This window comes from Alosa sapidissima, chromosome 10 (assembly GCF_018492685.1).
Source record: "Alosa sapidissima isolate fAloSap1 chromosome 10, fAloSap1.pri, whole genome shotgun sequence".
NCBI lineage: Eukaryota > Metazoa > Chordata > Actinopteri > Clupeiformes > Clupeidae > Alosa > Alosa sapidissima.
In genome coordinates, this window is record NC_055966.1 from 10,307,442 (window position 1) to 10,379,530 (window position 72,089).

At 40.5% G+C, this 72,089-nt stretch overlaps 2 protein-coding genes across 4 annotated transcripts; one reads left to right on the plus strand and one right to left on the minus strand.

The window, feature by feature from the left end:
• Positions 1–17,315: 17,315 nt before the first annotated feature.
• ncam3 (neural cell adhesion molecule 3) lies at positions 17,316–30,513 on the plus strand. Of its 3 annotated transcripts, none has more exons than XM_042106537.1 (16): positions 17,316–17,537; positions 18,382–18,453; positions 18,740–18,946; positions 19,054–19,236; positions 19,626–19,769; positions 20,286–20,403; positions 23,070–23,224; positions 23,644–23,777; positions 24,010–24,148; positions 24,243–24,410; positions 25,082–25,201; positions 26,174–26,301; positions 26,456–26,624; positions 26,909–27,107; positions 27,550–27,675; positions 29,783–30,513. In XM_042106537.1, exons 1-16 carry the CDS (start codon positions 17,477–17,479, stop codon positions 29,820–29,822), a joined length of 2,163 nt encoding a protein of 720 aa, XP_041962471.1. In that variant the 5' UTR covers positions 17,316–17,476; the 3' UTR covers positions 29,823–30,513. The 3 variants fall into 3 exon arrangements, with proteins under 3 accessions (XP_041962471.1, XP_041962473.1, XP_041962472.1); XM_042106538.1 differs by having other exon boundaries at positions 17,318–17,537; positions 19,054–19,191; positions 25,082–25,202; positions 26,172–26,301; XM_042106539.1 differs by lacking the exon at positions 27,550–27,675 and having other exon boundaries at positions 25,082–25,202; positions 26,172–26,301.
• Positions 30,514–31,303: 790 nt separating this feature from the next.
• On the minus strand, positions 31,304–53,604 carry LOC121720448 (IgGFc-binding protein-like). The gene is made up of 23 exons (XM_042106536.1): positions 53,554–53,604; positions 52,916–52,966; positions 49,977–50,144; positions 48,312–48,479; positions 46,673–47,007; positions 45,696–46,266; positions 44,914–45,512; positions 44,124–44,700; positions 42,553–43,154; positions 41,719–42,271; positions 40,915–41,111; positions 40,549–40,687; positions 39,311–39,645; positions 38,292–38,862; positions 37,510–38,108; positions 36,720–37,296; positions 35,146–35,747; positions 34,312–34,864; positions 33,516–33,712; positions 33,152–33,290; positions 32,703–33,031; positions 31,973–32,546; positions 31,304–31,614 (listed from the first exon to the last, which is right to left on the minus strand). Coding segments are annotated over exons 1-23 (8,487 nt in total). The 5' UTR covers positions 53,603–53,604; the 3' UTR covers positions 31,304–31,612.
• Between the last annotated feature and the right edge of the window lie 18,485 nt (positions 53,605–72,089).

Genomic DNA, 72,089 nt, shown 5'->3' on the forward strand with positions numbered 1-72,089 from the left:
CAACTTGCTATCATACCATTTTATACTCCAGAGATATGTCGTTTTCAGAAAAATATAGTGAGAATTTGCCCCCCCAAGTGGTAGTGACACGCCCCTTTTTGGGCCTGTGGCTCATGGACTATAGACCCTTTCAAGAGAGTTCCATTATCAGCATCATAGTTGGCCCCACAAGACTTCCTTTTTAACATTCCATATGTTATCTTAATGCAGAGGAAGTAGATTGGGGCCCAAATAGAACGTTCAAGCATTGTTTTTGTTTTTATTGTTGAAAGGGTCTATAGAGAGTTGTGACAACTAATGTTCCATTTATTTCCAACAATGGTGGCTAATGGAAGCCTCAAATAGTTCCCGGAAGTTAACAATTATTATTACACGGCTCTTCGTAGTGCTGCAGAATGCTCCATTCACTTGAATGGGCCTTCACAACGTTCGGCGGTCTGTTATTCAGAATTAGCAGACCGCCGAACGTTGTGAAGGCCCATTCAAGTGAATGGAGCATTCTGCAGCTGTCAAGGAAAATGGGCTTTGTGCTTCTAAGTCAATTCTTTCATATCACTACGCAAGGATTGGAACTTCATTCAAAAGTGAAAGCAGACGGTTGATCAGCTGTGTTCTAAAGAATGTTTGATTCAAGTTCAGCGTGTGTTGTTGCGAACTATTTGTTTCTCAGCAAAAGCCATGATGAAACGGTAACCCTAGGCTATGTAGACTAAAGAGTCATATCGTGGAGAGTTTATTGTGTCGTTTTGGTAAGTAGCCGTGTAATAAGCGGGATAATGTATAGAACGCCGGTCATTGTCGGGAGATAGGTCCCTTCAGGGCGGAACAAGACCCCGGTTCGCCCGGGTTGGGACCTATCTCCCGACCAGGGCTCTCAAGTTTTGAAGTTTGCAAGGAGTGAGACTTTGTTTCTCGGGGGCAGGGGGGCATTGGCACAGTGCCACGCCCCCTCCCCCTGATCGAAGTACATGAAAGTCCTACGTCTGCTTGAACTACTCGTGGCGCCACGCCCCCTCCCCCTGATCGAAGTACATGAAAGTCCTACGTCTGCTTGAACTACTCGTGGCGCCACACCCCCTCCCACCGATGAACAGACCCACCCTCCCCATGTCCCATCAACCCAGCTTCATGAGAGAGCACAAATTCCATTATTTCAAACACACTGTTTTATTTATTCTAGAACCCTATAGTAAATAATAATAAATTATAATAATAATTTCACCCAAATGGGCCCTTTGAACAGCAGTGGCTCATTCTGCTCTAAACAAACAGAAAACAACCAAATGAGAAAAAGCACATTTAGCCCCAAAATGGTCTCTTGAACAGTGGTGGTTCTGTCCGTTTGTGTGTTTATGAGTGATGTTGTGTGTTGTAAGTGTTTGTGGCAAATTTTGATGCCTTAATGACTGATACTGGGGGCTCCCATTTAAAGCACTGTGGTTCAATGTCAGCCATTTTCACAGTCATGAGGCCATCCTTAAAAATATTCTTGTTTGCAGTAACAGCCAAAAAAATTAAAAAATGGGTCTGTAGGTAGGTCAATATATATATAAAAAAAATTTTCCCCAAGATTCAAAGTAAAAAAAAAAAAGTACAATTTTGGTCATGGTGATTATGAATTTAAACAAATGTGCATATTGTGACGTAACTGACTGGGTCCTCAACCCGTGCCTTCAGGTGCATCACTGCAAACCTCAATCTGATGCAGGTTATGTAAACCAGCCTTTCTCAAACTTCTTTGACCTGAGGCCCAGTCATGGCAGACTTTTAGGTCATAGGGCTCATCTACATGTACCCAACCCCACTCCCTCCAAATCAAATTGTCATTATCACAATCATTATTATGCCTATATTGTTATACATGCACTTTCACTTAAATGTTTTGTGACCTGCACATCAGAGGACTGCTTTACTAATGTACATGTAAGATATAATTAGTTTCATTGCTTTTGCATAGTTGCATGATGCTTGCATGAGAAAATAAATACTTCTCAAAACAGCAACAATTATATGGGCGCTATTGTTTTAGGATGTTTCCCTCGTGCAAGCATCATACATTGGTAGGAAATGGAGAAAAGAATACATGTTTTTTAATTAAGTTTAATTTGAATGCCTGAATGTAATGATTCAGGAAACACAATACCAGCTTTTTTGGCGAGCAGATAGGTGTAAATCGCTGAGCTGCTGATCTTTAACAGATAGAAAGAAGGCTAGCTTTTGTCAACGTTATATTCCAATTTTACTATACAATACTCAGTGCTATACAGTGTATTATACAGTCTCTGCTCTGTTTCTATGGAAGTTCCACAAATCAACGTTATCGATTAGTTTCAGTGCAGACGCCTGCATTGAATGACGCTCATACCACCACTTTATTGTAATGGCTCCATGTTTAATGACATCGATAGCAGAAACGTTTGTTTTCTTTTTTTGTCGGTCCGCGGTATCTTGATCAACTGCGCAGCAAATTATCAGACGAAGCACCGGGGGCCTAATTTCACTCCAAGATTCCGCGGACCACCAGTCTCTACGTTGCGGACCTACATCAAAACAAAACTATTTCTTGATTGGTTGAGAAATCCTATTTTCTGATTGGCCGATAGGTTAGTAACTGAACAGCAGCCCTCTGAGCTGAATGAGCGCACACAGACAGCAACGTTGTGTGACACGTTAGTAAAATATAGCCCTTAGAAATTTCTGTGCGGGCAAGTTAATAATTTCTCGGAGTGAGAAATGCCATGTGTGGCGTGTGAGCGTGTGAAGTCATTGAAATGCGTGTGTCTCACGCTCAATGCGTGAGACTTGAGAGGTCTGCTCCCGACAATGACCGGCCCGACCAATGAACATTTCAGACTCAGATTTACATTATTGGCTCATCTGTACAATAATAATAACAGTAATAAAGTAGTAAAGTAATAGTATTAATAACCTAATTAGAATAATAAACTATTTATGTATCGACTATGACAGCTTTTCTGCTGCTCATTTTTATCAGTTTCTTATTAAATAAATTAAAAGAGACTATGGCCAATAAATTTGGCACACATAATAACCTAATACAAGATAAACCTTGCCTATCCCATTTCAATTAGGCAGCACTAGGCTACACCATGACCAAGCTGTCATTAAGTTTTTGCGTTTGTAGCCTACAACTTTTATGACGTACTTGGGCATTTATAACTTTATCATCATGTCAACATAGGTGTAACGTTATGCGCAATGCTCATCTAGGCTGTGGATTTAAGTGGTTTAATTTTAAAAAGGGCAGCAAAAGTGGGATAAAGTTAACTGCTTCCCCAAAACAGTTCCTCCATAACTGTGGATTTAATCGTTTGATATGATAACTTTCAGTGTTATCACAAAGCTAGCTGGTTCGTTAAATATGGCGAAGCATATTTACAGCCAACGTTGTACTTGCAGCAGTGAAGCTGAGTTTGTTGTTAACATTGTTGGTTTTTTTATTATCATTTTGCATTCATTTTCATTGGCAAAAGCTAGCCTAATATGAGAACCTAGATTTGAGGGAGCTGCAGCTGTTAGCATCAGCACGGTCATATTAACACAGCAGGGCACACTAGCCCAGTGATGAAGGATCGTGTAAAATCCCCATCCCCAGAAAGTTTCAAACCAAGCTTGCGCTCATATGATGCATCATCACTGATCAAATTGCTATTTTCTGACACGATGCATTCCCAGGTGCTCACCTGTCTGAATCTCAAGCTCTTTAGCCATCTTAATGCTGTTCACAGCACGGTGAGTGACAAACGATGACTAAATGCTGTTCATGTTTAGTTCATAGCCTGGTTATTTATCGATGGACTTATATGTCACGTTTTATATTTTATTATGATCACTCGCATTACCATGGGGTTAGTGTGTAGGTAATGCGGTTAACATGCCCACCATTACACTGGAGAGATGTTAAAAGAAACTTTGTTTTATTCTCCCGCTACGATAGCTACTTCAGGTAATTCGCTCATTAGCTCAGATCAGTGACTACCAGAGAAAACGCTGGGGAGAAAACTCAAACAAGTTAATGTTAGACTAGCTGTGTTACAGTTTCTAGTTGCAAAATCAAATTTTCACTGGAGCTCCATGCGCTTTTGTAGGCTACACACAGTCTCAAAAAACTGATTACAGCTTTTCGAGTTACTGTACAAGGTCATTTTTTTATAACGATAATTTAGATACACTTGGGTGGGTGCAATTGCGTTTTCTAAAGAATCTCCCGTCTTGGTTTTGTACAGAAATTAGGCCTAATATTAAGTGACACATAGCGTAAAAGGGAGAAAAAATGGTCACCTTCCGATATTTAGCAGGCTACGATATAAGGTCTGGAATTTAATTTAATATTGTTGTAATGGTATGATAACTACACAGTTTACACAATAATTGCACAGTCTTAGAAATATTGTATATCAGTGCATTTATTGACTGTCAATTACCAAAAATCGTTTTGAACAGTAGCCTATTTAATGCATTCTAATCCATTGTCAATCACTTCCGGGAACTTTTTGATGAACCACGTGACCTTGACGAATTTTGAACAGCCATTGTCGCAACTCTCTATCTATAAGGCTCTGCCACGTCTGTGCTGGAACCCTAACCCAACTCCAACACTCCACAAGTGTTTATGTGGAGTGTTGGAGTATTGTGTGTAGGTTGATGAGAAAAAAATGAATTGAATCAATTTTAAGATGAGTCTGAAACATAACCAAAGTTATGTGCCATTTTAGCTGGGTTCAGTGAAGATGAGCCAAGCTGAGTGCTGATCTGTTGGAGAATAAATGTATTAGCCAGGAATACCAAGCATAAAATGTTCTAACTTCATAATTTGTTGTAATGTGTAATGCAATCTCGTGGCAAGGGTGATTTAGTCCATTGAACATCTGTCAAACTGTAAACAGTAAGAAACCTATGTTGTATATGGTCATTTCTGTGGTCCATGATTATTGCCTATGATTATTTGTCAGATTTCACTTGCTTATCTTATGACAAAAACAAAAGGAAAAAACCTAGCAGACAGCCAAGAAATAGGCTTGAAATGGCCACATTTTGACCTTTGTCATCAGGGTTTTCTGTGGTGTCTTGAAAAGTCTAAAATGCAATAATATGAATTTTAGGGCTTAATAGGTCATACATTAGAATATTATGCAGTCGGTCTTACATATGCTTAGGTAGGTCTTAATTAGGTTGCTGCTTATTTTATGCTACTTCTAGTTGTCCTTTTATTGGTCTTTCACCGAACAGTACAATTACAATGTAATAGAACTACAACTGATAACTGATACAAACTTTTAATTCATATTTTTTGCCAGTTTTGGCGTGAAATAGGTCTTCCTTTTCATCCATAAAGGTCTTTAAAAGTGTTAAATGTGACTTTTTGAAACCAGCAGAAACCTCACCATTATGTGTACGTGGTCCACTTATCCTTATGGGAATTGGGGTGTTTGTTTTTAATTCCTTTTTTGACTGCAAAATATTGACTCCCATTTTGTTGCCCCTCAATTTGTTTTAGTTAGCATGGCTAATTGACTAACTTTTAGATTGTTGTTTTTTCCACTAGAAAAAGAGTGCTTGGTTGTACAGTAGGGACTGCATACATGAATGAACAAAGAGAAATGATCAAAGATGTATGTCACACAGTACAAGGTATTCGTATCCCCAGTTTGGCTGCTAAATTCATTAGACATTCAGGTGACCTGTTTGTGTATATTTCTTTGTAAATGTTTCTTAGATGTACATTGTGTTTGTGCATGTGTGTGTGTGTCTATATTTGTGATGTGCTCACGTTTGAGAGCTTGTGTGTGTGTGTGTGTGTGTGTGTGTGTGTGCGTGCATTGTTCTCCTCAGGGCATTTCACCCACGGCTCTCCGGCCCTACGTGACTTGGGTAGGGTTCTGATCTACCAGCTGCAGCCTCCCTATGCACAGATAACACAAATTGACTTCCTGCAATTTTTGTGTAATTGCTGACGACCAGAACTGAGACACTTGGGGTGGAGTGAGAGAGTAATGCCAAAGGAAATCAGCTTCATTTAAAGGCTGTATATTCTGAATCTGACGTTGTGTTCCCTCACGTGATGATGGCATAGGTGGATTTCGGCCAGACTGTCGTATATGACTATACCGCCCGAAGAGAGGAACAGTTGCAGTCTGTTTTTAGGTAAAATGTAAATAGCTCTAATATATCTGCTTTAGTATCATTCAATCTGCATTTGCTCTTGAAGGTTTTACCCTCAGCTTTTATGATCAGAGCTTTTGCGAGCATTGAAGATGATAGCAACAGATCAGACTTTACATGGACAGTTGCAATCTGTAAGTGATCGCTGACATAGCAATCGGTGGCACAACTTATTTTATTTGTTATGCTTGAGAGGGAGACATCTTAACTCATGTCCTTGTGATATCCCTGAAAGACCCTGTGGTCATCCTAGAAACATGGCGCGGTGGGTGTTCTAGGGTGTGGGCAACTGCTCCATTCTCAGTCCCTGCTGGTACAAAGGGTCAGCATTTAATTGTATCAGTGTCTATGCTCAAGGGACAGGCTTAAAACAAGCAGAAAGGGAGAGAGAAGAGGAAAGATGCAGAGAAACATTTGCTGATATTTGAGGTTGGAGAGAGTTACTTCATTGAGAGGACATAGTTGTGGTCCTCATATCTATTGAGCCTGAGGTCATGGACGATAGTGCCATGATGATGCTTATTCTACAAAGACAATATACAGTAGCTGAGGAGGATGAAGAGCTCATCTCACATCTCTAAATGATATGTGTCAATTATGTTCAATTGAAAGCATTCAGCTGATGCTATATCTGGCCACCCTAAATTTGCCTCAATAGCAGCAGATTAGTTTATGTTTTGGATCTCAGCCTGAATTGTGTCTTCACAAAAGGTATTGTCAAATTGTGCTTTTGGGTTCAGTGGAAAGGGATATTCAAATCACATCTATTAATACCTCCGCACTCACACAGGAAGTAGGCTACTCATTAACATCCATGAATTGTTACTATCCAATCCCCAAATGGAGACAAATTAAACAAACAAAAATGCAAGTTAGCTAAATTTCACCAGAGCTAAACCAATGTTAGCCCAAATAAAAAACAAATAAATAAACACTCATAAACACAAACATTCGGTGAAATGTGGGAAAAGCCTGTGACTTGACTCTCCACCATTAGTGCTGACATATGCTGAATGGATAATGGCCTGCCTCCGACCTGGTCTGTTTATTTAATACGGCTATTCTGAGATTAATGAGCTATGCAGCATATAAAATGTATATCTACACATTTACTTCCCCTGAAGGAATGTGGGAAATTTAAAACCTCTGGATTTGGAAATCTTAGTGAAGTCATGAGCAGACACCAGTATTGAGAGAGGATGCTCATTTTTATAATCCATACTCTTGTTTCTTTTAACATGTACATTGCATAGTGGAAGCAATTAACATACTGACTGGAAAAGCCAAAATACTGTGATTTGCACCCTGCTGACAGTACTGCACCATGTGTGTGTGTGTCCTTGTCCTGCTTGCTACCTGCTGCCAGCTTGCTGCCTGCTTGCTACCTGCTGCCTGCTCAGGAGCTTGTTTAAGTGCTGCTACCTGCTGCCTTCTGCTGCACTGGTCTGTGGTAATCCTACCTGCTGCTGCTGTTTGCTGCCTGAGGCCTGCTGCTACATTACTCTGTGGATACCCTATTTGCTGCTTCATTGCTGTTCCATACTCTTATGAACCCCTCTCACCCTGTCCACCCAGACTGGCGTACAGTCTGGTTTCCGTGCTGGGTATGGATGCACGACAGCCACTATAAAGGTGTTAAATGGCATTACCTCCACTCTAGACACCAAACAACACTGTGCTGCTATTTTCATCGACCTTGCCAAAGCCTTTGATACCGTTGACCATTCCATCCTCATCAGCAGGCTGAGCAGTATTGGGGTCCATCTCAATCCTATACGCCTCTGGTCCATCTCCCTCCTCTGTCCAATCCACGCTCCAGGATAGCTTTCTCCAAGTACAACATGCCTTCTCACAACTGAAATTGTCACTCAATACATCTAAGACAAAAGCCACGTGGTTTCATCGGAAGGGTGTTCCCTCTCCGTCTCCATTAAACATCTCCACTTTTGAGGGGGCAATCCTGGAGCAAGTCTCCATTTACAAATACTTGGGCATCTGGTTAGACACTACTCTATGGTTTTCACATCACATCTCCCGGTTACAGTCTAAGGTGCAGGCCAAACTCGGTTTCCTTTATTACCATCACCACGCCAAATGACTATTCTCCCCGCACTTGATTTCGGTGACACTATCTATAGAACTGCATGTAAGGGCACTCTCGCCAAATTGGACACACTCTATCACTCTGCTATCCGTTTTGCTACAAATGCCCCCCTCAACACCCGCCACTGCAGTCTTTACTCTCTGGTAAATTGGCCATCACTTCACACTCGTCGTCATTTTCACTGGCTCACTCTCATTTACAAGACCCTCCTTTAACCGACACCGCCCTACCTGTCCCGCCTGCTGCATCGACAACCCATCACATATAACACCCGGTCCTCTCTCCACATCCTGCTAACAACCCCCAAAACCAGATACACACTTGGTCTTGCATCATTCCAGTCAGCTGCTGCCGTTGACTGGAATGCACTACAAAAACACCTCAAACTGGTCAAATTCATTTCCATCTCAGCCTTCAAAGACACCATCTCACACCTTCTCACAGATTCCTGCAACTGCTTCCCCTCCATTTAACCCTCCTCTCAATCAATTGTTTACTTTTAATGTTTTTATGTTTTCATAATTGTTATTTTTTTATATATTCTGTGCTGTTTATGTAATCCTGTTCTTTGCTCGTGTCTGTATGTCTGAGTAGTTTTATGTTAACCCTGTGGGTCCCTGTTGCTGTCGTGTTGTCTGTCTGCACATGTCTCACTGCCCCCTTCCCCTTCTCCTCCAAGAAGCTTGTGCTTCTTGTCAGGCCATCACCGTAAATAAGAACTTGTTCTTAATGATCTGCCTGGTAAAATAAAGGTAAAATAAAAATAAATAAAATAGTGCCACCGCCAGAGCCACAGGCAGGTAATAGTTGACAAAAGCATTTTTCGTTCGAAGATTCCCTGTGCCAAAGTTCATTTTGTTTACTTTCGTTACTCCTCCCGAGTTCATCTCTCTTCCTTTTCCTGTGAAAGTAAAACAACAAAAGGAACAATTAATGCTGTGTGAACCCATTTAATCATTGTCTAGTTAAACTAGGCCTGCACAATATTGTTGTGATATTGAAATCATAAAATTTACATGACAGAAGAATTAAAATAACATAATTGTAATCTTTTTAAATATACATCAGATTCTAATAACATATATATTAGATGGCTAATAACATCACTGAGGTCTTAGTATCTCTTTGAGGCATGCTTATATGCACTGACAAACATCAGACCAATATAATGAGTATTGATTGAATTTAAACAAGGTCCACATTCCGTATAAAATAGAAGGAGAGAGAACACCGCCACGGGCATGTAATAGTTGACAGAGTATAGATAAGATTCCTTTTGCCAAAGATCATTTTGTTTATTTTCTTTACTCCTCCTGAGTTTGGGTGTTCATCTCTCTTCCTTTTCCTGTGATACCTAAAGGAAAACAAAAGGAAAAAATAATGCTGTGTGAACCCATTTAATCATTGTGTACCGGTAGTTAAACTAGGCCTGCACAATATTGCTGTGATATTGAAATGTTATCATAGCGTTTTTGAAGCTGCAGCTACAGACCTCAATGACCTCACTAGCGGAGTTTCAACTGTCAGACCTGGAACTTGATTTTACAGGAACAGGAACGTTTTTGCGTGTTTCCTATGGGGTCATCCCTATGTTCCCCGGGTCCTATGTTCCCCGCTCGGGGTTAGGGTTAGGATTATGGTTAGGTTAGGGTTTTAAAAAAGGGTCCTATGTTCCCCGGTCCCATAAAAAGCGGGGAACATAGGACCCGGGGAACATAGGTACGCTCCCTTTCCTATAGACGAACGGCCCGGTTACGTGTCGTTCCGGGAAGTTATACTGGGCCTCGGGGTAGGTACTTCTGTGCGGCCCTGAAAGAACTCGAGGTTCTTTCAAAAAGAACTCGAGGAAATGTTAAATAATAGTTTAAAAAGTATAAAAGTTACAAAGATGAAAAATACAAAGCCCACATGTCCTAAGAAAGACCTACGTAACATAGTTTGAATGAAGTTTCTACGTTAAATGGTTGAAGCTGCATTAAATGTGTTAGAAGAAGAAGAAGAAACCTAGGAAGAACAGTACAGTGTATTTTCATGCACTGTAATTACATGTTAGGCTGTAAGCTGATTGAGTTCAGGTAGCCTACTCTGAATGAACAAATTTCCGATAAAATAGGCTTTATAACTGGTTAACGTTATAGGCTAGTGTACAGAAAACTGTTCATGCAATCCAGGCTTTCGAGTTTAATCTCACAGAAGGGGATGATAATGGGATGGGGATGACTTTACCTGATATGAAGTGAGCACTACAAACACGAGCCTCTTTGATCGTAGCATTGTCCCAGTCTGTCCGTTAAATAATAGCTTGCAGCCACAGATGTCGTCTATTATTTTGAAACGGATGAGATCCTGCAGGAATCCTGAAAAACTTGACTCCACAAGTGGTGCGATTTTCACATGCAACAAATAGGCATTTTTTTCTTGACGAGAAATTCTCTGGTTAACACACAATTCAATGTGAATTTTCCTGTAACATGAACCGTGAAGGGGTCCATTGTTATTGGTGTTTTTGTTTTGTTTATACCTTGCTGCTCTGAGGTACACAGACTTGCAGTCTTTGTCTAATTTCAACATTTTCAACTCCCAAATCAGGGTAGATAATTGCACTCACTGGAACATGGGACTTGTGGGACATGTGGAGTCTAAATAGCTGTGCTTATTCACGTCACTATCACTGCCTTTTTTTTGGTAGTTATGAGATTTGTTCTCTCTCTAACTGCCACACCTCTGTTATGCGTTCATATCCCTTTTATCTTCTAGTCGGTATGGGTGAAGAACACTGATAGGGATTTCAATCAGTCAAACAGCTGCAGTGGACAGTCCAGGCTCCAAAAACACCAACAAAAACAACCTGGGCAAACCTAGCCCATAAAAACATAACAAACAGCAAATCACAGACGAGATGCACGTTTAGGAGATTTTCAATTGCACGGGAGCAGCACGGGAGGGAGGGGGAGGAAGTAGCAAGCTAGCTCTCTGTTTTGTTTGAAAGTCAACAGAAGTGATGTTACCCAGCATCGCTTAGAGCACCTTTAAACTATCAACTTTCCTTCAACTATGCAACCACCATGTCTATCCTATCAACACCTTAGTAACCATCTCTGCATTATCTGTTTTAACTATACATGATATTTTACATAAACATTTTTGCATTTTCATGCACTGGTAATTCCTTGGAAATGCATTTCTATGTATTGGATGTTTTCTCTCCTAGCTCTCTCTCCTGTGCTAAAACCTAGAATACAATGGTATGCTTCATCTCGATATATCACTTGTGTAGAAAAGTATTGGTTAACAGGGCAGCTCTGTAATACTTTGTATTTTATTAATAGTTCATATTAAATATATGATTCTTTTTTAAAAATAATGATACTTATATTTGATAACAGCATCATGTTTGTCACACAATTTTTTACTGGCTATTACTGGCTGTTGCCTGTAGTTCCCCCACTCACTCTCATGCACATGTGCACACACACATGAATTGTCGTCATATCTCCATATTCTTAAAATAATATCAAAGTACTGAAGGTCAGCTTGTGGGTGCGTGTGTCTTCAGTGTCACGACAGTCACGGCGTCTGTCCCCTTTTTCCTGCCTTGTGGCTGCCAGGTTTCGGGGCTTTTGCTGTTCTATGCGCACGTGTGCATGTGCTCAATAGGGTGCTTGGCGACTTTTGTTTATCTCTTACCCGTGCAATGGCTCAGAGTCTAAAACAGCACCCATTGTTTTTTGGGACCATTGTTTGTTTACTGGTGTAGGGGAGGACAAAGGAGGAAACAGTGGCTCGTCTGCAGTACTTGTCTGGCGTCAACAGGCATCCCAAAAATTAAAGGGTGTGGGTCATTGTTTTGGGGTTTACGCCTCACTGTCTATCTGTCTAGGCAGTGGTAAGACAAAGAGATGTTCAGGGGCAAAGACGTGCTATCAAGCCAGATCTTTAGATTCTTTTATTGGCATCACCCCAGAATGTATCTAAATCTATCTTATAAGCCATCACTCCCACTTATGTAACATACTAGTGTATTTTGCATGCAGTTATTTGTTTATTAGCTGTGTACAGTATAAATGATTCCTAAGTATGTTTTCATAAACATGATGATTTCTTCATTCTTCGGCCTCGGGCTTATTCAAAGAGTCTTGTTTATCCAAATCAGTACCTCTGTCCCATTCTGAAATTGTAGGTATGTCTTCAGCAGTTCAAACGTGTAATTTCCTAAGGCAATAGGGTCATCCATGTTGGACATTTCAAATATATCAAATTTGAATTTGGTCTTAGGCAAACTCTTGATTTGAGCTCTTTAAAAAGCTAGATCTATTATGTGTAAAAATGTATCACTGTAGTTGAATGATGGTGAAAGGCTGCATCCCTGCGTATGAAGTATAGGTGTGTGTACATGTGTGGGGAGGCCGCGGCAGATGAAAAAGCAAGGCAGGGGTGAAAAAGAATGTCTAGGCAATAAGCTCCTTTTTCTTGTTCCCACTGCCAAGCTCTGATAAGTGCACGCTCCCCCATAATGAATGAAAATGAGAGCGGGCAGATAATCATTCCGATAGGAGGCCCCCAATGGCCGGGTTGGGCCTACACTGGCGCACTGGAACCTCGGCCTCTGCGCAGCGCTCGTAATTATGACCCACTATCAGTGCAGAGGTGCCACAAATGGTTGCCTGCCACTGGAATTCCATGGCATAGCTACGACATACGGTCAGAGGTGTGGTTGTGTGTCAGCAGTCTTTTGGGTGGCACTACAGATGAAGGGGGGATAAGGAGACCCAAGAACTCATACTGCACTGCAGACGCTTGTCTCATGAAGTAGTGATATGTGACAGCGCTGGCACATGTCTGTCGGATTGTAGATTAAACCCACGGAGACGTGTGCCATATGCTCATACAGTAAGTTGTATTCAGCTCTGTTGAGAATGAACGGTGGTGGCCACGGCCGAGTGTTCCTGTGATAGTTCACGTAATCGCAGTTGAATCTTGGTAAACAGTGCACTCTGGCCTAGTTTACAGGATGTCTACAATCAAAGCAATGAATGAGTTTTGCTCGTAAATCTCTGTTGTATTTACTTCTGGCTTTGAAGATTCATGGTCATTATGAGGTCCGCCTTCCCCATTCGGCATTTACAGTACAAAATGCTAAATCTAGTTCTCTTTTGTTGACTTTAGAGACACTGTCACTGTTTTTGGATGAGAAGTGTAGCTCCCAAATAAGGTCATACTGCCATCCATCTCTGGCCTCCCATCTTTCATCTTTCTTTCCGCTTCTCATTGGAGAGCTCACTGGCTTTGGCGTCACACTCTGAATGCCTCCGCGATACGTGACTGTTTACTCCTACAATGGCCATTTCCCATACGTCCCCTGACTGGGCATAACGTCACCACACGGCGTAGGAAATGAAATCATTAAGCGAAACAACAACAACAAAAAAACACAATATCTGTAAAATTGCTTGTCACTTTTATCATTACAGTTTACACATACAGAACATTGTGTCTTTCAGTGATAACATTTATATACTGTATCTATATGTTTATGTTAATGTTTCCCTTTCGTGCCCGTGCCGAACATTCCATTTTTGGTGCTGGATGACCTCCTTACACAAAAAACCTTATTTCTTGAGTATAATACATACCATCAATGGGATATACATACCATTGTAATCAGAAGGGTCAGTTCTATCAAATGATGTAAAATACATATGGTAATGTTGATATAGTAATGAACAGTCTTTGAAAATCCTCTCCAAATGTATACCGAAATTCATTAAAATTGAATTTCATTCACATAAAAATTAATTTTCATCATATTTCTATACGAGATAGAGAAAAATATAGAGTGTATGACATGTTCAGCAAGTTGTGGGCTATTTAACAAAAAAGACTGAATTGGAATATCATTAACCTTTCAAAAGTTATGATAAATTAAGTGATAAGTGTAAAAAAATGCAGGAAATGGGATTTAGAATGTTGACAGAATTCACATTCTCTTTCTCACCAAAAACATAAAAGTATGCATAAAAACTAATAATGAAGTCAGACACAATGGTTTAGATTTATTTGGTCCATAAGAATAAACCATTTATTTGTATATAAGCAAATGCTACAGTCAACAATAATGATATATAAAAGAAAAACATGTACCTTACCAGTAATACAGGAAGTAAGTATACTGTATATTTATTGAAGATCAATTCTGAATAGAGACATAGAATACATTTGATTCAACAGATACAACTTCCTTATATAAATTAGTGTAATATGAAAATGATATACATCTATAAAATGTATTATTTATGAAAAGCTAGGAATACAATCAACTTCAACATCACTCAAAAATCAATGTGTCTAAACATTTGAAAGTGGATTACATAGAACAAGCCTGTTGAGAATAAACACATACACACATATACACACAAACTCACACACACACACACACACACAGAGGAGGATAGGGAAAGGTGGGGTGGGGAACCTGAAGGTTAAACACAGAAGACCTATGACTCATAACGAAACGCATCCCCTTCTGTAGAATGCCAAATCTGACAGCAATTTTGTTTACCAAAAAAGCAGTCACCTACCGCTAAACTCCAGGCCATACAAGCTACTTTAGTGTTATTATGTATTGTTTTTATAACAAAGCCAACAATTTTTCTTTGGCTCCTGCTGTACAGGAATATGTACTTGATGAAAAGACGACAGAGTAGTAGTTGGAGCAGCTGAAGGCGAGGCTGAAATTTTGACGGAAATGCCTGCCAGCTGTTGTGATAGATTTTCGCCAAAGTCTTTCTAGCTGTAGCTACCAAACCTAGGTTCAACACCAGATTCTGCATTGCTGAACTTGAAATAATAAGAAACTACTGACAACAGCAATGTCAATGGAGAAAAAGTGTACACAATATGTATTTCTCATTTGGTCAACGCTCCCTGATCCCTTCAGAGACTTGGTTCCCCAGTAGCAATGGATATTAGGGAGGGAAATGAAGTCCCATGTCAATAATCAATCCCAGAAAACTGTGAAACTCTTCTGGGGTCTCTTCGTCCCATGCCCCTGCACTGTGTGTTTGCATACGACGGCCTACTAAGCACAACCTCCCACCCGTTCCGGTTGGTAAAACCACATATGCCTGGGACAACAACATAAAAATCAACATAACAAGTCTATTTCACAGTGTTTTAGTGGCAGTCTACACCACCCTACGCACGCCACCTAAATCTATACCTTCTTCCTCCATCCTCACATGGTCTTCAACATTGTGAGCGCAAGCTCATCAGCAGTCAGCTACCTCTTCAGGCCTGCAAGGAGGTCTGTGTAGGTCTTGTCATCCTCCATCTGAAACAACAGTAAAATCGTACAAATGTAATACATTTATTAATTTAAAAAATAAAATCACAAAACTACAGATGTGTGCGTGTGTGCACATACATACACAAGAAGAGGTAGCCTAAACTATTGAAGCATTTTGAGTAACTCAAAAATATTTAGAAGTATGAAAAGTCATTTTATTACACATGGGTTTAGCTACCCTAAATCTGATTGCCTGGCTGGCATTAAGATAAAGACAGATTACATTTCACCTAGTAACTAACTGCTTAAATGCAATAATGACATTTCTGACATAATATGTGATTTCACATCATGTTTTCTATAAAACTACATATTGAGAAGAGTAGAATATCAAGTCATGCCATCTTAGAAAATGTTGAGACAAGCACGTCTGATATTTGTCATTTAGAAGTTAGCAAGGTAAAACCGTTCACTACAAACTGCCTAGCGAGGTAACAACCTGAGGAGAGGCAATACGTTAATTAGCACTACATTTCTGACAGAATCCGTGATTTCACATCTTGTTTTCTACAACTACATATTGAGAGGAGTAAAAATATCGCTCAACTTATTTCATGTAAGAGAACGCAACTTAGAAACGCGGCGCCCATTGATTTATTCAGCTTTGGTATGCTATACTGACTTGCCAATATAACGCTAACAAGCAAATTGGTACTAGAAAACAAACTTACTCACAGGTTATATACTAACAGGTTTTTAAATGAAATTGTCAAATGAAATAACTGATATCAAAAGCAAACGAGAATACTGTCAGCATTACGGGGAAGATTTCAGAAATAAAATCAGTCATTGGACAGCTGAGATATTAGATGATTGGTCATCGTTAAAATGTTAACGAAATTAGAACGGTCGGGCTTGTAAGGGTTAACATGCAACAGTTATAGAGTTAGACACTCATCTGTACTAATGTCTTAAATATGTCAGAGTTGGAGTTAAGTTGGAGTACCAATGTTTATTTGTTAGCTTGAAATGATGGATTATCATACATTATATTTTGTTTTGATAACCCATTTGTAGCTTTCTATATAGTGATCTGCATGGAAGCCACAAGACTCACAGATTCACAGAGAATCCATAGCTTCTTGTAACGTGCAAATATTTATAGGAATCCTTGGAGACTCATTATGTAATGTTATTGTGTTCAGAACACAATTCCTGCAACTATTGTCTCCGAGCACAGGTAACATAAACATTAACAGTGAGGGAAGGAAAGTTTGTCTTTTCCTTGGAAAAGGGCAGTAATTTGGCTTTTATTTTTGGTGTAAAGGGCGCAAAGCCAACACACATAGACTTTTGACAGTTAATGGATGATGTTTAACATTTTCTGCCTCTTAAAGTATCATGCAAATTAGCTTTCTAGAATTGTGAAATGAAGCCATTCTTTTTTTCTTCTGATTTTTTTCAGTGGATGCATCAGTTCAGAGAAGTAGTTGTAAAAAGCACAGCATCTTCAATTAATGTATGAGGAGCAGGCTGCAGAGATGAGCCTTTTTTATCAAAAGATGCTTCTATCGTCTTATCAATGCCCCAGAGAGCAGAGAGCTCCTTTCATCCGGCATTCAGAGGGACGAGTCGGGGAGATGTGGTGGCGCCTGAGTGGGCTGGGCTGGGCAGGCACCATCCCCATGCTTGATTTGAATTAAAAATTTCAGGAGGTGGAAGTGAAGGCAGAGCGAGAGAGAGATGTCCAAGATAACATATTTCCTGTCTGTCTCGTTCATTCGCTCCCCTCCTGGCTATAAATTTCTGGGACACTTGTCTTCGGGAAAACTTCTTCCAGTTTTTTGGGCACCAGACAACACCCCAGGTGTTTTGGAACGTAGCAGGGAGACGGGTTTTGGACCATGGCTGCTGCTCTGCTGCTGATCAGATATTGTGTGCTTTTCACATTTTGGACATTGTCAGGTGAGAGCAATTGAATTTTCCCATTGATTCCCATTGTAAAACTGAAATGTATTTTCCAGTACACTCTAAAAAGTGATGTGTTAAAATGACACATTGCTGTGTGTGCTCAGGGACAACACATATTGTGTCAATTTCAACACAGCAATTATGTGGCTGGGTGAAAGGTTAAAGACAAATTTCAGCTATATCTAACAAAAAAAATCCTGTATTTTAAACTGTCTTTCACCCAGCCAGCCACACAATTCAGTAGCATCTTATAGATGAATTGTAATGAATTTATAGCGACTTCCAACAAGGAAAACAAAAGGTGCAGCATGTACCAGTTTGAATAGTTCTTCTTAATTAGTTGCTTAGCCTCTAAATTAGAAGTCATGTTGAAAATATACAATTTTAGGAAGACAATGCTTATTTTTTAAAAAAAGTGTCAGTGTCAGATAGGCAGAGGAGATTAACTTGTTAGTCTGTAATGCCAACATTCATTATTGATTGCATTTGCAGACATCTATTCAGTTTCTATTCAGTACCGATGAAATATACCATACAATCACCTGTATTCATTTCCACATCTTGGCCATTCAGGAAGAGTTAAAGTGTCATGCAGGAAGTCTATCTTTGTTTGTGCTTATGGTTGTAATATTTCCTGGACGTTTGTCAGCAGCCTACAATTAGTCCCCTGAAGCTATTTATGACCCAATCAGCTCTTAAACAATAGAGAAACACTTGTAGGCTGATCTGATAAGTACCAGTTAGTGCTGTTGACATCAAGGAGGGGATTGCATGGGCTCCTTATTTTGACTTTGACATCACTTTGTATGCTTCTGTTCATGTTTTGTAACTCAATCAGATGCAAAAATCGAGATTGTTGCCGGCGAACCAGATGTAAAGGTGAACGACCGTTATCTTTTGCTGTGCAAAGGTTGGTATTCATTTGATTTTGTATCTAACATGAGACAGCTAAAATGAAAAATAAATATTATATGTACTCTTAAAAAAATTAGATAAACAATTTAAATAATAGTTTATAAACTTTGTGCCTATGCAGAAATCATTCTTGTGCAACAACCATTGCTAATTTGAAAGACATTTTGAACACCCTCTGACCTGGTGTTTTTGGGCAGTCCAGTGGCACTTTGTAAATTAGTATCCAATTGCAGTCAGAGCCAAAGCCAAAATATCCTGTGATATATGACTGTTTCCTTCAGCTGGGGGAGAAGGAACCATCACTTGGTTTTTCAATGACGAGGAGGTCGAAGAGGACAATGAAGACTTCTTGACTGAGAAACTTGACGAAACATCAAGTAAGCTTATAATAAACGCAGCCAAGCTCAGTAACACAGGGACGTATACCTGTAAATGTGAATATGACAGTGGTGGAGACAAGGAGACAAGCGCTGACGTCTTTGTTTATGGTAAGGATACAGGCATTTCACACACAGATACATATAACATATGTACATAAATACAAACAAGCAGCGTCCGAAATGTATATTTAGCCCTTTTATCTTTCACCTCTCAGAGCCAATTACCTTCGGCAAGACGGCAACCTACCATGAGTTCTTAAAAGGTGGACAAGCGCTCATCCCCTGTGTTGCCACTGGGAAGCCTGCAGTGGAGGTCCAGTGGTACCGGAGCAGCACTCAGCTGGGTACTGATGGTATGAGGGGCACTCTCGCCACGGCCTCTTCTGGTTTCTTCTGTGGTATGGGGCGTCTGGTTTTCGCCTGCATGGCTCCGCTGGTGGTGGTTGGTGGAGGGATGGCGATGGTGGATGCCTTGATGGGGAGATTTCCATCCGATTTGATCTCAAATCGAAGGATGTTTTTTCCACGTGGGGAAAACATCTGACATCAACTCTGAATTTTCGTCCAACCTCTATTTCAGTGATGAGAGCATAAGGCTTCTTTAGAATTAAAGAATAGTGGGGAAATAAAGTCTGCCCCATTTAGCACGAAATACCACCATTGACAGCCTTAATGAGTGTATGTGTGCTTTCCCAGCTCACTCCTATCATTTTTTTTGAAAATATGTGACTCTCAAATGACTTCCTGCCTTTGTCTTTTTTTTCTTTATTTTCTCCATTCTTCTTAGGAAAACCAAGGATCACTGTCCGACCAGACAACATCCTTCAGATTGATGATATTCAGAGGGAAGACAGGGGCACTTATACCTGCAAAGCCTTTATAAAAGGCCGTCCATTATTTGAGACGCTAGATATCTCTGTTGTCGTCAACAGTAAGTAATTCATAGGTGTTATTCAAAAAGAACAGGGGTCCAAGTATTGAGTCTGTGGTACTCCAATGAGCATTTGGTGAGGCTTAGAGGCTTGAGGAAAAAATTATGATTTAGTGAGCCACTATGTTGAAAACATCTGAAGAAAAATAAGAGTTCAGTTTAGTCACAGACAGTAGAGCAGTTTTGGCACATCACACTTGTAACCAGGCTGATTAAGCAAACAATTAAAGGATAATTCCGGTATTTAGCACTTTGAGTCCCTTTTCTGGTTTGTTTTGGATGAACTAGAGTGGTAGACACCGAAATGTTGACAATTTGACGAAATACCGGAATTATCCTTTAAATAAATTATTTGTGAGACAGGAATTCAAAAGCATATGAATCTTGACTAAAAAATAACTCTACAATTTGAGCCTTTTAAAATCATATTCACTATTCTTCAATATTCCTCATATAAAAAATGTAAATCTTGTCATTGTGACCCAATTTAATATCAGATCCTCTTTTATCCTGCAGCACAGCCAGTAGTGGAAATACACGAGAAACAGAAGACTGTAAAAAGTGGACCTGATTCTACTGTTTCTATTACATGCTCGACCTCAGGAGAGCCAAAGCCTGAGATTACATGGTCAATGTGAGTAGTAGTCAGGTCCATAAGTATTTGGACTGTGACACAATTTTTGTAATTTTGCCTCTGTACACCTAGCCTGGCCATGCCCATCTAGAATCTCCTTTCAGTGAGATACTAATCTGGCAGACAACAATTCACTTACGTTTCCCTCGGCTTCATATTGTGACTGGCCAATCAGCCCAACGAGATGTAATCAAAATTAAAAGTGGCCGTGGTAAACGGTAGTAGCAACACCTACAAACATCAGAAATTGCTGTTGAAAGAATGTGTACATTTATGTACAACAAAGGTAGGCCTAAATACCTGACTGCCGATGCAGTCTATTGTCAGTTTGTAAAGTGTAGGCGAAGTAGGAAGTAATGTTGGGAATCTCTGCTCAATGTGGTTGGTTAAGCCGCTGGACCAATGATTTCTAAGTTAAGGCAGTCTACGCCCGTTACAGTGCTAGAGTTGAGAGGCCAGACTCTCTTCACAAAGTGGTTTTACCAGGGTACTGTACACCACTAGAATGTATCTGAAATTAAATAATCAAGATGTGCTTGAAGTGCAGACTTCCACCTTTAACTCAAGGGCTTGAACAAAAATGTTGCATCAACTGTTTAGGCATTACAGCCATTTTTAATTTGCAATCAATGACTGACTGAAGTCTGGAACCCATAGACATGACCAAATGCTGAGATTCCTCTCATGAGATACTTCCCCAGGCCTTCACTGCAGCCTCCTTCAGTTGCTGCATGTCTGTGTGTTTTCCAGCCTTCAGTTCTGCCTTTGTGAAAAGCATACTCAAATTAGGTTGAAGTAATCTGACTGTCTTGGCCATTGAAGAATAATTTCTTTGCCTTGAGACATTTTTGGGTTGCTTTTTCAGTATGTTTGAGTGATTATCCATCTGTACTGTAAAACACTGTCCTATCAGTTGTGCAGCATTTGGAGGATAGTATATCAGAGCTCATCTTGCTACTTCTATCAGCAGTCCGAACATCAATAAACACCAGTGACCCTGTTCTCTCAACAGATATCTGTTACGTGTACTCTCAACAGCCTTAGGCTACATGTCCATGCCATAACATTGCCTCCACCATGTTTGACTGATGGATGTGGTATGCTTTGTTTTGAGCCGTTCCTGTCGTTGTCCAGACTTTTTTCTTCTCATCATTCTGGTCTAAATTAATCTTGGTTTAGGTCTGGCCTTCCTGATATTTAGTGAAAAAAGTGTTTTTCACCATGTTGTAAACAATCTATTTGTATCCATGATTGCCGATCATGATGTCCTTGACTGGGCTAGATGTTATGAATGGGTTTTCTGTCATCATCGACTACATTAGTTGCAAATTGGTGGGGGTGGGGGGGTGGGGTCAGCCTATACATCCACTGTAGCGAAGGGCGAGAACAGTCACCCAACCTTTTCTCTCCCTTCCTGTTCTTGTCCGCCCCTTGTTATACTTAACATGTGCAGTGGTATGCAATAGTGACCCATCTCAACCCCACTCACTCTAAAGACCAATTCGCATCAAAGATTCGCCACAAACAAATCCGTTGCAGAGAGAACTTGCAGCTGTGTGAATTAAACGCTGCATGTCATCGCCAACTGTTGCAAGCCGTTACAAAGTATTCATCATGTCAAATCGCAAGTCAAGTTGCAAGGTTTTAGAACACTTTTACCTCACATTGTTTGTCTCAGTCAGTCCAAGGAGAGGCAGAGAAATACTCATTAACTCTATTGTGAAGAGAACCAGTGTCTGCACAACACCAGTCAAATAAAGTTGCAAAAACAAATGCAAATTTACTGACTGTTGGCTTATCAGCAAGTTAGTTAACTTTGCTGGCTAACTACTATCCAGCTAGCTAGTTCATATCTGGCTACGAGTGGTGTAATAAAGGTGTTGTTATAGAAACATTGGTGCGAGTTGTTGCACTGGTTTGAATCCACAGTTTTTTAGAACGTGTGTTGCAGTTTATAGAATATTGCAGCTTGTCAAGCTGTGAATCTTTAGTGTAAACTGGTCTTAACACATCCTTTCACCAACCGCCCTTGATTCCGCTCGCTACGAGTTCAACTCCGATAAGAGCAAACTCACCATTAAGTCCGTAAAGAGGAAACACAAGGGAGAGTACATCTGCACGGCCAAAAATAAGATAGGATAAAGCACTGCCACAGTCCTCCACTGACTATGTATGACCTCTGGAGTTGTGTTTGGGATGAGTGTTGTGTCTGTGTGTGCTTATTTTGTTTTGTGGGATGAGTGTTGTGGCTGTGTGTACATATTTTGTTTTTGTGGGATGAGTGTTGTGGCTGTGTGTACTTATTTTGTTTTTGGGATGAATGTTGTGTCTGTATGCTTATTTTGTTTTTGGGATGAATGTTGTGTCTGTATGCTTATTTTGTTTTTGGGATGAGAATATAAATGTTTCCCGCAGTTTATGTGTAAAAGGCTGTCTGCTATATAAAGCAGATTCTCCATGCGTGCTGCTGTTTGGATGCTGCATCATTGACTCTCTGCAGCACTAATGTGCCGTGCCATCCTGTGTGTGCTTTGCCGTTTCCTGTCTGCCTCTTTCTCTCCCTTCCTGTTCTTGTCCGCCTCTTGTTAGACTTCAAATGTGCAGTGGTGTGCAATAGTGATCCATCTCAACCCCTCTCACTTTACCACATCCTTTCACCTCCTCAGACCCACAGCCCTTGATTCATCCCGCCACGAGTTCAACTCAGACAGGAGCGAACTCACCATTAAGCCTGTTAAGAGGGAGGACAAGGGAGAGTACATCTGCACAGCCAAAAATAAGATCGGAGAAAGTACTGTCACAGCCTTTCTTGATGTCTCAGGTATGGAGGGTGTATTAGAGGCAGGGTGGGTGAGATGCACATTGGTTGTGTATCAAAGGGTTGTGTAAGTGGGTGGCATTGAACAGTATAGACATCAGTTCTAGGTTTGCTCACCAAGTTTCAGTCTTTATCAAGGATTGTATACTGAAATTGGCTGTGTGTAATATTTGAGCCATCTTGAACGATTACATATAGGCAAGAGTACCATTACGATGGTACTCTTGCCTATATGTAATACAGAGTCACATGTGGCACAAGTGGTGTTATAAGAGAGCTACGTTGATGAGCAGGTCTTGGACATTGCCATTTCACCAACTGAAATATGATGTGATGAACTGGGACATGGTAGTGGGCACCTCTGTAGAATCTCTCTCATCCTCCTGCCTAGAGGGTGACTTTGTCCCGTTTATTTTCTCCAGAGCATCCTGTGGTGATCCTGAGCCAGTCGGAAGTGAAAGTGAAGCCTGGAGAAATGGTGGCCGTGTCCTGCAATATCTCAGGACATCCCATGCCCTCACTCCAGTGGATTAAAAAGGGTCCCGATGGAAACACGGTGCGACTGCAGCTACCCTACATACACATTTTAGATAATGTATGATGTACAGTAGGTTATTAAATATATGGGACCTTCACTGTGTGCTGGTGTTATCCACCTTTGACCTTTGCAATTTGTTGGTTGATTTAAATCCCCCAGAATGTCACAATTAATTAAATGCCAAAGGTTTGACATCTTTCTTATTGTAATAGAAGTCTCCTTGTCTTTGTGCCTGAATGGCCAATCACAGGGCTTCAGCAGCAGCGGCCGAATAAAAGTGCAGGGATCGGATCTTATCATAGAGAAGGTGGCGCCATCTGATGGTGGTCTGTATTCTTGCATTGCCAACAGTAGCTCAGGAATCAAAGAGGAAGACTTCAGTTTGCAGAGTGAGCCATTACATTGTCGCTCCTTAACTGAAAGACCTGTTTTGTTGTTAAACTTCTCTGATCAGTTTGTTGTTGTCTCCCCGTGTGCTTACAGCCTCGCCAGGCAAGCCGTCCCAAGTGTCAGTAAATCCAGGAGCTGCTGCAGCTAGTTTCAACCTGAGCAAAGCTGTGGTGGATGGTGGCTCCACCATTACTGCTTACATCCTCCAGTGGAGGCAAGACCCTCAGCAGAAGTGGAACGAAATGGTCATCAACTCCACTGGTATTTTTTTTTTTTACTGTAGAAAACTGTACTGCATTACAAAGTTGCATCCAGGCACAATCTATATTTTTAGTCCACCCATTTTGTGCTAGTGCTTTCTAATAATAAAAAAAATTGCACCTTTAAACCTTTTACTTAATGTCCAAATGTCTTATCTTAAAATAGCATGACATTTTACAATATTATCAAGATAAAATAATTTCAGTAATTTTACCTTACGCATTCTCCACTTGTGACTACGCTAGCTGTGAACTGGCTTTCATTGTGTTGAGTCCTGAAGAACTGGAAGTTAATCATAGTTTAATAACCAGGTTTATTTTCTGCAACTGTCTTTTGCATTTTCCAATTCATTTGAAATATTTACATTTATATATAATATGTATTTTTATAATATTTATAATTAAAATATAAAGCCATAGACAAATGTAGAACTTCTGGTCTCATATATATATATATGTAACACATGGATTTTTTTAAAATCTATTAATTTATTTATTCATAATAATAATGCAGTCATATTTGACAATTGCATTACATATATGTACATATATGTGCATTAAAATACAGATGTGATCATAACTATCATCCTCTACACTGGATATAGATATATATATATATATATATATATATATATATATATATTTATTTTATTTTATTTTTTTCATATGGAGATCCTCTGGTTGCTACCCCTTTGTTGCCCTACTCTGAATATTCCTTTCGCTTGGCTGCCCGAAACATTGTTGGACAGGGAGAGTTTTCTGATATCTCCAATGCCCGGACATTGGGAGAACGTGAGTGTTACATTTTTCCACTTTTCCCCACAACGTTCGTCCACCATTTCCTTCAGTCGGGTTGCCATCGGTCATTTCTTTCCCGACTGCCCCACACTGTATTTTCATTGTGCCCATCTATCAAGACCTTAACCAGCCAGGTATCTGAATGGGTTTAAAACTGACCAGTCATCTACACAATGGATGCCTGCCTGTCATGAGATGACCCTACAACTCTACTCCTGAAAATGTGTATTTAAGGATTTGAACATCATCATGTTTCATGCCTACATGCCATATCATCTCTTTTGGTTTCATATCTGCTTCCTCCATGTCCCACTCATTTCATTGTTTAATGCTCATCTAAATGACGACGCTCCTGTTGTGACCATCCTTCTTGACCCTATCCAATCCCCTGCTCACCTGATGACATCACCCACCACAGGAGGTAAAAAAGGAGTGTGAGGATTCATTACTGTATGTCTATACTGTACCGTATGTCCGTTTCTAAATGCCAATAATCTGAAAATCGCAATAGATTGTAGCCTTGTTTACATGGACAGTTTTTTGTCGTTCTGATTTCATTATTCCAAATGAAAAATTCTGTGTCATTCGTTAACATGGGGTACGTTCTATTCCAATAAGCACTCTAGAATCTTTGATTGGAATAGCGGTAGTTGCTTTGCTTTTGCTGGAGAAGCTACAGCAGGCAACCTGATTGACCGTACACGGCTGTTCAATGGGAATGAGAACGGAATTCACCACCCCCTTTCATTCAGATTAGAATTCTAATCATATCGACAGTTTAATTCTGATTGAGCCATTATTCTGATTCTAATTGGATTAACAGTGTCCATGTAAACCCACTGACTGATAGAACAAGCTTGAAGGGCTTGAGATCACCTATGCTGTGCAGATTAATAATCAGTCATCAATTTTGAATTGCTGCTGTGCTTTCTGGTGTAATTATCTTACTGCATTCTCTGTTTCCAGGCGAACCAGACAAACCTTTCCTAACAGACAAAGAAATAAAGTTTGAGGAGAACATTGCTAGACTTCCCTTCAAGCAACTAGACACTGGTGGATCCCCCATCAGTTTCTATACGGTGCACTATAAAGCGGTGAGTTATCTTGGGTATTCTCAGATACTGTGTATCGTGCATTGACATTACTGAACAGGACCTAAAGGTCTGTGTGAACTGAGGACTTTGTCCAGCTGAAGTTGGCAGTTGGTTACTTTTGAGAGCTTGTTATAAAGTGACATCTCCTCCCCAGGATAAGGATGACGAGTGGAGAGAAAAGGACCTGCTCCCAAACGCCACAGAGATCTATCTCCACGACCTGCAGTACAGCTCTGATTACCAACTGAAGATTGTTGCTCACAACCCCAATGGCCCGTCCATGCCTGCCATGCTTAACTTCACCGTCCCACAATCCAGTGCAGGTAGAGCCCCTGGACAGGAATCACAAATGCTGTGTTAGAGATACTGAAGCTGTGAAAGGGTTCTGAAGTATTGTTCTAAATACAGCAGTGTACAGTGCAGTTTGATTTAAATCAGTTTAACTATTTAAAGGAGCCATACCAATACACTTTTCAGTGATTTTATAATATTCCCCAAGATGCTTTTGTAAATTCGGCTAAAAGGCTTTTTTAACGTTGGTACATTGGTACTGTGGTATCCAGTACTTTTCATTCATGTTTTATATGTTTCCCTTTGGTTTTCCCAGTTAGTAAACCTGGTTTGGGGAAGGGTGGTGTGGTTGGCATTGTGATGCTGGTATTCCTGGTGCTGCTCATTGCTGTGGATGCCACGTGTTGCTATACCAACCGCTGTGGCATGCTAATGTTCCTGGCAGTGAAGCTGTTTGGACAGAAAGTCCCAGGGTCAAAGGTCATGGAGGAGGGGGATGGCAACGGCACAGCAATGTAAGACCTCTGCACTCTCTAACATCTCTATCTGGCGTCTTTTTATTGGTCCTATCTGACATCTGTTCATATTTCACCCCTGTATGAAGTGCATGGTTGGGTTTTCTGCATGTTTATTTATCTGTATTGTGTATGCTAGACACACAAATACGTTACATAAAACATGAAAAATGTCTCAGATCCACTGTTTATTTTGTCATGCCAATGTCCTAACTTAATTAACCTGGTAAGTAACTTCTACCAGCATATCATGGTAGCATTATAGAATAACTGAATAGGGATATTAATATTCATGTACAGTAGTATAGTCTCGGAACGGTTAACTGGTTATTCGACTATCCGCGCACACCTCTAGTGTATGTTCGGAGTAAATGCCCCTCCCATAAACCTCATTGTGTGTGTGTGTGTGTGTGTGTGTGTGTGTGTGTGTGCTCTGATGCAGTGACATGAAGGTGAATGGGCTAGCATCTCCACGTGGTAGCATCCCAAAACAGCAGGCCCAAAACAGCGCACCTCCAGGGGTACAGTCAGAAGTCACCTGTGACAAAGCGCCCCTCACCAAATTTGAGTAGGTGCCCCGGCCTTCCGTAGAAAGACCCTTCCTTTAAGCTCCACGAAAAATGGCAAATTGAATACCTTCAGTTGGTGTTATCTATTTTCAAGTCGATCCAGTGAATGAATCACTCTGACAGCCATTTTTTGATCCCCTTGTCTCTCCTAATCTAATCCTTGTAAGCTCTGACTACTAAGCATGTATGGTGGCATTAAAGCGATGGTTCGGAGTAATTTCACCCTAGGGTCCTTTGCACCATGACCCCGAGCCAAACACCCTCCCAGAACCTGTTTTCCCTTGGTCGAACTCTGGTCGAGTAGCCCTGTCAGAAACTAATGAGTTTCTGCAGGAGTAATGGTACCAACTTTTATCTCGTAAATTACCCCACTAATAAAGCCCTGAATGGTACGAAACTTCTACAGTATGTTCTTTGCTCATAAAACTAGGCATTGAAAAGTTTGTAGGTACACCAGGAGTTTATTTAAATAACACTTGCCTGATGGATGCTATTATCTGCTACTACCGCTGCGTCGACGTTACTTTCGTGATTTGGGAAAAGCCCGTAAAAGTCCTAGCAGGAAGCGATTACATCGTTTTTTGGTATATCCAGTTTTTAATATATTTTTTTCCGAAGTGTTTACAACTTAGTGTTAACTAATAATTGTTGCAAACTGGTACTACGAACAAAATATTAGTGCATTCCTGGATCTACATCCTTATGCATGCTTCCTAGCAGGACTTTTACGGGCTTTTCCCAAATCACGGAAGTAACGTCGACGCAGCAGTATACGTTAGACCGGCACATCCGGGAACTTGACTCGTGACAAACGTTCCCGCCCCTTTCGGGGGGAAAACAAACAACCCCTCTCATTAACTCCAACGCAAATTAGGGTCAATAAACGTAATTTGTACAGAAATCGCAGGAATAAATAATAACAAAAAATACCACAAATCAATATGACCACTCAATACATAACCACTTTGCCGGTCGTTGACCGTGAAAGATACCTACAAAAGCTTAATTCAATTAATATAAAAACATGTCCCTTCAGTCTCCCGAGTACGAAGTGGTGCAACAACCCCACTCAGTGACCAGAAGTGTTAAACGGTCTTCTCTTCTTATGGCTTGTAGCCATAATTTTCTTCTGTCAGGATTTTTTTTGAGGACATGGTAGGCAAAAGAAACTCAGGGAGGGGTTCTTAGCTGTGTGGTTGGTACATGTCTACCGGTTCACTCTGGCTTGTTCTGAGGGAATGTTTTCCCCTCAAAAGGGGCATGGCGCAAACAACCTGCTCTGTGTGACGCGGGTCCGGTTGTAAGTATAGTAGCAGATAATAGCATCCATCAGACAAGTGTTATTTAAATAAACTCCTGGTGTACTTACAAACTTTTCAATGCCTCGTTTTATGAGTAAAGAACATACTGTAGAAGTTTCGTACCATTCAGGGCATTATTAGTGGGGTAATTTACGAGATAAAAGTTGGTTCCATTACGCCTGCAGAAACTCATTAGTTTCTGACAGCGCTACTTGACCAGGGCTCGACCAAGGGAAAACAGGTTCTGGGAGGTTGTTTGGCTCGGCGTCATGGTGCAAAGGACCCTAGGGTGAAATGACTCCGAGCCATCGCTTTAATGACCCATTCACCGCTTTCGTTTACACTTTACACATTTCCGATGCAGCCTATTCCCCATGGAAAGTATTAAAGTAATTTCCCACACTGTTTTTGCCAAATTTCTTCAGCTATGAGGTTAACCCATTCGCGCCTGATGCTGCATGATGCAACATTCTATTTCCCGCCTGTTGCTGCATAGCGCAACATTGAATCTCCCGCTGGTTGCTGTGTAGCGCAGCATGCTTTTTATTTCAAGTTTATCTTTAAGTTTGGTGCTACAGAGCCTTAGATATTAAATTTTGGTAGACGTTGACAATTTTTAGTATTTTTTCAGAAAACCCTCAGGAAATAAGAATATTTAGTCTAGAATGCCATAGGATTCTATAGGCGTTTTTAGCAGGCATTTTAGGAGTAAATGGGTTAACACAAGGGTGGGCTATACATGGGAATGCATTCATTTTCTTCATTCTTTATTCTGCAATCATACTGTAATGTTATTCTCCTCCAGGAAAGCGCCAGCCAACGGAGACCCAACCACAGATGCCTGAGTGTCCTCACAGAGACTGATGTGATTGCATGTGAATGGCCACAACAAGAATTCTGAGCAGCAGAAACTGCAAATAGCAGAGCCCAGTGTAATTGCAATAGTAAAACTTGGAAGCCAAAAGATGGCAGAGTTAAGTAAGGTCGCTTTAACCCTGCGGATATCAAAAGCTTATTATCCTTACACACCCTTACAGATTTATTTTCTTGTTCAGCCATTATCAAAACACAAACAATTTAATTGTATTTACACATCTTTACATTACATTAATACTCTTCATATATTTATGTGTCAGAATACATTTATTGACCGAACATTTAGATTTTGCAGTTCTGTACAGGACTTATTTTGCATCTCAGTATTAACTTTGTACTTCCTTTTATGCATGTACCAAGATTCTAAGATTGTACAGTTAACATAGATAGTCTTACCAAATATTGTACAGTTAAAATATACATTCAAGACTTTATACTGTAAATTATTTGTACATACCATATTTTTTCTTTATTTTACTTTCATTACAGAAGAAGAGAGTTAAAATGTATTGAAAAATGTATTGTTATATACACAGGAGAGGTGTTAAACTCCTAGTGCTACAGTAGGTAGGAGATTTAACACAGCAGCCAATCAACAACCAAGCCTATTTAATATTAAAAACAAAATATATATATATATATGTTGTGGCGGCTGCATGGTGTTTTCTATGTCTTTGCTTACCAGAAGCGTGTCTGATGCAGGGCTGCGGGCTGTGGTGGCCTCTCTGCCAATTAAAACGTCTCTTTTTCTCACATTATTTTGTTTTCTTCACTGTTTTGAATGGAAACGCTTCCAACACGCTTGCGTGTAGCGTGAAAAATAGGCGTGAGGCCTATTCCTAGCATTCACGCGTTTTTGGCGCGGCTCGAGCTGCGCTTGAGACGTGCGTGTCACGCAGGCGGTGTGCAAGGTTAACATGGGAGCCCGGACACGCCACGTAGCTGACACGCTAACGCCACGCACCCGGTGTGAAACGGGCCTAACAGTCCTCTACTGTACATGTTAATAATGTGAATATCCACAGTATTGAGATATTGCTCTGATATGCCATATTTATAGTCTTGTTAAATTGTTTTCCTTGTTTTCCATGCTGTCTCAGATAAAAGTATTCAAAGGATTAAAACCCAACCCTGATGCATTTTAGCTGCAGAGTGCTATTCATATTCATTTATATTAATGACATTCATTGTTTATGTTTGTGTGAAGGAAAGAGCTGACACACAGTAAATTGCACATTTATAGATTCATTCCCCTCCGCTTATGAATTTCTGTGATATTTCACCACTAAACACTGCAGATAGTAGACAATAATGATGGTGACTGTTCAGCTAGTGAGAATATTTTGGGTTCTATTAATTTACAAACATACACACACAGAAAGTCTTAAGATGTTTTTGCATACGTATGAACAAAATATTAAAATTAGAAGATTAAAAGATCGAAACAGAATTGTTGTGCATGACTAGCTACGTTTATTGTATATAGATAGATAAACAGTACATGTTATAACAAATCACAATGCATGTGATTTACACAGCACTACAAATAGGTAGGTACTGCTACATGATATATGCATAGCCTTGGTTATATGGCTTTTTACTTAGAAGAATATTTTTTTAACTCTTATACTCTGGATGAAAAAGGAGGAGATCAAAATAGCTGATTGGTAAATTGCTGCAGTTTGGTTTCCGTGTAGAGATATCTCCACTGGTTTTATGTTAGTATCTTCTTCAGCAACTAATCCCCTTCTCGTCAGACTTCTGTGGAAGTGAAACAACAATTGAACAATATTAAGTAATTTTGTCTATGTAGATCTTTAAAGTAAAGCCCCTTTAAGTAAATTATAACAATGATTCATTGCAGGGTTATAGTCAAAATAGACATTCAAAATGACCTAAAAATAGCAAAATAATGTGAAGAAACAACAAGAAGTGACTGTTCTGATGTAACACGCTCAGTGTTGTATCTGTTGGCTCTCTTTCTTGTAATACGACATTGTACCATGTGTGGCCGCTGTATTAAATACAATGCAAGTCAATGGAAGAATGTCACTTGGATGCGTTAAGCGCAACTCAACTAATACACACTAAATTGACTGAGAGAGATAATACCACTTACAACAGTCGAGTGTTTGTAGCCACTGTTTAGAAACGTCAGCACCTTTCAGCTGGCAGATTGTGGCATAATTGGTCATGACCTTGCACAGCATCTGCTTGTCTCCTTTGTGGATGCACATGTTGTAAAGGCAGTCTTCCAACAGCTTCTCTGGCAGAACCTTGGCGTGACAGGCAGCGAAAGCACCACTCTCCACTCCGATCTCGCCACAGTATTCCTTCTCTGTATAAAGCGACGTGTCGTCTGCCGTACAGACAGGGCACTGGCCTGGGCAGGAGTGCAGGCAGGTGCTGTTGGCTTCAGGAAGGCTCCAGGCTTCTGCCCACTTCTTAAGGCTGGGGATGGTGGAGCCATTAGGCATGGAGAAATCGTCAGCCTGGTCTCCGTTGTAGGTACCGCACATGCCCTGCAGGTTCTTATAGTAGCTGCTAAGCACAGTGACGTAGAGAACCTCGCCCCAGTCGAAAGTGATCTCCACTCCGAAGTCGGTCTTAATGAAACCCCTGTAGGACTCCTGAGTAATTATGATCCTCCCAGACTTGAGAGTAACGGGGAGGTTGTAAGTGGAGCCATAAATCTGAGAAACATATGTAATGATCAGCGTCAAGCCTAGATTTAAATTCCGTCCTCTTTTGCATACTGAACATGTTTAATAATTGACACAGTTTTAGTAAATGCATAAAAAATAGATTTAAAGGTGTAGAAAATAAGATTTAAGTTAGATGTTACGGACCTGCACTTTGCCGGGGTCACCATAGACAACAACGATCTGGACACCTTCCATGTTGACTGTTACAGTTTTTAAGTAGGCCCCTCTGTCCTGACTCTCCCTCTCGGTTTTGGCCACAATGCTGAAAGGAGTCAGTGTTTTGTCCAGACCTGTCGTCTGAACCAGTGTGTATGTGCATGAGCCCTGGTAAGAGAACAGCTTGCCATCGAAGCTTTGGTAGTGTGGGTCCCCCACTATCCGGCAGGTGGAGTTGGACATCGCCACACAGTGGACATCGGAGCCATTCTTGACACACGTTTCTTTTTCACGGCAATTCTTTGCCTCACAGGGATCTGTCCCGGAGATGTTGTTTTCAATAGTTAGCATCAACAATTCATTTCATTTCATTTTTAATGATATTAATTCTTTCTGAACTTTGAAATATATATATATATTTTTTACAGGAGACTCACCAACTTGATGGCAGTTTCTTACTCCTTCCCTGATGTCACAGACTTGTTTCACTGTGCACTTGGTATTCTCACATGAAAACACACCATCTACACAGGTGCACTTCTCCTGGCAGTCCTCATTCATCACTGTCTCCCCAGACTGCAGGAAAACACACGTCCACATACTGAGACACATACACAACACTACACTACTATGACATGATGATTTGGAAAATCCAGCTTTGTCGTGAAAAGTAGTAACTAAGGCCAGCAGTCCAGCTCAGCTTGTGCTCTGTGATGAGAAGCTGTCTTTTTTTCATTAGTCTTCATCTTGAAATTGGTAAACAAAACATGCCAAAAGAAAGAAAAGCACACACACACACACCTTGTAATAGCGTCCATCAACTTCACAGCCACATTTCCCCAGTGGCCTACATTCTCCACCATCAAAGGCAAAACCATCCTTACACTCGCACCCCTCCTGGCAATGTGAGCACTTCTGAGGCGTGGTGAGACTGGCACAGGTAGTGGAGCAGGTATCGGCACAGAGCTCATACTGACTGTTCTTTGGGCACGTCATAGCTACGACAGAGAGAATTGGAAAAGAAAACAAAATGTACATCTCCATTTAGTCATTTAGTTGATGCTTTTATCCAAAGAGACTTACAAAAAAGGGGAAACAATCAAGGTAAAGTGTGACGGTCAGGGACATGTTAGAGCAGCAATAAGTACTACTCACATAGAACCAAGTGACAGTTCTAGAAGGAGGATAGTCAAGTGCTAAGTGCTATATTTGCATGTCAAGTTGTTGGTAGGACAGGAGGTACTATTCTAAAGAGCTGGGTCATGACAGAAAATGTCTTGAATTTCCCCTTGGGGATCAATAAAGTATATATATCTATGTATCAGAAAATGAAATTCAGTCTACCCAGAACTCTGATGATTTCAACAGTATAAGAGTGAAAGGGATCATTCAAATATTCCAGTGCTAGCAGCAGGAGTTTTGAGTCTTGAATTTCTTCAGGAGTCTTGAATTTCCCCAGGGGATCAATAAAGTATCTATCTATCTATCTATCTATCTATCTATCTAGGAGTTACGTTTACTGTGACATCTAGCTCAAATGGAAAGAGCAAATACAGTGCACAACATATATACAGTACATTTTATTAGAAACACTCACGACAAAGTGTCTTGTTTCGCCAGCTGTCAACTGAACCCCCAGATTCCTGGCAGACAGCAACGTAGTTCTGCAAGTGTTGGCAAAGGACATCTTTACTGCCCCCTTGCTCCGAAACGTCTTTCACACATTTGTCAAAGTACTCCTGTGGTGGCACAGTTGCGTGGCACTTTGAAAATGGACTCTTTTTGTCTTTCAAGATGTCGCACAACTTTTGGCCCTGCGGTGATGGAGTAGGACACTGGGACCCACAGCCTGTCTGACATTTCACACCCTTCTGATCCACAACCCAGCCCTCAGCAAACGCTTCTGCCGAGGAGGCCTGGGCACCTCCGGGTAAGACGAAATCATCAGCTGGGTTGCCGTTGTAGTTGCCACAGAGGCCCAACAGCACGCCTTTGTAAGAGGATGGCATGTCCACCCTGACCATGGAGATGGTGTCATATGTCACCTCTAAGCCAAAGTTAGTCTGCAGAACGATGACGTGTCCATTGTGATAGACTTGCACCTTCCCGTCGTCCAGTTGGAGAGGGAGATTCACTCGGATGCCATCCAGCTGTCATTGGAGAGGGAGAGAAATGGCAAAACAATGAAAGGAGGGGAAGGCAATAAAACAAAAATCAGCTCATTGTCATTTAGGACTTTCTGAATTCAATATGGATGTGAAATGCTCACAAGGCTTTGACAGAAATGAACCATTGTATGTACCTAACTCTAGCATAAAAAAAACGTAAGATTTAAAAGTATAAGTAAAATAAAAGTACGTTTTTCTCAGGAATCAAAGAGATAAAGTAGAACAGAGGACAGTTAGAAATATGCAGAAGATGACTCAATTACCATTACTTCCCAGATTCTTCCAGGAAACATGACGATGTTGTTATCATTGACTTCTATTTGGACACTACGGGTAACCGTTGGATCATTGGTTGCAGATTCCTGATGGACTACCACACTGAAGGGAACCCTTTTACCATCATTGTCTTGGGTGACCTCTGCCATTTTGTACACACAGTTGCCAGGAACGCTGAAGTCCCTGTTGTCAAAGGAGTGATAGTGTCCTGTCCCAGATACGGAGCAGGTGGCTGTGGTGGTGGGGAAGCAGCCCTCGGCCCCGTCCTGGATGCGGCACACTTCATTGGGCCCACAGGAGAAATCGCTTTGGCACTGCACCCTGCCGTCGTTTCCACACACACAACGGCCCTTGCACTGGTCGTCGAGGAAGAACACCTGGCCTTGCTGGTAGTAGCGGCCCTTGTGCACACAACCACACTGCTCCTGTGGCACACACTGTTCGTCACTCAGCGCAAAGCCGTCATTGCACTCGCAGCCCTCACTGCAGGGAGTGTTTTCGCAGCCTTCTGGCTCACCAGTTCCGGGACACATCGCAGAACAGCTGGACGGGCAAGCCTCGTAGTGGCTGTTTGCTTTGCAAGCCAGCGCTGCCAAAAAGAAACCATACACATCTCTTTGTGAAATGAGTGTGCTGACAACAGAGAAGATGACAACTTGGATTGCTTTACATCATGTCAAAGTGAGTTATTATAAGTAGTAGGGGAAGATTGCGCCCATGTTAACATCCAGAGTAAAAAATAACAGTTTATACATCTCTACAAAACACATTTGGTATTATTACCAATTAGTTAACATTTATAAAACAGGTATGTTAAGTATGTTTCTATGTGCCCTAGATCAAAGTTTTAAAATAGGCTGGTCTGTAACTCCATTACGGTAACTCTGTACTCTGTTACCATGAAAAGCCCCCCCCCCCCCCCTCCCTCAATTGCATTAAGCCCAGAAATGAAAATAATTAGTTACAGCAAAGTTACAGAATTCTTTCTATATCTTCAGCTGAGATGTTCTGAACAGCACCAAATTTGATGTGTATTGCCACGCTAAAAGCCTTTGGGTGCATGCCAAGTTTCGTGAAATTCTGTCCATGGGGGGCCATGAAATAAATAAATTTGTACTTGTACATCTAGTGACTGTACACCCATCAGCTTGTAGCTGGATTATATTTGAGAACTGCATGTTTGATGATGTTGACTTTTATGGTAAAAATGTGATGTTGATTTTCTGTAACTCTGTTACCGAGCACTTTCTGTCATATAAAGACACATACAAATCATATAAAGATTTAATTTCATTAGACCATTTTGTGTTACCATTGAAGTACATGTAGGTACATACTGACATATTGTTCTTACATTTTGGTTCATTAATTGCTAAGTGATGCCAAAAAATGTAGTGGGAATGTAACTCTGTTACTGCGTGATCTTCCGCTGTATATAATCAGTCATGTTAGAAGCAGTATAACATCATAAAGAGGAACTTGTTGTGCTCTGCAGCACCGTTGGATCAGACACATTGTTTACGTGGCCTTAATTGCTCTCCTGAAAAATTGTTGTACTCACGACAAAGTGACTCTGTTCTCCAGACGTCGATCCTGGCTTTTGCCTCCTGGCACACGGAGGTGTACGTGCTGAGGGCGTTGCAAAGTGCAGAGGAGTGGCCCTGATACATGCACATGTCATAAACACAGTCTTCATAGTACTGCTCTGGATCCTCTTTGCTGTGACAGTCCTTGAAAGGACCAGTCTTGTCTGTGAGGATGCTGCAGGGTTTTTGGAACGGCTCATTCTGCTTTGAGTTGATGTCACACTTAAGGCACGTCTTGCCCTCACATTTTTCAGTGTCTTTGCACCGAGAATCATTCTTCACTTTCCAGCTTTCACCAAACTCCGTTGGATTTTTGGCAGGGGTTTTGTTGGGTGTGAGCATGTCATCGTTTCCATGGCCATTGAAGTTTCCACACAGGCCACCTAGCACTCCTTGGTAGGTGCTTGGGACAGTAACTGACACGTAGCTTCTCCAGTCAAACTGCATTTCCAGGCCAAAATCAGTTTTGACCACTCCAGCCCGGCCTCTTCGGAAAATTGACAGTCGTCCATTTTCCAATGCCAGTGGCAGGTTTACAAACGTGTTGTTAAGCTTTACAGGAAGACATAAGATTTAGAGTCAGTTAAGGATGCTCTTTCACAGAGAATTTACAACATCACATACAAAATGTGTTGTCTTTTGTGTTATACATAACTGTGTACCACAGAAATCAAACAAAAATAATGTATGCATTGTTGATTTTTAAGTTGAAGTTTGATGTCAAAGTTATAGATTAGTTACAGCTTCATAAATAAAAGAACTTACCATGACTCTGCCTGGATTGTCGCTGCTCAAAACAATGGTGTGTCCATACACTTTTATCAAGGCTGTCTTGGTGTATGCCACTGCCTTGTTTCGGCCTCGGTTCTCATTCTGGACCTGCACCTCAAAAGGTTTCAGAGAAGGATCTGTAGTGCTGATTACTTTGGACAAGAGGTATGTGCATGTTCCTTGGAAGTCAAATTTCTTGCCATCAAACGAGCGGTAGTGTGGGTCACCGGAGCCACGGCAGGTACCATAAGACAGTGGGTAACAGTCTCTCACACCATTCCTCAAAGAACACACTTCAGAACTCTTGCACTTGGTTACAGTGCACTGCAGGGTTCCAGACGTGCATGTGCATTTTTTAGTGCACGTGTTGTCATCCCAAAATGTCTGTCCTGGAGGGTAATAGCGCCCTCCACTGGTGCAGCCACATGAGCTCACTGGCACACACGTTTCACCACTGAGCACAAAGCCCTTGTTACACTGGCAGCCCTCTACGCAGGGCTCCTGACACGTGGATGGGGCATTTCTCTCAGCACAGGAGGCTGCGCACGCTGGCCCACATGCTTCATAGTGGCTATTTGCAGGACAGTCCATCGCTGTGAGTAACAGTGGGGAAAAGAATAGAACAACACATCACCGAATTTACATACAAATACAATTGAGTTTAGTAGGCTACAGTATGTCATCAATCAGATAACATGTTGAATACTCTTCTGCTTAAAAACTAAGAACATGGAATTATATCATTTTCTCATGGTCTCATGGTTAAACACACTTACGACAGTTTGCAAGAGTTCTCCAGCCATCGATCTTGATGCCCGCAGCCATGCATTCATCCACATAATTTTCAATGTTGTCACAGAGGAAGCTTCTGATGCCGCTATTGATGCAGGTGTCATACACACAGTTGTCGAAGAACATACCAGGGTCAACTTTATTTATGCATTTGGCAAATACACTCTTGGTGTCAGTGATGAGGCCACAGTACTCTACCCTACTAAATTCATTTTTCTGGGCTGCCGAGCAACTGGGGCATTTCCCACGACAGTCGTCATGGCAAAACAAGTCCCCATCCTGCATTTTCCAACTCTTTGCGAACTCGAGGGCTGAGGAAAGTTGACTTCCAGAGCGGGTGGTCCATTCATCGTTGTGGTCACCGTTGTAATTCCCACACAATCCGCCCAGTGTACGAAAGTAGCTGCTTGGTGCTGTGATGCGCAGCATCATATTCCAGTCGTATGTGACTTTCAGCCCAAACTTTGTTGTCAGAACAGCATTCCTGCCTCTGTGGACTACCTGGAGCTTTCCCCCCGCTAGACTCACAGGCAGGTAAACAATTTCACCATCCACCTGGTGAAGAAGTGGGGTATTGGAACATCAACAAAACTAAAACCTTTTAGATTATTTATTTTGATTCACACTATAAGTCAGTAACATTTTAAATGCAGGGCACAAAAATGAATATGCAATATAACAAATAGATTTGCTTTCCTAGCTCTGATATAAATTAGCTCTACGAAAATATCGATTAAAAATGGAATGCAGTCCTTATCTCCTCTTCAGAAAGCCACCGCTTAATCAGCAAGCAACCAGTGAAATACTAAAATATAGCTATTGGTTTGGTCCAAACATTTTCACGTGAATGTGCCACTTGACTATTTCCCTGAGCTGCTCTTTGGAAAGTCATCAGATCAATTCATAGTGGGGTCTTAAATGTTTAGGGGATTGATGCATTGCTCAGTCAGCCAGCCATCTTTATTTGACAACAACAACAAAAATCACAACCTTTATTCCTTACCTCGGCTCTGGCCCTTTTTTCGCTGATGGTCACGGTGTGATTGTACACAGTAACCGTGACCTTCCTGACATACGCCACCCATTTGTTGCCTCTGTGGTTATTCTTGGCCAGGACTGTGAAGGGAACAAGGCCTGCCTCTTTTTTCAGAACCTCAGCCATGGTGTAGGTGCAGGTGCCTTGGAAGTCGTAGCGTTTCCCATCAAAGGTTCTGTAATGGGGATCACCCAGAGCCGAGCAGGTCTCCTCTGATGTGTGAACGCAGGCACCTCTCTTGCACTCCTCCTTCTCCCCACATGTGATACCATCACAAGGGTCAGGTGGTGGAGTTGGTACAACTAAAAAAATATGATTTTTTATTTTACAAAAATTATACATTGAGAGGATTTTGCAATGCAGTTTGGCTATATTCGGATCATTTCAGTGTTAATTCAGTTCATACTTAAGATTCATAAACAATTTTCATTAACAATCTCATTTATCATATTGTTAAGGCATCAAAGGTTCTGTAATGGGGATCACCCAAAGCCGAGCAGGTTTCCTCTGATGTGTGAACACAGACACAGTGGTGTAGCGGGGTTACACTATTTTAAAGGGACACCAGGCAACGTTTTTGTGTTAATTACTCATCTTCGTAAGTCGGTATATGGTTAAATGACTCATTACAGGGCGAATGAAGACTCTCTCGCCCGCCCCTACTGCCTGTAGGAAGAATATCCCGCTTGCAAGTTCAGTGTATCATACCCGCCGACCAAAGCAGGATCAGAAAACTCTGACGGAAGATGCAAAGAAAAGGAAAAGAGCTTCAGACCGAGTGAGGGGGAGTTTCGTAGAGAAAAAGCATCAGGCTTCCCTGGTGTCCCTTTAATAACATCATTGCAAAAACTGTCACACTCGCACCTCCACATACATCGGTGCGTATAAGGCCAAGGCCAAATTGTTGCCAGATTTCGTGAACATGAAACCGAATTCAAAAAAATAATTAAATGACTTGGATTAGCTTCAAAATGGAATGTCTTCACCCAAACTACACTTTTCCACCAAAGTCTATGAATATGGTCTGTAGCTTTTTTTAATTGTGTTTAATCATACAATAAACAGACAAACCATGATGTAGAGTACCCTATGTAATCTAGCGTAGTCTAATCTCCTAGTTAGCATCAACAATTCATTTCATTTCATTTTTAATGATATTAATTCTTTCTGAACTTTGAAATATATATTTTTTACAGGAGACTCACCAACTTGATGGCAGTTTCTTACTCCTTCCCTGATGTCACAGACTTGTTTCACTGTGCACTTGGTATTCTCACATGAAAACACACCATCTACACAGGTGCACTTCTCCTGGCAGTCCTCGTTCATCACTGTCTCCCCAGACTGCAGGAAAACACACGTCCACATACTGAGACACATACACAACACTACACTACTATGACATGATGATTTGGAAAATCCAGCTTTGTCGTGAAAAGTAGTAACTAAGGCCAGCAGTCCAGCTCAGCTTGTGCTCTGTGATCAGAAGCTGTCTTTTTTTCATTAGTCTTCATCTTGAAATTGGTAAACAAAACATGCCAAAAGAAAAAAAAGCACACACACACACACACCTTGTAATAGCGTCCATCAACTTCACAGCCACATTTCCCCAGTGGCCTACATTCTCCACCATCAAAGGCAAAACCATCCTTACACTCGCACCCCTCCTGGCAATGTGAGCACTTCTGAGGCGTGGTGAGACTGGCACAGGTAGTGGAGCAGGTATCGGCACAGAGCTCATACTGACTGTTCTTTGGGCACGTCATAGCTACGACAGAGAGAATTGGAAAAGAAAACAAAATGTACATCTCCATTTAGTCATTTAGTTGATGCTTTTATCCAAAGAGACTTACAAAAAAGGGGAAACAATCAAGGTAAAGTGTGACGGTCAGGGACATGTTAGAGCAGCAATAAGTACTACTCACATAGAACCAAGTGACAGTTCTAGAAGGAGGATAGTCAAGTGCTAAGTGCTATATTTACATGTCAAGTTGTTGGTAGGACAGGAGGTACTATTCTAAAGAGCTGGGTCATGACAGAAAATGTCTTGAATTTCCCCTTGGGGATCAATAAAGTATATATATCTATGTATCAGAAAATGAAATTCAGTCTACCCAGAACTCTGATGATTTCAACAGTATAAGAGTGAAAGGGATCATTAAAATATTCCAGTGCTAGCAGCAGGAGTTTTGAGTCTTGAATTTCTTCAGGAGTCTTGAATTTCCCCTGGGGATCAATAAAGTATCTATCTATCTATCTATCTATCTATCTATCTATCTATCTAGGAGTTACGTTTACTGTGACATCTAGCTCAAATGGAAAGAGCAAATACAGTGCACAACATATATACAGTACATTTTATTAGAAACACTCACGACAAAGTGTCTTGTTTCGCCAGCTGTCAACTGAACCCCCAGATTCCTGGCAGACAGCAACGTAGTTCTGCAAGTGTTGGCAAAGGACATCTTCACTGCCCCCTTGCTCCGAAACGTCTTTCACACATTTGTTAAAGTACTCCTGTGGTGGCACAGTTGCGTGGCACTTTGAAAATGGACTCTTTTTGTCTTTCAAGATGTCGCACAACTTTTTGCCCTGCGGTGATGGAGTAGGACACTGGGACCCACAGCCTGTCTGACATTTCACACCCTTCTGATCCACAACCCAGCCCTCAGCAAACGCTACTGCCGAGGAGGCCTGGGCACCTCCGGGTAAGACGAAATCATCAGCTGGGTTGCCGTTGTAGTTGCCACAGAGGCCCAACAGCATGCCTTTGTAAGAGGATGGCATGTCCACCCTGACCATGGAGATGGTGTCATATGTCACCTCTAAGCCAAAGTTAGTCTGCAGAACGATGACGTGTCCATTGTGATAGACTTGCACCTTCCCGTCGTCCAGTTGGAGAGGGAGATTCACTCGGATGCCATCCAGCTGTCATTGGAGAGGGAGAGAAATAGCAAAACAATGAAAGGAGGGGAAGGCAATAAAACAAAAATCAGCTCATTGTCATTTAGGACTTTCTGAATTCAATATGGATGTGAAATGCTCACAAGGCTTTGACAGAAATTAACCATTGTATGTACCTAACTCTAGCATAAAAAAAACGTAAGATTTAAAAGTATAAGTAAAATAAAAGTATGTTTTTCTCAGGAATCAAAGAGATAAAGTAGAACAGAGGACAGTTAGAAATATGCAGAAGATGACTCAATTACCATTACTTCCCAGATTCTTCCAGGAAGCATGACGATGTTGTTATCATTGACTTCTATTTGGACACTACGGGTAACCGTTGGATCATTGGTTGCAGATTCCTGATGGACTACCACACTGAAGGGAACCCTTTCACCATCATTGTCTTGGGTGACCTCTGCCATTTTGTACACACAGTTGCCAGGAACGCTGAAGTCCCTGTTGTCAAAGGAGTGATAGTGTCCTGTCCCAGATACGGAGCAGGTGGCTGTGGTGGTGGGGAAGCAGCCCTCGGCCCCGTCCTGGATGCGGCACACTTCATTGGGCCCACAGGAGAAATCGCTTTGGCACTGCACCCTGCCGTCGTTTCCACACACACAACGGCCCTTGCACTGGTTGTCGAGGAAGAACACCTGGCCTTGCTGGTAGTAGCGGCCCTTGTGCACACAACCACACTGCTCCTGTGGCACACACTGTTCGTCACTCAGCGCAAAGCCGTCATCGCACTCGCAGCCCTCACTGCAGGGAGTGTTTTCGCAGCCTTCTGCCTCATCAGTTCCGGGACACATCGCAGAACAGCTGGACGGACAAACCTCGTAGTGGCTGTTTGCTTTGCAAGCCAGCGCTGCCAAAAAGAAACCATACACATCTCTTTGTGAAATGAGTGTGCTGACAGAGAAGATGACAACTTGGATTGCTTTACATCATGTCAAAGTGAGTTATTATAAGTAGTAGGGGAAGATTGCGCCCATGTTAACATCCAGAGTAAAAAATAACAGTTTATACATCTCTACAAAACACATTTGGTATGATTACCAATTAGTTAACATTTATAAAACAGGTATGTTAAGTATGTTTCTATGTGCCCTAGATCAAAGTTTTAAAATAGGCTGGTCTGTAACTCCATTACGGTAACTCTGTACTCTGTTACCATGAAAAGCCCCCCCCCCCCCCCTCCCTCAATTGCATTAAGCCCAGAAATGAAAATAATTAGTTACAGCAAAGTTACAGAATTCTTTCTATATCTTCAGCTGAGATGTTCTGAACAGCACCAAATTTGATGTGTATTGCCACGCTAAAAGCCTTTGGGTGCATGCCAAGTTTCGTGAAATTCTGTCCATGGGGGGCCATGAAATAAATTAATTTGTACTTGTACATCTAGTGACTGTACACCCATCAGCTTGTAGCTGGATTATATTTGAGAACTGCATGTTTGATGATGTTGACTTTTATGGTAAAAATGTGATGTTGATTTTCTGTAACTCTGTTACCGAGCACTTTCTGTCATATAAAGACACATACAAATCATATAAAGATTTAATTTCATTAGACCATTTTGTGTTACCATTGAAGTACATGTAGGTACATACTGACATATTGTTCTTACATTTTGGTTCATTAATTGCTAAGTGATGCCAAAAAATTTAGTGGGATTGTAACTCTGTTACTGCGTGATCTTCCGCTGTATATAATCAGTCATGTTAGAAGCAGTATAACATCATAAAGAGGAACTTGTTGTGCTCTGCAGCACCGTTGGATCAGACACATTGTTTACGTGGCCTTAATTGCTCTCCTGAAAAATTGTTGTACTCACGACAAAGTGACTCTGTTCTCCAGACGTCGATCCTGGCTTTTGCCTCCTGGCACACGGAGGTGTACGTGCTGAGGGCGTTGCAAAGTGCAGAGGAGTGGCCCTGATACATGCACATGTCATAAACACAGTCTTCATAGTACTGCTCTGGATCCTCTTTGCTGTGACAGTCCTTGAAAGGACCAGTCTTGTCTGTGAGGATGCTGCAGGGTTTTTGGAACGGCTCATTCTGCTTTGAGTTGATGTCACACTTAAGGCACGTCTTGCCCTCACATTTTTCAGTGTCTTTGCACCGAGAATCATTCTTCACTTTCCAGCTTTCACCAAACTCCGTTGGATTTTTGGCAGGGGTTTTGTTGGGTGTGAGCATGTCATCGTTTCCATGGCCATTGAAGTTTCCACACAGGCCACCTAGCACTCCTTGGTAGGTGCTTGGGACAGTAACTGACACGTAGCTTCTCCAGTCAAACTGCATTTCCAGGCCAAAATCAGTTTTGACCACTCCAGCCCGGCCTCTTCGGAAAATTGACAGTCGTCCATTTTCCAATGCCAGTGGCAGGTTTACAAACGTGTTGTTAAGCTTTACAGGAAGACATAGGATTTAGAGTCAGTTAAGGATGCTCTTTCACAGAGAATTTACAACATCACATACAAAATGTGTTGTCTTTTGTGTTATACATAACTGTGTACCACAGAAATCAAACAAAAATAATGTATGCATTGTTGGTTTTTAAGTTGAAGTTTGATGTCAAAGTTATAGATTAGTTACAGCTTCATAAATAAAAGAACTTACCATGACTCTGCCGGGATTGTCACTGCTCAAAACAATGGTGTGTCCATACACTTTTATCAAGGCTGTCTTGGTGTATGCCACTGCCTTGTTTCGGCCTCGGTTCTCATTCTGGACCTGCACCTCAAAAGGTTTCAGAGAAGGATCTGTAGTGCTGATTACTTTGGACAAGAGGTATGTGCATGTTCCTTGGAAGTCAAATTTCTTGCCATCAAACGAGCGGTAGTGTGGGTCACCGGAGCCACGGCAGGTACCATAAGACAGTGGGTAACAGTCTCTCACACCATTCCTCAAAGAACACACTTCAGAACTCTTGCACTTGGTTACAGTGCACTGCAGGGTTCCAGACGTGCATGTGCATTTTTTAGTGCACGTGTTGTCAGCCCAAAATGTCTGTCCTGGAGGGTAATAGCGCCCTCCACTGGTGCAGCCACATGAGCTCACTGGCACACACGTTTCACCACTGAGCACAAAGCCCTTGTTACACTGGCAGCCCTCTACGCAGGGCTGCTGACACGTGGATGGGGCATTTCTCTCAGCACAGGAGGCTGCGCACGCTGGCCCACATGCTTCATAGTGGCTATTTGCAGGACAGTCCATCGCTGTGAGTAACAGTGGGGAAAAGAATAGAACAACACATCACCGAATTTACATACAAATACAATTGAGTTTAGTAGGCTACAGTATGTCATCAATCAGATAACATGTTGAATACTCTTCTGCTTAAAAACTAAGAACATGGAATTATATCATTTTCTCATGGTCTCATGGTTAAACACACTTACGACAGTTTGCAAGAGTTCTCCAGCCATCGATCTTGATGCCCGCAGCCATGCATTCATCCACATAATTTTCAATGTTGTCACAGAGGAAGCTTCTGATGCCATTATTGATGCAGGTGTCATACACACAGTTGTCGAAGAACATACCAGGGTCAACTTTATTTATGCATTTGGCAAATACACTCTTGGTGTCAGTGATGAGGCCACAGTACTCTACCCCACTAAATTCATTTTTCTGGGCTGCCGAGCAGCTGGGGCATTTCCCACGACAGTCGTCATAGCAAAACAAGTCCCCATCCTGCATTTTCCAACTCTTTGCAAACTCGAGGGCTGAGGAAAGTCGACTTCCAGAGCGGGTGGTCCATTCATCCTTGCGGTCACCGTTGTAATTTCCACACAATCCGCCCAGTGTACGAAAGTAGCTGCTTGGTGCTGTGATGCGCAGCATCATATTCCAGTCGTATGTGACTTTCAGCCCAAACTTTGTTGTCAGAACAGCATTCCTGCCTCTGTGGACTACCTGGAGCTTTCCCCCCTCTAGACTCACAGGCAGGTAAACAATTTCACCATCCACCTGGTGAAGAAGTGGGGTATTGGAACATCAACAAAACTAAAACCTTTTAGATTATTTATTTTGATTCACACTATAAGTCAGTAACATTTTAAATCCAGGGCACAAAAAATATAAATTAGCTCTATGAAAATATCGATTAAAAATGGAAAGCAGTCCTTATCTCCTCTTCAGAAAGCCACCGCTTAATCAGCAAGCAACCAGTGAAATACTAAAATATAGCTATTGGTTTGGTCCAAACATTTTCACGTGAATGTGCCACTTGACTATTTCCCTGAGCTGCTCTTTGGAAAGTCATCAGATCAATTCATAGTGGGGTCTTAAATGTTTAGGGGATTGATGCATTGCTCAGTCAGCCAGCCATCTTTATTTGACAACAACAACAAAAATCACAACCTTTATTCCTTACCTCGGCTCTGGCCCTTTTTTCGCTGATGGTCACGGTGTGATTGTACACAGTAACCGTGACCTTCCTGACATACGCCACCCATTTGTTGCCTCTGTGGTTATTCTTGGCCAGGACTGTGAAGGGAACAAGGCCTGCCTCTTTTTTCAGAACCTCAGCCATGGTGTAGGTGCAGGTGCCTTGGAAGTCGTAGCGTTTCCCATCAAAGGTTCTGTAATGGGGATCACCCAGAGCCGAGCAGGTCTCCTCTGATGTGTGAACGCAGGCACCTCTCTTGCACTCCTCCTTCTCCCCACATGTGATACCATCACAAGGGTCAGGTGGTGGAGTTGGTACAACTAAAAAAATATGATTTTTTATTTTACAAAAATTATACATTGAGAGGATTTTGCAATGCAGTTTGGCTATATTCGGATCATTTCAGTGTTAATTCAGTTCATACTTAAGATTCATAAACAATTTTCATTAACAATCTCATTTATCATATTGTTAAGGCATCAAAGGTTCTGTAATGGGGATCACCCAAAGCCGAGCAGGTTTCCTCTGATGTGTGAACACAGACACAGTGGTGTAGCAGGGTTACACTATTTTAAAGGGACACCAGGCAACGTTTTCGTGTTAATTACTCATCTTCGTAAGTCGGTATATGGTTAAATGACTCATTACAGGGCGAATGAAGACTCTCTCGCCCGCCCTACTGCCTGTAGGAAGAATATCCCGCTTGCAAGTTCAGTGTATCATACCCGCCGACCAAAGCAGGATCAGAAAACTCTGACGGAAGATGCCAACAAAAGGAAAAGAGCTTCAGACCGAGTGAGGGGGAGTTTCGTAGAGAAAAAGCATCAGGCTTGCCTGGTGTCCCTTTAATGACATCATTGCAAAAACTGTCACACTCGCACCTCCACATACATCGGTGCGTATAAGGCCAAGGCCAAATTGTTGCCAGCTTTCGTGAACATGAAACCGAATTCAAAAAAATAATTAAATGACTTGGATTAGCTTCAAAATGGAATGTCTTCACCCAAACTACACTTTTCCACCAAAGTCTATGAATATGGTCTGTAGCTTTTTTTAATTGTGTTTAATCATACAATAAACAGACAAACCATGATGTAGAGTACCCTATGTGATCTAGCGTAGTCTAATCTCCTTGACGCATAATGCTGCATGGCTTCATTCATTACCACACGTAAACCATGGCAATAACAATAGCAAACGCAGGATTCCAGGATTCACACGCATTCAATGCGCTGTGTACCCTGGAAATTTCAAGAGTTCTCGCGAAAGCACAATTGTCTCTGCGAGACACTCTGGCAATGAGTAATGATGCACGTTACTTTTACCCCTTGCATCGCGAGGAACCAATCACATCGGTTTATCTGATGTAAGCGGGCCATGAGGCGAGCTAAACAGATGACGACAGTGCTGCAACGAATTAGTCAGTAAACATTGGTCGTAGTGTTATCCAATTGCGTCAAGGTCCGGAATCAGTCAGTAAACATAAGTATTGTAGGTTATCAACACTAGCTCCAAAACCAATATCACTCATTGTAAGATTGCCACATCTCTAGTACAAACTTACTTCAGGTGTTACATTTCATAAAGAAGTTAACCATGTCCCAGTAAAATACTAATTTCTTACCTAAGTCAGTACACTCTCCCCATCTGTTATCCTTGTCGAAGTTGTATGTGGTCGCACACCATGGCCTGTTATGGTCCATGCTGGTGCATTTCCAGTAAGTTGTGCGTTTATACACGAAAGGGAAGACGCAAACTGCACCTTTGGCATTTCCATGAATAGTGGGATTACCTGGAAACGGCAAAGGAAATAGTGTTATGATAGTTTGCAGTACAGGTTTGTGTTCAGACCTGCTCATTTGGAAGCAAATTTATTTTGAGAAAAAGGAAACTCATAAAGAAATAAATATTTTCAATGAAAATATGCTGCTCACAATTATTGGCACCCCTGAAAAATCTTATATACAAAACCTAACAGAAGCATTTTCCTGTCTAATTTCAACTTATTTATATTGTCTGTGAACTTTCAGAAGTAGTTCATGACTTTCTTTTTCACTACGGTATGAAAATAAAGTCACACAGAGGCTGAATCCTCTAGTCATTTTTCAACATCGGAAAGACAAGAGAATACGCTACATTTAAATTAACAAGAAAGTGTGTTGACATTCATAAGTCAGAGAATGTTTATGAAAAGTACTTTGTTGAAAATGCCTATATGTACAGTTAAAACAATGATTAAAAGGTTCTAATCATCTGGAAATGTGACAAACATGCTTGGACAAAGACCCATGGGTATATTGCCCCCATGTACAGTATGGAAGATGGTAAGATAGGTAAAAAATTCCATAGGAACCACTGTTGGAGAGTTACAGACAAAGGTATCATCTTGGGGTCACCAAGTGACCTCACTGCTAATAGATTATTTAGAGGGCATGTCAGGTAAAAGCCTGTCCACTTAATTATCAATGTAAGCGGCAAGAGTTGCTGAATGGTACAGTGACTTTGTCTGGAAGTGTGGTCTATTGTCAGATGAAATGAAAATTGCACTCTTTGGCTAGAAACACATTAGGTGTGTTTGGCGTGTATAGAAGAATGACTATACTGAAAAGAACGCCATGCCTAATGAGAATTATGGTGGAGGGGCTGTGCTATTGTGGGGCTGTTTTTATTCCCAAAGGCCTAGATAACCTAATTAAGGTGCATGGTATCATGAACACCAAGACAAACCTGAACATTTTCAAAGGAAATCTGTCAATCTCTGCCAAGACACTAAAAGTTAGTCATGATTGGGTCATTCATCAGGTCAATGAACCAAAACAAACGTCCAGATCAAAACAAATATGGTTTGCTGAACACAAAATCAAGCCTCGGGCAGTTCCCTGATCTAAACTCCATAGAAAAACAGTGGGGTGAGTCAAAGAGGAGAATGCACAAGTCTGGACCTAGAAATCTGGACGATCTAGGGAGATTTTGTGAAGACCAACTTTCTTAAATCCCTTGCTTTGTATTCTCCAACTTTATGGGGTGTCACACAAGAATAGCACAAGCTGTTTTTTTGGCAAAGGGAGGCTTCAAGAAGGTATTACAAGCAGGGGTCCCAATAATTGTGAGCAACGTGTTTTTGTTAAACATATTTATTTCTTTATGAGATTTTCCTTTTGCTCAGAATAAATTTGCTTCCCTTCAAGGTTGGATTTTTCCTAATGTTTTCATTGTGAGATTACAATAAATCACCAACAGATTTTCATAAAGAAGTGAACCATGTCCCAGTAAAATAATAATTTCTTACCTAAACTAATACACTCTCCCCATCTCTTATTCCTGTCATAGCTGTGTGTAGTCGCACACCATGGCTTGTTATGGTTAATGCTGGTGCATTTCCAGTACACTGTGCGTTTATACACGAAAGGGAAGACGCAAGCTGCACCTTTGGCATTTCCATTAATAGTGGGATTACCTGGAAACAGCAAAGGAAATAGTGTTATGATAGTTTGCAGTACAGGTTTGTGTTCAGACCTGCATGGCATTGCTGCCTGCCACACGTCCTCCAGTGCCTAGGTTAAGGTGGGGTGGTGGGCAACGGGGCCCAGGTTCGAGTCCGGCCCGAGTCATTTTCCGATCCCACCCCATCTCTCTCTTCCACTTGCTTTCTGTCCATCTCTTCTCTGTCCTATATAATAAATGGCAAAATGCTCCTAAAAATATATTTTAAAAAATCAATGTTTCTTTAAAAAAATAAAATAAAATAACACTGGACTAAAAGCAATAAAAGGTTTCAAGGTTAACCCCCACCCCACATTGCCTCTCTCTGTAAGGAGCCAGGGCTCACACCCTGGTGCTTTACTGGGTCATCAGCTGGGGACCACCGGTCACTGACGTTCAACTCCTTTAACCCCAGTACATCTCCTGGTGGTGGAGCAATGGCAGAGGTCTCCTCCTGACACCCTAGATCAGGGGTCGGCAACCCGCGGCTCTTTGATCCCTCTGATGCGGCTCAGCTTTTGAAAATAATAATGAGTAGGCCTATTTAATTAAAATGTATTTTATTTTAGTTCGTAGGTCTATCTGAGTAATTTATATAACTTCCCACCTCACTTGACTCCGTAACCTTAGCCTGCACAATATTGTTACATTCGCGGTTCCTTGCCATGTCGATATCAAACAAAATCACCCGATTTCCCTCCATTTCAGTCAACGAGAACACTTACCTTTAATTGTTATTGTTGATGTCAAGTCAAGTCAAGTCAGATTTATTTGTATAGCGCAAACATGCACAGAGTGCAACCCAAAGCGCCCCACATATAAGACATTGTCATTGACACAGACTAACAAAGACAATAAATGCCGGACGGAGCGGCGTAGTCGCCAGCGTACCCGTGACACCAAGACATACATATAAGAAATAACAAACACAAAAGATGCCGGACGGAGCGGCGTAGTCGCCAGCGTACCCATGACACCAAGACATACAACAAACGAATTAATAAATAAAATAAATAAAAATTAAACACAAAATTAGTCAAATTTCCAACCGGCTGAAAATGTCCAAGGGCAAAGATGACCCGCGTGAAAACTGCGCACAGCTGTGTCTTCACGATGCAACACCAACAAAGTTCTTTATAACTGACCAACCCGGAGGCTGGCAGTCTGGAGAGCACTGGAAGGACAAGACAGTCCGAATTTGTTATGGGCGACCCTGCTGATTATCAGCTCGGTGGTCTTAGACAGTGACCGTTTGTTGTGTTAATGTGTGCGCTTGCTGTAGGCTAGATAAGGAAAATGTCAAAAAGGGAACGTCAGCAACCACAGCTTGCGAGCGCGAACACAAGCGGGCTGAAATGGGAAAGTTTCCATCCGAAGACTGATTCTGAAAACGCGAAATGAACTGCCCGTTATATATCGCACACTGCAACGAGTTAGTATTGCTGTGTTAACCCTATTCCACTGGCATGTGAGAAATCTTTCTCACATATGAAAAATATAAAGACAAACCTGCGCTCACGTTTAAGGGCAATTCCGCGCAAAACTGTCACATCCATAACGCCAACACAATGCCATGGTAGGCTATTTAGTTGGCGTTATATATATGACAGTTTTGCGTGGAGTTGCCCTTAAATGATGCCTCAATTCTTGCATGAAACTCACTGAATATGAGCAGCCAGCCAGACTCCAAGGCCATCACTAAATCTAATCTCTGGTAGGCCTAATGTTCAATTTCGCCAATGACATGTCAATGAAAATTGAGTGTTGTGCTATGAAACATGTGTTGTGCTATGATGTTACTTTGCATACCAAAGGACACTGGGAAAATAGGGGGTGGTGTTTAGCCTACATGGGAAGCCTAAGGGCTATACTTCTGTCATTCCACTTTACATTTCAAGTTACTTGCACATTAGTTTTAAAACTAGTAGAAAATGTATTTAAAACATCCTCTGTTGAATGAAAGTAAATGTACGTTAAATATCCAAACTTTTTCTTGTAACCGTCTTTATGTGGCTCTTCTGAGATTAAAAAAAAAATAAAAAATTGGTAAAAGTGGCTCTCCAGGCAAAAAAGGTTGCCGACCCCTGCCCTAGATGTTGTCCAGCCCCCAACTCCTCAGCCACAGCCCGAAGCTGCCTCTTCAGCTAGCCCTTTGAAGGCTTCTCAGTATTCTGCCCCTGTGATGCCCATGTCCTTGAGGACCTGACAAAACTCCGGCATCCCACCTCATTTGCGGTAAGTAACAGTGTTAGATATTAGGCAATAGTCACTTTACACAAAGCTCTTTTTTCCCTACATATGTTAAATAAAATATATTTAAAAACCTAAGATATCAAAGTTAAGTAACAAATTGGATACTTCATTACATTCTAGCTAACAATAAACTTAAACAGCCTGTATGAGATCTTTGTGAAGTTTACTGGAAAGGTAATATTAGAATCTCCTGAATGAAATTAAATGAAGTCATGCAGCCTCTTAAAGATCAATCTCTGGCTACAAGTACATGTTAATATTAGACTTTTCCATCAGTATAGGTATATTAAGTATATTTAAGTATAAGTACCAAGTACAGATTAGATATACTTAAACCTTGATGTATACTTATTGTAAAAGCCTAGTGTAATTCAATATAGTGTATTTCTGTTCAGTACACAAAAAGTAAGCTATACGTATGCTTTGTTCAAAATAAGTAGACCAACAGTACACTTCCATAAACTTATTTTTGCTAAGGGTGGGCCTACTCACCATCTGTGTGAATGATTACCCCACCATAAGAAGTCGCATTGGTGACTCCAACTGCCAATCAAATCAATACATTACATTCCCTCTAGTCTATGTCTCCAAATTAAAAACACATATATCTGAAAAATCAAATCAGCCATACACTATGATCAGTGCAGAGACTGTGTCATATCTTGAGGATACTTTAGCAGATTTGTAAACCCACTCACTGATCAGAAACCTGCTAAGGCAACTGATGACCATTGGCCTACCAAGTTTACGGATGTTTAAGGCTGATAACCTACCTACCTATTTCAATATTTGAGTTATTCAAAAATTGGGTATTGTTGTTAGATTTATCTTCACTCAATCAAAACAACACAATTGCAATTTTACTGAAATTACCTGATATACACAATTAAATGCCATGACTTTTGTAATGTTTTTAAAAATGGAGATATAGCATTTTGGAACCAAACTCTTCATATGTGAAGAATACCAAATTATTCTTTGAAGTGTACTTTGTGGAAAATAGATCTTTATGTAAGTCTGTTTTCAGACACGTCCAAGCTGTCCAGTGAACATATAGCATTCACTGGATATGACTATTTTAGAAGCCAGTAATTCAAAATGGCATCAATCACTGGTTATAATGGTCTTACCAGAAACGATCACAGCAGTCAGGCAGAATAATAGTGTTTTAGTGTCCATGGCTGAAAACAACACAACATATATATTCTTCCTCCTTGAAACACTTTTTCAATTTTTATAACTTTAAATTATATAATTCTGTGACCTCTACATTCATTAGAACGTAGACATGCAGACAAGGGTTTCAATGAAAAGACAGGAGCATTCAAGCATATTTAGAATCTAAGAAATGATGCCCATACCTTCGACTCGAACCCAATGGATTTCACTGAAACTATGACAAAGGCTCTGCTTTTAAGTATGTAGACTTGCTGAGCTATTACAATATGTAAACATACTGAAACAAATGTAAACAGATTGAAACAGGATCTGTTAATACCTTAATCCTTTATTGGAAAGAGCATGACACAACCCATGAATGATATTGTTTGGATAGTGATGCGTATTAGGCTGGGAGCCAGGTCCACTCCTCAGGATGTTTTTTGCTACCTTTTTTCACTATTATTTCCTATTATCTTATACCTTGGGCCATCACAAGTTGATAATGACCACCCCCAGCTTGGCCCCGTTTGGTCTCAGGGGCCAAAAAAAACATTTTTGTGAAAAGCTTATGGCGGAATAATGTTGTGAATATTAAGGTACTGCAGCTACATAAATGGTCATATAACCCTAAAAGCTTGTATCCTGACACATAGGGGAAACTGGCAAAAAAAGGGGATTGCTGGATCACCCTCAACATACCCCAAAAGACAAAAAAATGTCTGTCCGTCTGACAAATTGTCATTAAAAGTGATCATTTTCAAGCATTGTATTATACATATCACTACCTCAACTGTAGATGACAAACTTCCCAAGTTTATAAGCTTTAATTTAAGTGCAAGATGACCTTTCTATCTAGAGGATTACAGCTGGTATAACCAAAGGTCTCCACTGTACCTAATATTGTTTGTATATAAACAATATCTTAAAAAAAAAGTTGAGACTTGACTTATGTACTGCTATACTATATGAAGTGAATTGCATGAAAAGTGAGTAATGTTATACCCCTATCTAATGTCCCTAAAACACGAGCACGCAAATTTAAAAAATGTAAATGTAAATCAGGTTTATAGGCCAAGTTGCGTATACAAGGAATTTGGTCATTTGCCTGAAGAAGACCCAGCAGGGTTGAAACGTTGCCTGTTGTGCATTGAATAATTGGGAGTCGAAAGCAGTGTTGCGGACATTATATTTTTTAAATTGAGTATAGTTTTCTTTTGTCCTTCACCTGCCAGAAGGTGGGATGTGCACACAACAACAGTTTGCTGAACATATTTGTAATATTGACAATTACTTGTACAGATCATTTTTACAGTTACAAATAATTTCTACAGTTTCAAAGTGTGATACACACGTACAAAACATAATATTCTAATGTTCTTCCATACAAATCATAATAGGCTTGTACAGTGGGTACAGTGGCTACTTTTTCCAATCGCTAACAAGCGCTTAGCCATACTTCAGATACTTTTTCTAAACTCTTAACACAGACTCACACCTACAAAACACAATTGGCCAAACGGATCATTTTCTTCTCAAAAACACATTTTGTTAAATATATTACTAACACTGGAAATCTGACTCAAAATGAAATTATTCTGTCAAAGAATAACACGTGTTTTCACTTCACAAGGTACATGCAGTCAATCAAAGTACATAGGTTTCAAAATACTGGCTATTGTTGACATTACAAAAACTGCATAGACTTTTATGTTTCAGTTTTACAGGTATTTGCATGCAATAATTACACTAAATTTCTTGGTTGGGAACTGTATGTCCACATGTTATGTTCACATTCAAAAGCATTCCAGTAAAAAGCAAATCAGTTTATTTTGCCTTTACTGTTTACTACAGGAGGTACAGTAGAAATACTGTTTACAGTATGATAGAACAGAAAAAGTTTTACAGTATTGCTTACAGTGAACAAAATATCCATGACACACACAGGAGCATTCTGAACAAAAAAACAACAGCAAAAAGCCCAGATAAAAAGGGGGGAGCTAAAGCAAAGCACACAATTACTGTATCTAATTTATGCGATCTTCAGGGTAAGGCCACATGTTTTCATCAACATCACATTGATTACATGGTCAATGATAGTGGCATGAATTTCATCACTGACAACAGTTCTTACAGCCTTTGGAATGCCACCACCATTCTTACACCTCTACCTTGCTCTTCTCCCTGGCCCTGCTCTTCTCACTGCTCCTGCATCTCTCACTGCTCCTGCACCTCTCACTGCATCTCTCACTGGGCTTGTTCTTCTCCCTGGGCCCCATGCTTTTACTCTTCCTCGTCCAGACATTACAGTGTTTGTCTTTTTCTGTTTCTAAAAACATCACTCCTCAAAGTCCTCCTTTTACTGTATAAGTGTCAATGTAATAGAAAAGAATAACCCCTGCCACTGAGTCTAAGCCAGACTGGAATCAGCTGTGGTTGGCCCAATTTACCCAACATAACATCAATTGTGTGTCAATTATTCAATTGTTTGTTTGTATTATCAGCTGAGATATATTGTTTTTGAACTGATATCCTTGCAGAAGCAGAGGTTTTTATACTGTATCTAAGGTTTGGAATATTGTTTTTGCTATTGTGGGATGTTGTGTGTTAACATTCGTAAATACTGCAAAAACAATCCATAATTTTGTTTGGAGGTATAGCTTGTCAAGGTACATAAATAGGTAAATAGCACAAGGTGATACATAGGAAGGGCCAAGGGGCCAATCACAGTAGCCTGACTACGCCACCCTAAAGCCTAATGCGTCAGGGAATCTTTAAGAGCTTGTACCGCTTTCAGGTTCATAACTACACGGTGGAGACATGAATTCCAGAAAAACAATATTTATTAAGACAAAGGGTTGGGCAGTGGGGATCTGAGGGTGGCAACTATGGACGTCCACTCAAATATTTTACATGCAAGCATAAAGAAAAGCTCACCTGTTACACAGCAAAGGCACACCGCAAAGCGATAAGCAATACACAAAACCACACCACACGTATGTTTAGACTAGCCCCCCTCAGAGCCACCTCCCTACAAAATAAACATAAAAGTTACACAAACAGAAGGACAAGACAGGCAACACAAAAACCAAACATAAAATAACCAAAGCAAAACCAAGACAAGACAAGACAGCAGCACAACCCATGTTCCCCATCAGCATGACTGTGCTGCCTGACGGTAGCAGACAGGGGCTACACCAGTTATTTATTTTTATATTTATTATTATGACAAGATGCCTTTGTTACTGAAACAAGTTGCTTTCAATGCTTTGCTTGATATGTGACCAAATTATTCTTTGAGGTGTATTTTGTGGAAACTACAGCTCTGGAAAAAAATTAAGAGACCACTGCACATTTTTCTGATGTCATCTTGCGGTTGCTGAGTGACATTCAAATGACGTTCATATTCAAATTTGCAGTGGTCTTCTTAATTCTGAATATGACCGTCAACTCATTCAAATGCCACTCAGCAACCGTTGGATGACATCCCAAAAAAACATCTAAAGAAATTGGCACTCATACAGAACTCTGCGGCTAGACTTTTAACTAAGACTAAGAAGAGAGAACACATCACCCCTGTGTTGGCTGAACTGCACTGGCTCCCTATTTCCTATAGAATTGATTTTAAGGTTATGTTAATTACTTACAAAGCTCTGAATGGCATAGCACCTTCATATATCTCTGAGCTTTTAATATCTTATCAACCACAAAGGAAACTTAGATCATCCAATTCTAATCTTTTAATCGTACCCAAAGTGCTCCACAAACAAAGTGGAGAAGCTGCGTTTATCCATTATGCCCCCAAACTATGGAACACCCTGCCTCTGTACATCAAGCAGGCGAGTTCAGTAAATATTTTTAAAAAAGATCTGAAAACATACCTGTACAGGAAAGCTTTTAGTTAACTCATCTTATCCTGTAGACTACATTTTCAGATTATTCTACATCTGCTACTATTGGAGGGCGCAGCCAGCCAAAAGCAGATGGGCTCCCCCTATTAAGTCAGGTTCTGCTCAAGGTTTCTTCCTGGAATATGGGAGTTTTTCCTTGCCACAGTTGCCATATGGCGTGCTTGTGGGGGGTAAGAGGGTTAAGGCTGCCAGTCTTATGACGTCATTTTCTATATTTTTGATATGTTGCTGAGTATATCATAAACAGCAAAGAAAAGTGATTGATAATGACTGACTATTATTGTGTTACATGCTTCAAATGTAAAGCACTTTGAGCTGCATTCTGTGTATGAAAGGTGCTATACAAATAAAGCTTTATTATATTATTATAGAAAAATGTGCAGTGGTCTCTTAATTTTTAAGTAGATTTTTATGTAAGTCACATCCAAGCTGTCCAGTGAACATATGGCATTCACAGGATATATGTGACTATTTTAGAAGCCAGTAATTCAAAATGGCACCAATCACTGGTTATAATGGTCTTACCAGAGACAATCACTGGTTATAATGGTCTTACCAGAGACAATCACTGCAGTCAGGCAGAATAAGAGTGTTTTGGCATCCATGGTTGAAACAACACAAAATATCTCTCAATTCTTCCTCCTTCAATTTATTGATGTTTATAGTGTAATATCACCATTGCCATGGTCTCAAAACACTTAAACACTTAAAAATTAAGAGAAAACAAAATTATAAAATTTAAATTGTATAGTGGAATTAAACAATTGCATTAAAAACATGAACGAATAAATAAGTAAAACAAAACATACAATAAACAACGATAAAAACTGTAAGAGACAGTAAAGACAGTACATATCCCCTGGAACAATAAAGCAGCAGAGTCCGTGAGACAAGGGTGATCAGAGTGATCAAAGGGCTAGTGGTTGACCAAAATGTTGGGAAAAAAGAAAGGTTTTTAGTCTGGATTTAAAACAGTCCACAGAGCCCGATTCTCTGATATGTAAAGGGAGGCTATTCCAGAGGGTAGGTGCACGGTACACAAATGACCTGTGTCCAGCTGATTTCTTCTTTACGGAAGGAACAATCAGATGGCCAGCACTCATAGAGCGCAGAGCACGTGATGGTGTGTAGGGCTTAAGGAGCTCGCTCAGGTAAACAGGTGCAAGATTACGGAAGGCTTTGTATGTTAAAAGAAGGATTTTAAAATCGGATCTGGCTTGTATTAGCAGCCAGTGAAGAGAAGCTGGCTGTATTTCTTCACTTTCATTAAGACTCTAGCTGCAGTGTTCTGGACAAGTTGGAGACTCAGTGTTGTACTTGCTGGGAGGCCAGAGAATAAAGCATTGCAATAATCAAGTCTTGACGACACAAACGCATGAATCAATGTTTCGGCATCACGGAGAGACAACATGGATCTAATTTTAGCAATATTGCCTAGATGGTAGAAAGCGGATGGAGTGACTGCTTTGATATGGGGCTGGAAAGTAAGATTAGAATCAAATGTAACACCAAGGTTTTTAACAGTTAGGCTCTCAGAGATAATGCAGTTGTCAATATTTACAGACAGATCATCCGGCAGGTTATTACTCCTAGTTGGTCTCACTATGAGCAGCTCAGTTTTGTCAGCATTTAACAATAGGAAGTTCATACACATCCATTTCTTAATCTCAATTAGACATGTTCGTAATTTCAATTGTGTAGAATTGTCATTTTGCAGCACAGGAACATACAGTTGAGTATCATCAGCATAACAGTGAAAGTTCACACCAAACTTGCTAATTATGGTGCCTAGTGGTAGCATATAAATGGAAAAAAGCATAGGGCCAAGTACAGACCCCTGAGGTACACCACCTTTTACATCACACTGTTCAGAGTTGATGTTGTTGAAGGTTACACACTGGGTTCTGTTTGATAGATAAGAATAAAACCAAGAGAGGACTGACCCTTTGATTCCAATGAGATTCTCAAGACGCCTAAGAAGTATACTATGATCAATCGTGTCAAAGGCTGCACTCAGGTCAAGAAGAAGCAGGAGGGACACTTGGCCAGCATCACTTGCAAGCAATAAGTCATTAGTGACTCTAGTCAAAGCCGTCTCTGTGGAGTGAACAGCTCGGAATCCAGACTGAAATTTCTCAAATAGAGAATTGTGAGATAAGTGGGCCGTGAGTTGTTCCCCAACAGCCCTCTCAAGAACTTTAGACATGAAGGGCAGGTTGGATACGGGTCTGTAGTTCTGCAGGATTTCTGGGTCCATGTTTGGCTTTTTGAGCAGTGGTTTAATAAATAAATAAAACACACAAAAAAAACCCTCCCCTATTGTTGCTACCTTGTCGTGGGGAGGCGTGTATGGGGAGGCGTGTATGCCTCTGTGACCCTGAAGACTATACCGGCGGGGGTTATACAGTTTTCAGGTTAGAGGCCAGTCTAAAATTAATTTTACAATGTGTGAGTGCTGTATGACTGCTGGCTATCTATATATTTTGTCCTATGTCATCTGCCTAGGGACTGCAGATGAAAAGTAGTTATTTTTACTAATTCTGGCATATTTACATGGTGTTTTTTATACAATGTTCATTAATATGCATGGTCCCTATCAAATAAACCAATATATATAAAAAAAACTTGTAATACAAAAAAGGTTAATTTTCATGTATACTTTTACTATGTAAAGTTTTATTGTGGTAGGAGTAAAGGAAAAAATTAGATTTGGGTGTATTTTGGGCATATTCGATTAGTGTATAGCTCATTTGCATATTAAAATTAATTTTCAAAGAAACTTGTAATACAAAAAAATACCTTTCATGGATATGTTCATTCTGTAAAGTTTCATTTTGATAGGTGTAAAGGAAAAAAAATAGCCCCATTGGGGTGCATTGTTGCCTGGCCTTATTGGCACACATCTCAGATTGATGAGAATTTAACATAATTCCTCAACTAGGATTTCTTAGGACTTTTAGTATGTTGTTCTGGAAACCCCATAGAAATGTCAAAGTCAAAGTCAAACTCAAAGTCTGCTTTATTGTCAATTTCTTCACATGTCAAGACATACAAAGAGATCGAAATTGCGTTTCCTACTATCCCACGGTGGAGACAAGACATATTTTACCAATTAGGTCCACAGACAAACATAACATTCAAGTAAACAATATAAAAAGTAAAAATAAGAAGGCACATACAATGAAGAAATAAGAGCAGCAAAATTTGGTAGAAATTGTGCATACAGTAGACAGTCAATATAATAGTGCAAAAGTCAGGCCAATAAATGGCTGAGGTAGTTTTGTTTGACCTAAGTATGCAAGTGGCATAGTGGTGCAAGTTATGTAAGAGCAGCAGAAGTGTGTTCAGAAGTGTTCAGGACAACAGGACAACAACAACAAGTTGCAAGTGTGCAAGTGTACAAGTGGAGTAGTGCAAGTGGAGTAGTGCAAGGCAGCCATTTTGGGTCTAAAAGTCCAGGATGTTATGTAGCTGAGGGTGGAGGGGGGAGAGGGGAGAGAGAGTTCAGGATCCTAACAGCCTGGTGTATGAAGCTGTTGGTGAGTCTGGTGGTGCGGGAGCGCAGGCTTCTGTACCTCTTCCCAGAGGGCAGTAGATCAAACAAATTGTGAGCGGGGTGACTTGCATCACTCACAATTTTGGTCGCCTTGCAGGTGAGGTGGGAGGTGTAAATGTCCTTCAGGGAGGGGAGAGAAGCACCAATAATCCTTCCAGCTGTGTTCACTATGCGCTGCAGGGCTTTCCTGTTGTATTCAGTGCAGCTTCCGCCCCACACAGCGATACAGCTGGAGAGGATGCTCTCAATGGTGCCTCGGTAGAATGTGGTCATGATGGCTGGTGGAGCACTTGCTTGCCTGAGTTTCCGCAGGAAGTACAGGCGGCGCTGAGCTTTCTTCGCCAGTGATGCAGTGTTGGTGGTCCAGGAGAGGTCTTCCCTGATGTGCACCCCCAGGAATTTGGTGCTGCTCACTCTCTCCACCACAGCACCGTCAATGGTCAGTGGCAGGTGTTGGGTGTGACCTCTACGGAAGTCAACAACAATCTCCTTGGTCTTGCTGACGTTCAGCAGGAGGTTGTTGTCCCTGCACCACGTGGTCAGAAGGTCGACCTCCAACCTGTATTGAGTCTCGTCGCCCTTGGTGATGAGACCCACCAGAGTTGTGTCGTCAGCAGGGTGAAGAGCAGCGGACTGAGCACGCAGCCTTGGGGGGCCCCCGTGGTCAGTGTGATGCTGCTTGAGATATTGTTGCCAACACGTACTACTTGAGGCCTCTGACAGAGGAAGTCCAGTAGCCAGTTGCAGAGGTAGGTACTGAGTCCCAGTTTGTCAAGTTTGCAGATGAGTTGTTGTGGTATTATGGTGTTGAATGCAGAACTGAAGTCTATAAACAGCAATCTCACATATGAGTCTCTTTTTTCCAGGTGGGTGAGGGCTGGGTGGAGGGCAGAGCAGATTGCATCCTCTGTGGACCGTTTGGCTCGGTATGCAAACTGGAAGGGGTCCAGGGTGGGGGGGAGAATGGATTTGATGTGTGACATGACAAGCCGCTCAAAGCACTTCATGGTGATGGATGTCAGTGCCACGGGGCGGTAGTCATTGAAGCAGGATGGAGCAGTTTTCTTCGGCACAGGTATGATGGTGGCAGCTTTGAAACATGATGGGACGATGGCTTGCTTCAGGGAAGTGTTAAAGATGTCTGTGAAGACATCCTTAAGCTCCTCAGCGCAGTCCTTCAGCGCACGACCTGGGATGTTGTCTGGGCCTGCTGCCTTACGGGTGTTGATAGGAGCAAGTGTCCTCTTCACGCTGTCGGCAGAGAGGCACAGGGGCTGCTCGTGTGGAGGGGGAGGGGTCTTCTGTGGGCAAGTGCTGTTTTGTGCTTCAAAGCGAGCAAAGAAACGGTTCAGATTGTTGAGCAGAGGGATGTTGCTCTCACAGCTCTGTGGCGCGGGCTTGTAGTCCGTGATGGCCTGAATGCCCTGCCATAGGCTTTGTGCGTTCCTGCTGTCTTTGAAGTGGGTGGTTATCTTGTGAGTGTATTCCTTTTTTGCTTCCTTGATGCCACGGGACAGGTTGGCTCTCACTGTTCTCATGCCAGCTTCATCCCCAGCTCTGTAGGCTTTGTCTCTGGCCCTCAGCAGCCTGAGTACATCCCCTGTCAGCCATGGCTTCCAGTTAGCCCGAGTGATGATGTCTTTTGTGTGGGTCACATCATCAATGCACTTGGTGATGTAAGAGGTTACAGTGTCTGTGTACTCCTGTATGTCTGTCTGATTGTTGTAAGTGGCTGCCTGCTTAAACATTTCCCAGTCTGTTGTGTCAAAGCAGTCTTGAAGAGCATCAGAGGCTCCCTCAGGCCACACTTTTACCTGCTTGCGAACCGGTTTGTTTGCTTTCACTCTTTGTCTGTATGTGGGCGTTAGCATAACAGTGATATGGTCAGAAAGTCCAATGTGGGGGAGGGGGGTGGCTTTGTATGCTCCTTTGTGTGTAGTGTAGACCAGGTCCAGGATGTTGTCTCCTCTTGTTGGAAAATCAACATGCTGGTGTAGCTTTGGAAAAAACAGTTTTAAGGTCTGCATGGTTAAAATCTCCAGCGAAGATGGTGAAACCGTCTGGGTGTGCCGTCTGTTGTTCACTGATAGCCTGGTACAGTTCACTAAGAGCCGTGTTCCTATCGCTGTTATTGTTGGTAGGCGGGATGTATACTGCGACTAGCAGAATCGCAGTAATTTCCCTTTATGCTGAAAAAAAATATTTTTTATGCTGAAAAAAATATTTTACAATTAGTTGGTCGTAAAACGCTACTTTGCCTGGACTAGTAGCCATACTCAATTCTAGTCAGAATATGAGTCTGATACTGCTCCATTGGGACGTAATTATGGGGCGTGTTTCAACCGATACAGGGGGGGAATGCCTCTGCACTCAACTGGATAGACCTAACCAATCAGAGCAACGAAATAGCTTACCGTGTTGCTCACCTGTCCATCATCGTAAAGCCCGATTTGATTGGTCCGCCCAATCTAGGGCGAGCATAGTTGCTCCACAATGGAGCAATGCCAGACCGAACTTCCCGAACTAAAATGTTGTGGGCGGGACTAAGTTCGGCTAGCACCCAGGGTAAGGGTTATGGTGCACATTCATGCATTTACCTTGGCATTATTTCAACAACCGTTCTGTTCAGTTCCATTATTACAGTGCATGAAAATGCACTGTACTGTTCTTCCAAGGCATTTTATTACAGTGCATGAAAATGCACTGTACTGTTCTTCCTAGGCTTCTTCTTATTACAGTGCATGAAAATGCACTGTACTGTTCTTCCTAGGCTTCTTCTTATTACAGTGCATGAAAATGCACTGTACTGTTCTTCCAAGGCTTTTTCTTCTTATTCTTCTTCTTCTAACGCAGTTAATGCAGCTTCAACCGTTTAACGTAGAAACTTCATTCAAACATTGACGCGTAGGTCTTAATTAGGACATGTGGGCTTTGTATATTTCATCTTTGTAACTTTTATACTTTTTAAACTATTAATTAAAAACTATCAAAATTTCCCCATTGACTTAACATTGCCCTTTATGACATCACAGCAATTAGAATCCTATGGCAGGTGTTCGGGCCACCTGGACCAACTGCCAGTCTCAGGCTTTAAGCATACAAACTGGCCCTATTAAGACTACACATCCTGTTCAACTGCTTCCTCTGCCAAAAACTGTTTCAAAATAAAAGTCCTCACTATAATATTTTACTGTTAAACAATTTAACCCTTTAAACTACTGAACTTTTTAACTGTTCAGCCATTGTAACTGTTACTTGTCATCAACTATGACTCCTACCCACTGTAGCTAGTTAGCTAAGTTAGCTAAGTAACATGGTTAGCATAGTTAGCATGCTAGCATGTTAGCATGCTAGTTAGCATTTTTAGCAAAACAGTTATGCTAACTATGTTAACAAAGATAATAATGTTAACCAAGTTACTATGCTAACTAGCATGCTAACAATGTTAAAATGCTAAGTATGTTAACCATGTTACTTAGCTAACTTAGCTAATCATTTTAAGCAGTTTTGCTAAAAATGCTAACTAGCATGTTAACATGCTAACTATGCTAACCATGTTACTTAGCTAACTTAGCTAATCATTTTAAGCAGTTTTGCTTAAAATGCTAACTAGCATGCTAACATATAAGCATGCTAACTATGCTAACCATGCTACTTAGCTAACTTAGCTAACTAGCTACAGTGGGTAGGAGTCATAGTTGATGACAAGTAACAGTTACAATGGCTGAACAGTTAAAAAGTTCAGTAGTTTAAAGGGTTAAATTGTTTAACAGTAAAATATTATAGTGAGGACTTTTATTTTGAAACAGTTTTTGGCAGAGGAAGCAGTTGAACAGGATGTGTAGTCTTAATAGGGCCAGTTTGTATGCTTAAAGCCTGAGACTGGCAGTTGGTCCAGGTGGCCCGAACACCTGCCATAGGATTCTAATTGCTGTGATGTCATAAAGGGCAATGTTAAGTCAATGGGGAAATTTTGATAGTTTTTAATTAATAGTTTAAAAAGTATAAAAGTTACAAAGATGAAAAATACAAAGCCCACATGTCCTAATTAAGACCTACGCGTCAATGTTTGAATGAAGTTTCTACGTTAAACGGTTGAAGCTGCATTAGCTGCGTTAGAAGAAGAACTAGAAAAGCATTTCCTGAAGGAAATACAGTGCATGAAAATGTAAAAATATGATGTAAAATATCATACAGAGTAAAAACAAACTATATTGGTTGCTAAGTAGATGAGGTTTAATATAGTTGGAATGACTGAACAGTTAAATAGGTGGATAGTTTAAATGGTTAAATTATTTAGGTAGATAGTTGACGATAACTGACACTTGGAATGGCTCTAATGTTTGCTAGCAGTTATGCTAACTATGTTAACAAAGATAATAATGTTAACCAAGTTACTATGCTAACTAACATGCTAAAATGCTAGCATGCTAACTATGCTAACCATGTGACTTAGCTAACTTAGCTAATCATTTTAAGCAGTTTTGCTAAAAATGCTAACTAGCATGCTAACATGCTAACTATGCTAACCATATGAATTAGCTAACTTAGCTAATCATTTTAAGCAGTTTTGCTAAAAATGCTAACTAGCATGCTAACATGCTAGCATGCTAACTATGCTAACCATGTGACTTAGCTGACTTAGCTAATCGTTTTTAGCAGTTTTGCTAAAAATGCTAACTAACATGCTAACATGCTAGCATGCTAACCATGTTACTTAGCTAACTTAGCTTACTAGCTACAGTGGGTAGGAGTCATAGTTGATGACAAGTAACAGTTACAATGGCTGAACAGTTAAAAAGTTCAGTAGTTTAAAGGGTTAAATTGTTTAACAGTGAAATATTGTAGTGAGGACTTTTATTTTGAAACAGTTTTTGGCAGAGGAAGCAGTTGAACAGGATGTGTAGTCTTAATAGGGCCAGTTTGTATGCTTAAAGCCTGAGACTGGCAGTTGGTCCAGGTGGCCCGAACACCTGCCATAGGATTCTAATTGCTGTGATGTCATAAAGGCCCAATGTTAAGTCAATGGGGAAATTTTGAGTAGTTTTTAATTAATAGTTTAAAAAGTATAAAAGTTACAAAGCTGAAAAATACATAGCACCCATGTCCTAAGTAAGACCTACGTAACATAGTTTGAATGAAGTTTCTACGTTAAACGGTTGAAGCTGCATTAAGTGCGTTAGAAGAAGAAGAAGAATAAGAACTAGAAAAGCATTTCCTGAAGGAAATACAGTGCATGAAAATGCAAAAATATGATGTAAAATATCATACAGAGTAAAAACAAACTATATTGGTTGCTAAGTAGATGAGGTTTAATATAGTTGGAATGACTGAACAGTTAAATAGGTGGATAGTTTAAATGGTTAAATTATTTAGGTAGATAGTTGACGATAACTGACAGTTGGAATGGCTCTAATGTTTGCTAGCAGTTATGCTAACTATGTTAACAAAGATAATAATGTTAACAAAGTTACTATGCTAACTAGCATGCTAGCATGCTAACTATGCTAACCATGTTACTTAGCTAATCGTTTTTAGTAGTTTTGCTAAAAATGCTAACTAGCATGCTAACATGCTAGCGTTAGCATGCTAACTATGCTAACCACGTTACTTAGCTGACTTAGCTAATCGTTTTTAGCGGTTTTGCTAAAAATGTTAACTAGCATGCTAGCATGCTAGCATGCTAACTATGCTAACCATGTGACTTAGCTAACTTAGCTAATCATTTTAAGCAGTTTTGCTAAAAATGCTAACTAGCATGCTAACATGCTAGCATGCTAACTATGCTAACCACGTTACTTAGCTGACTTAGCTAATCATTTTTAGCAGTTTTCTAAAAATGCTAACTAGCATGCTAACATGCTAGCACTAGCATGCTAACATTGTTAACCACGTTACTTAGCTAACTTAGCTAATCGTTTTTAGCAGTTTTGTTAAAAATGCTAACTAGCATGCTAACATGCTATCATGCTAACTATGCAAACCACGTTACTTAGCTAACTTAGCTAATCATTTTTAGCAGTTTTGCTAAAAATGCTAACTAGCATGCTAACATGCTAGCATGCTAACTATGCTAACCATGTGACTTAGCTAACTTAGCTAATCATTTTAAGCAGTTTTGCTAAAAATGCTAACTAGCATGCTAACATGCTAGCATGCTAACTATGCTAACCATGTTACTTAGCTAACTTAGCTAACTAGCTACAGTGGGTAGGAGTCATAGTTGATGACAAGTAACAGTTACAATGGCTGAACAGTTAAAAAGTTCAGTAGTTTAAAGGGTTGAATTGTTTAACAGTGAAATATTGTAGTGAGGACTTTTATTTTGAAACAGTTTTTGGCAGAGGAAGCAGTTGAACAGGATGTGTAGTCTTAATAGGGCCAGTTTGTATGCTTAAAGCCTGAGACTGGCAGTTGGTCCAGGTGGCCCGAACACCTGCCATAGGATTCTAATTGCTTAACGGCCGTATTGTGATGTCATAATCATAATGTTAAGTCAATGGGGAAATTTTGATTAGTTTTTAATTAATAGTTTAAAAAGTATAAAAGTTACAAAGTTGAAAAATACATAGCACCCATGTCCTAAGTAAGACCTACGTAACATAGTTTGAATGAAGTTTCTACGTTAAACGGTTGAAGCTGCATTAAATGCGTTAGAAGAAGAAGAAGAATAAGAAGAAGCCTAGGAAGAACAGTACAGTGCATTTTCATGCACTGTAATAAGAAGAAGCCTAGGAAGAACAGTACAGTGCATTTTCATGCACTGTAATAAGAAGAAGCCTAGGAAGAACAGTACAGTGCATTTTCATGCACTGTAATAAGAAGCCTAGGAAGAACAGTACAGTGCATTTTCATGCACTGTAATAACTAGAAAAGCATTTCCTGAAGGAAATACAGTGCATGAAAATGCAAAAATATGATGTAAAATATCATACAAAGTAAAAACAAACTATATTGGTTGCTAAGTAGATGAGGTTTAATATAGTTGGAATGACTGAACAGTTAAATAGGTGGGTAGTTTAAATGGTTAAATTATTTAGGTAGATAGTTGACGATAACTGACAGTTGGAATGGCTCTAATGTTTGCTAGCAGTTATGCTAACTATGTTAACAAAGATAATAATGTTAACAAAGTTACTATGCTAACTAGCATGCTAACATGCTAGCATGCTAACTATGCTAACCATGTTACTTAGCTAATCGTTTTTAGTAGTTTTGCTAAAAATGCTAACTAGCATGCTAACATGCTAGCGCTAGCATGCTAACTATGCTAACCACGTTACTTAGCTGACTTAGCTAATCGTTTTTAGCGGTTTTGCTAAAAATGCTAACTAGCATGCTAACATGCTAACTATGCTAACCATGTTACTTAGCTAACTAGCTACAGTGGGTAGGAGTCATAGTTGATGACAAGTAACAGTTACAATAGCTGAACAGTTAAAAAGTTCAGTAGTTTAAAGGGTTACATTGTTTAACAGGGAAATATTGTAGTGAGGACTTTTATTTTGAAACAGTTTTTGGCAGAGGAAGCAGTTGAACAGGATGTGTAGTCTTAATAGGGCCAGTTTGTATGCTTAAAGCCTGAGACTGGCAGTTGATCCAGGTGGCCCGAACACCTGCCATAGGATTCTAATTGCTTAACGGCTCTATTGTGATGTCATCAGCCCATGTTAAGTCTATGGGGAAATTTTGACTAGTTTTTAATTAATAGTTTAAAAAGTATAAAAGTTACAAAGCTGAAAAATACATAGCACCCATGTCCTAAGTAAGACCTACGTAACATAGTTTGAATGAAGTTTCTACGTTAAACGGTTGAAGCTGCATTAAACGCGTTAGAAGAAGAAGAATAAGAAGAAGCCTAGGAAGAACAGTACAGTGCATTTTCATGCACTGTAATAAAATGCCTTGGAATAACAGTACAGTGCATTTTCATGCACTGTAATAATAATAACTAGAAAAGCATTTCCTGAAGGAAATACAGTGCATGAAAATGCAAAAATATGATGTAAAATATCATACAGAGTAAAAACAAACTATATTGGTTGCTAAGTAGATGAGGTTTAATATAGTTGGAATGACTGAACAGTTAAATAGGTGGATAGTTTAAATGGTTAAATTATTTAGGTAGATAGTTGACGATAACTGACAGTTGGAATGGCTCTAATGTTTGCTAGCAGTTATGCTAACTATGTTAACAAGCATGTTAATATGCTAGCATGCTAACTATGCTAACCATGTTACTTAGCTAACTTGGCTAATCATTTTTAGCAGTTTTCTAAAAATGCTAACTAGCATGCTAACATGCTAGCACTAGCATGCTAACATTGTTAACCACGTTACTTAGCTAACTTAGCTAATCGTTTTTAGCAGTTTTGTTAAAAATGCTAACTAGCATGCTAACATGCTATCATGCTAACTATGCTAACCACGTTACTTAGCTAACTTAGCTAATCGTTTTTAGCAGTTTTGTTAAAAATGCTAACTAGCATGCTAACATGCTATCATGCTAACTATGCAAACCACGTTACTTAGCTGACTTAGCTAATCGTTTTTAGCAGTTTTGCTAAAAATACTAACTAGCATGCTAACATGCTAGCGTGCTAACTATGCTAACCACGTTACTTAGCTGACTTAGCTAATCGTTTTTAGCAGTTTTGCTTAAAATGCTAATTAGCATGCTAACATGCTAGCATGCTAACGATGCTAACCACGTTACTTAGCTGACTTAGCTAATCGTTTTTAGCAGTTTTGCTAAAAATGCTAACTAGCATGCTAACATGCTAGCATGCTAACTATGCTAACCATGTTACTTAGCTAACTTAGCTAACTAGCTACAGTAGGTAGGAGTCATAGTTGATGACAAGTAACAGTTACAATGGCTGAACAGTTAAAAAGTTCAGTAGTTTAAAGGGTTAAATTGTTTAACAGTGAAATATTGTAGTGAGGACTTTTATTTTGAAACAGTTTTTGGGGAAGCAGTTGAACAGGATGTGTAGTCTTAATAGGGCCAGTTTGTATGCTTAAAGCCTGAGACTGGCAGTTGGTCCAGGTGGCCCGAACACCTGCCATAGGATTCTAATTGCTTAACGGCTCTATTGTGATGTCATCAGCCCATGTTAAGTCTATGGGGAAATTTTGACTAGTTTTTAATTAATAGTTTAAAAAGTATAAAAGTTACAAAGTTGAAAAATACAAAGCCCACATGTCCTAAGTAAGACCTACGCAACATAGTTTGAATGAAGTTTCTACGTTAAACGGTTTAAGCTGCATTAACTGCGTTAGAAGAAGAAGAAGAAGAAGAAGAAGAAGAAGAAAAAGCCTTGGAATAACAGTACAGTGCATTTTCATGCACTGTAATAATAAAATGCCTTGGAATAACAGTACAGTGCATTTTCATGCACTGTAAAAAGCCTTGGAATAACAGTACAGTGCATTTTCATGCACTGTAACTAGAAAAGCATTTCCTGAAGGAAATACAGTGCATGAAAATGCAAAAAATATGATGTCAAATATCATACAGAGTAAAAACAAACTATATTGGTTGCTTAATATAGTTGGTATGACTGAACAGTTAAATAGGTGGATAGTTTATATAGGTAAATGATTTACTTGGTAGATAAGGTTTAATATAGTTGGAATGATTGAACGGTTAAATAAGTGGATAGTTTAAATGGTTAAATTATTTAGGTAGATAGTTGACGATAACTGACACTTGGAATGGCTCTAATGTTTGCTAGCAGTTATGCTAACTATGTTAACAAAGATAATAATGTTAACCAAGTTACTATGCTAACTAGCATGCTAACAATGTTAAAATGCTAAGTATGTTAACCATGTTACTTAGCTGACTTAGCTCATCATTTTAAGCAGTTTTGCTAAAAATGCTAACTAGCATGCTAGCATGCTAACCATGTTACTTAGCTAACTTAGCTAATCATTTTAAGCAGTTTTGCTTAAAATGCTAACTAGCATGCTAACATGCTAGCATGCTAACTATGCTAACCATGTGACTTAGCTAACTTAGCTAATAATTTTTAGCAGTTTTGCTTAAAATGCTAACTAGCATGCTAACTATGCTAACCATGTGACTTAGCTAACTTAGCTCACCATATGTTTTGCATTTTCATGCACTGGTAATTCCCTGGAATTGCGTTTTCTAGTTTTTAGCTAAGATTCTTTATATGACAAAGCTCTGCGTAAAACCTTCTTCAACAAATCTGTGGTGGCCAATTAATCTGTGGAGATGATTCTTCATTGTCCCTGATCCACTCTTTCACAGATTGAGATGATTCCTGGCATTGTCATTCTGGACTTTGAGACATCCTGAAAAATATTCCAGAATCCAAATGTTGTCCATGATATTCCATGCTTTCCATGACTATCCATCAGGCTGGGTAGGGAGAGGATTGATAAGTTCACTCTCTGGTGTTCAATTGTTCTTTGGTTCACATGTCAATGAATGGGACATCATCCAGAATTGTTGATGTACAGTATACCTTTCATTTACAATTCATCTGAGAAAATGTCCATGAAAGTAACCTTGTTGACACCAGACTACATATCTCAATTGAGATTAAGAGTGGGTCTCGAAAGACTACACTGACTTACGACTTCCATGGCATAGCAAGCAGTGAAATTAAACTGAAATTGGTGCATTCAACTCTTAAATAATGGTTTCCAAAAAAGTGCAGCAATAAAATCTTTTTTTTGTAAAGGTTTTAAATGCAGTTGTTTATTCAGTTTCAAAGAAAACATGTCTGTATCTTAACCCTGTCGCCATCAGCGAAGCCATCGGTTGTGTTGAAAGCACTGCTCTATTGTCCTCATATAAAGCCCGCCCCATGCACAGCCATTGGTTGTGTTGAACGCACTGCTCTGTCATCATACCAGGTAATGGTGCATTCATGGCACTTCGGAGTGTTCATGTGCTTTGCCGTCGGAATGTGTGACAAACACAGATGCCACAACAAAGGTTAAAACATACCTCACTAATCCTAAATAAACAACTGTATTTGCTTAAAATAAAGTGTAAGACTCTTGT

Coding starts and splice junctions, on each gene's coding strand:
- ncam3 (XM_042106537.1), top strand. CDS start 17,477: ATGGCTGCTGCTCTGCTGCTGATCAGATATTGTGTGCTTTTCACATTT. Junction 25,202..26,173: donor TGCCCGGACATTGGGAGAAC/GTGAGTGTTACA, acceptor CTCTGTTTCCAG/GCGAACCAGACAAACCTTTC. Junction 27,108..27,549: donor GATGGCAACGGCACAGCAAT/GTAAGACCTCTG, acceptor GCTCTGATGCAG/TGACATGAAGGTGAATGGGC.
- LOC121720448 (XM_042106536.1), bottom strand. CDS start 53,602: ATGGACACTAAAACACTATTATTCTGCCTGACTGCTGTGATCGTTTCT. Junction 46,267..46,672: donor AAAAAAGGGCCAGAGCCGAG/GTAAGGAATAAA, acceptor CTTCTTCACCAG/GTGGATGGTGAAATTGTTTA. Junction 33,291..33,515: donor TTGATGGACGCTATTACAAG/GTGTGTGTGTGT, acceptor GTTTTCCTGCAG/TCTGGGGAGACAGTGATGAA.